Source organism: Oxyura jamaicensis, chromosome 19 (assembly GCF_011077185.1).
Source record: "Oxyura jamaicensis isolate SHBP4307 breed ruddy duck chromosome 19, BPBGC_Ojam_1.0, whole genome shotgun sequence".
NCBI classification, from domain to species: Eukaryota; Metazoa; Chordata; class Aves; order Anseriformes; family Anatidae; genus Oxyura; species Oxyura jamaicensis.
The window spans coordinates 7,995,555-8,064,500 of record NC_048911.1 but is presented as its reverse complement, the minus strand read 5'-3'; the positions used below and the strand labels follow the sequence as shown (position 1 = coordinate 8,064,500).

At 52.1% G+C, this 68,946-nt stretch overlaps 3 protein-coding genes and 1 long non-coding RNA gene across 10 annotated transcripts in view; 1 reads left to right on the top strand and 3 right to left on the bottom strand.

The window, feature by feature from the left end:
- Positions 1 to 9,107: 9,107 nt before the first annotated feature.
- Positions 9,108 to 46,464, bottom strand: RPH3AL (rabphilin 3A like (without C2 domains)). 7 transcript variants are annotated; one of them, XM_035343083.1, is made up of 11 exons: positions 46,346 to 46,460; positions 43,393 to 43,552; positions 41,851 to 41,935; positions 40,660 to 41,762; positions 39,102 to 39,210; positions 38,003 to 38,146; positions 35,849 to 35,978; positions 31,792 to 31,878; positions 18,552 to 18,665; positions 17,909 to 18,091; positions 9,108 to 11,962 (listed from the first exon to the last, which is right to left on the bottom strand). In XM_035343083.1, exons 5-11 carry the CDS (start codon positions 39,176 to 39,178, stop codon positions 11,741 to 11,743), a joined length of 957 nt encoding a protein of 318 aa, XP_035198974.1. In that variant the 5' UTR covers positions 39,179 to 39,210; positions 40,660 to 41,762; positions 41,851 to 41,935; positions 43,393 to 43,552; positions 46,346 to 46,460; the 3' UTR covers positions 9,108 to 11,740. The 7 variants fall into 7 exon arrangements, with proteins under 7 accessions (XP_035198974.1, XP_035198972.1, XP_035198970.1 ...); XM_035343081.1 differs by lacking the exons at positions 40,660 to 41,762; positions 41,851 to 41,935 and having other exon boundaries at positions 45,976 to 46,464; XM_035343079.1 differs by lacking the exons at positions 40,660 to 41,762; positions 41,851 to 41,935.
- A 4,816-nt stretch (positions 46,465 to 51,280) lies between these two features.
- LOC118176232 lies at positions 51,281 to 53,724 on the top strand. The gene is made up of 2 exons (XR_004755306.1): positions 51,281 to 51,424; positions 52,183 to 53,724. It is a non-coding gene; the product is annotated as an uncharacterized LOC118176232 (long non-coding RNA).
- Positions 53,725 to 54,384: 660 nt separating this feature from the next.
- On the bottom strand, positions 54,385 to 59,729 carry RFLNB (refilin B). Its single transcript, XM_035343086.1, has 3 exons — positions 59,455 to 59,729; positions 58,441 to 58,550; positions 54,385 to 57,216 (listed from the first exon to the last, which is right to left on the bottom strand). The coding sequence occupies exons 1-3, from the start codon at positions 59,641 to 59,643 to the stop codon at positions 56,886 to 56,888; spliced, it is 630 nt and encodes a 209-aa protein (XP_035198977.1). The 5' UTR covers positions 59,644 to 59,729; the 3' UTR covers positions 54,385 to 56,885.
- A 3,281-nt stretch (positions 59,730 to 63,010) lies between these two features.
- VPS53 (VPS53 subunit of GARP complex) overlaps positions 63,011 to 68,946 on the bottom strand; it is a 62,085-nt gene continuing 56,149 nt past the window's right edge. Inside the window, exons 21-22 of the mRNA XM_035342803.1 lie at positions 66,071 to 66,175; positions 63,011 to 65,758 (exon numbers count right to left, since the gene is read on the bottom strand). Coding sequence (XP_035198694.1) covers positions 65,588 to 65,758; positions 66,071 to 66,175 — 276 coding nt within the window. The 3' untranslated portion in view covers positions 63,011 to 65,587. The remainder of the gene's footprint in view (positions 65,759 to 66,070; positions 66,176 to 68,946) is intronic.

Sequence of the window (68,946 nt, the reverse complement as noted above, 5' to 3'; positions counted from 1 at the left end):
CGGTGCAAGACACTGAGCGCAGCCTCAGCCTGCGTGTTGTGGGCAGCTCCAGCACCGCATCCTGCTGCTGGCTCGGGGCCGCTGGCGCGGTGCTGGACACGCCGCGGACTGCAGCCACGTCGAGCCAACCTGACAGCACACAGAGCCCACACCAACACAGGCAGAACTGCAGTTCCTGCAGCCTGGCATGCTAATGTCTCAAACATAATGCTCGCTCCACTCATTGAAGAGATTCCCCCAAAACCCAGCAAAATGACGCACAACCTCTTTGTCTAATGAAAAATTCCGTTTTTCGTTCAGATTTTGGTAAATGTTAATGAACTCCCCTGACTCATAACACACTGACACTAGGCAAACTAACCCAATTTATTTCTCGCCGGGGAGCAAACATTTCTCTCCTGAAGCATCCAAACTTGTCATCGCCCTGTACCTAGACACGATGCCCACGGATGCTCTAACGACCTGCAGGCTCGGCCTCTCCTCCCTCCCTCTGCGTGTCCTCATTTCAGGGCAGCCCCTGCCCATCACGTGAGGGTGAGCTGTGCTGCTCCATGCAGCCAGCCCCAAGCAAGGTCCTGAGAGGTTCAGCCCCATTCCCACGTCCCAGGACTCCGAGAGTTTCAGTGTGGATGGAAGTGCAGATGGAAGCAGCCACGGGGCTGGTGGCAGGGCAAGGCCCAGCTTCGGGCGCTGCATCCAGGCCGCGGCGCGGGCTCGGGCAGAAGGAAGCAGAAACCGGGCCCGATGCCCAGAAAATAACAGCAAATCCCTCTTAAGGAAAGGGCAAATAAATAAATAAATAAAATCGAGTTACGTGCGAGAGCCTAATGTCGTTACTGCCGTTACACCAGCGTCATTATTTCAAATGTTTCCTCAAAGAGCTCAAGGCCCGGGGAAGCGAGGATCGTCCCGCCGGTCAGGGAGCTGAGGCTGTGGGGTTGAGGCGAGCCCCTGAGCTCTGCCTCCTGCAGCAATGGGGCCGGGAACGGGCCCCAGCAGCACCCAGGGGAGACACACACAGCCCTGCAGGGCCAGGTACACGCAGGGATCAGAGCCAGGGAGAGGGAAAGGCAAGGCTGAGGCAGCAAACCTCCCCGGGAAGGCCCCAGGGAAGCCCTGTCCCCAGACCCGAGAGATGGAAAGAAACAAAAACAAGACTAATAGCCCAGGTGGGAATTTCTGGTCGCCGACTGATCCCAAGACTACCAACTGATCCCAAGACTACCGAAAGCAGCTGGAGCCTTTCCTTAGCTTTTAATGAGTCCCCACCTCACAAACCAAAGCGTCTGGCTTTTGACAACCTGCCCTTCCCCACCTTGTCCTGCCTGATGCCTCCTCCCAGCCCCTGGGCTGACCCGATGGGGTTTCTCTGACCACGGGCAGGTGAAGGGACAAAAATAGCCTTGGGCTGGGAGACAAAGGCAGGGCTTGGCGTTGCAAAGCCTGTTTCCAGGTAAAGCCTTTAATTCCCACCGTCTGTCTAATGCCCTGGAATGTGGCTTGGTTTGATCCCGCGCCCTGCCGGGGTGATTCAGCGCTGCAGTGTCCTGCACGTGGCCTTCATCTCCCTGAGCAGGGCAAATTCTGGCAGCCCTTGCCAGCCCTTGTAGGAAGTGTGATGGATTAAATGCTGCAGGGCTGCTCTCAGGGATGCCCCAGCCCGGGGGGAAGGATGGATCCTTCAGAGAAAGTGAGACGGGCAGGAGCCATCGCTGCAGCTCCAGCCCAGGCTCAGAAAAGGGACAGCTTTTCAAAAAGCAGAGCCCCTCCTCAGCACGTATTTCAACCAAATCAAGCACTAAGCATCACATTCTGCTGTCAAACTCCAGGTTTAAATCAACCAAATTGAGTGCTGATTCCTGCTTAATCCATGCCTCTCCAAACGGCCAGCACAGCAGCACGGCTGCACATCTCCGGCGCTTATCAGAGATTCGATAACTGACCCCATGGTTATTTAATACTTTCCCAGCTCAAAACCAAACCTCAGAACCAACACCCAGGGATGACACAGGGCAGCACCAGCTGCACAGCCTCAGCTTTCCTTCTGCTTTTTCCCCACCATTTTGGGGCCAGAAATGGGCCGCAGCACGTGCAGAGAGCCCTCCAGCCCCTTGGGACAGCTCAGGACCAGACTTGCCTTCAGCCCACAATGCAGGTAGACCTGAAACATGTTTATTTTTTTCCAGACAAGCTCAGCCCCAGCTGGGCTGTCTGCACGGAAGGGGCTTCATGGAAAGGCAGCGCGTTCCCTGCTCTGGAGGCACCAGGCAGGTCCTTGCCTCCACGGCTGGCAAAGCTTGGCTGAGCCCATGGCGTGCACTGCGGGCCCTACCTGGTAAAACGCCCCCCGCATTTGCTAAATAAAGCAATAATAATAATGATAACTGGGAAACTTGGCTAAATAATCCTAAGAGGCTTACAACAGGCTGCGCCGATTACGGCTCCCTGGCTGTGCCGCGATGCCGGTGCCCCGGCCCCCGCTGCTCCTCGATGCAAGCCCGGCCCGAGGTTATGTGCGCACCCAGGCCCTGCTCACCAGATTTATCCAGCAATAATTACAAGCTGTGAACGAAATCACGGTGGTAAAACACAGCCCATGTTCTATTACACAGAGCAGACACAAACCATTTCAGAAAGAGACGCGAAGGGCAAATGGGGTTGAGAAGGAGCCCTTGCCCCCCGGAATAATGTTTAAGGTTCCCAGAGAGCTTATGAAACACCCAGCTAATGGCAAGGGTGGATGGCAGCCTTCTTGCCAGCACTTTGCTACTGCAGCTGAACCTTCAAGGATGCTTCCGAAAGGACGGGAGGCGGCAGGAAGGCATCTGCTCTCTGAGCATCCTCAGTGCCTCTCAGGATGGGCCCAGAATAGCTAAACTTTCGGCAGGGCCTGATGTTTAATGTGCAGCATATGTTGCCATTTCGATGTGAATCCGAAAATAGTTGGGTGTTTTGTTTTCTCATTTTAAAGCACTGGTTTTTGGAGTCCTGTGAGGCACGCTGGTGGGCAGCAGCACCCGGGTTGGGAGCACGGGGAGCATTTGGGGTCAGGCTCCAGAGCCTTGCCAGGGCTTTGCCATCAGGAGGCCAGGCAGACACCTGCTCACACCATGCCAGCTCTTCTCGCTACGTGCTTGCAAGCCGAACACAGACCCGATCCCTCGCTTTCAAGGGAGGGGAGAGCTCTGTGCAGCATCAACTCCTATTAGGCTAATTTTATCTGCTCTCGGTGCCTTTCCGAGCTGGAGTCAGTGTCCTCTGAGATTATCCAGCCGACTTGTCTTAGTACTTTTACCCTTTTACCTCTTCCCCAGCTGCAGCAGGATGTCAGCATCACTTCCCAGGAGCGAAGCCCGGCGGCGATCCTGCAGCACCTTACCTACGGCTCAGGCACGGCGCCCAGCACGGCTACCTGCCCACATGCCCGGCAATTTGGGCTCCGGAGATGTCCAGGAGCAGAGTTAACATCAGCATTTGGGGCCTGGCCCTGTTGCCATGGAAATTGATAGACTTTCTGCTTGCATTTTGGTGGGAGGAGGCGTTTTGGGAGTCACCACCACCAGCTTCCAGAGTTAACGCGTGCGAAGCCAAGAGGAGGCAGGGAGCGACGGGAGAGCCGCCCGCCCCGCGCTCCCTGATAACCCACAGCACCGACGCTGCACGCCGAGCTCCGGGGAGTCGTGAAATAACATCTCGGTTTTGCAGAATTAAAAAGCAATTTGGCTGCATTAAGGAAGCATTATAGCCGCTCCTCTCCCACGTACGCATCAGGTTAACGACATCTTGCCAGGAGCAATCCAAGCGGAGCCCCCGGTCGGTGCTGGTGCTCAGCCAACATACCGGTCGCAGCACCGAGAGCTCCTGGCCAGCTGATGCCCGGCTGTCCCTGCACCGTGAGGCTCAGCCAGCCTCGGGGACCGGCAGGCAGCTGGCTGCTGGGGCTTCCTCCTGGCCCCACCGCCAAATCCCAGCATCACGCTGAAATTTCAATGAGCAGCACACGTTAAAAAATGCAAGACGTGCGGGCTGTCTAGCCGTGCAACCTCGCGTCGCCCAGCCCAAGGCAGCAGAAATTTCCATTTCGCCATGGGGAAACCCTGGCACTTCCCGGCCCCAGCCAGGGAGAAGAAAACAGCAGAGAGAAAAACAAATGGGAGATGGGGGGAGAGGAGGACAAGTTTAAATCCCGGTGCTGTAATTACTCCCGTCCGGGGGGGCACCTCCCAGGTCATTAAGCAGCCAGAGGAGTCACTAGATGGCCCTGCTAGTCCTCTTCATCTGATCACAGCCATGGATGTTGAGGATTGCTTGTTTAGCTGCTCTGCAGGTTTTTTTGGGAAGCCTGCTCCGAGCTCCCTCTGGGAGGAATAGTGTCCCTGGGACCTTGCCTGCACCACACGAGGACATTCCCCAGGGACCTTCCCGGTGGCCCCAGGACCTGGGTGTCCCCTTCACTCCCCGACACCGGCTCTGTTCGCCGGTGACACTGCAAGTCTCTGCCTCAGCATAATCATGCTGACAGTGATGGGTGTAAGAGCCAGGGAACCATATTAATGAACACCGTGTCACCAGATAATCATGACATTAGCATTATTGGATTAGAACATTTGCATAATTTGGGCACGAGTAGCTACCTGCACCGAGACATATGTTTACATGAATTTACATCTATTTGCATCCCGATGAATGCTCTTCTGACCGCATCCTTGACAGCTTTTTGGGTGACCAGCCGTGGCTATTGGCAGCTCAGCCCAACGGCCCATCTCCTGCTGCCAGGAACAACGCGGGGCCACCCCGATGCCAACACGAGAGCAGCATCCCTCCTCCTCACACTGCCCACACCCGGCTGGGGACAGGGGCAACAATTTGGTGGCACTGCCAGCCGGGTGCTGCCGTACGAAACAAGCAGTTTGCACCCTGCCCCCCTCGGCAGGGCTCGCTGCACCAGCAGAGTGCACATCTGAGTGCAGAGCCCTGCAGCCCACCCACAAAATGACAGGGAGAGAGCTGGGCAGCTGCCTGCCGAAACATCCCTGAGTGCTTTCCTAACGCAGCAGCACACGGGGAGCCACCGCCTCCTTTCGCAGGACCGATAATTATGAGTCAGGACTGACCGGGAGCTGCGTGCTCACTCCCCAGGCACCTCCAGCCCCCCCTGATTGCCACCACGCTCCTTCCAACACACATAAAAAAAAAAGTAGAGGAAAGGCATTAAAACACAGCTCGCCTGGGGAACGCTGCCCCTGTGCTCCCAGCACGGCATTGCTGGAGGAGTCATTGTCCGTGTCCACCAGTGAAGCAGGGAAAGGGGAGGAATTGAGCCTGTCCCAGCCTTGTGCAGCCCCCATGTGCCTTCAAAGCCTGGCACTTAGCGTCTCTCTGCTGTCATGGCCCAAGCTTTAAGTGGGTACGTTTCAAGAGTTTAAAAAACCACGTCAAGATCCCTGGCTGGAGGGCAACTGAGAAGCTCCCCATGGCTTTGGTGAACTGTTACCCCGTGCTTTAGCACACGTGGTATTTCACACCCAAGTGGAACCTTCTGGACTCACAAATCGTGTGAGGCATAGAGACAAACCTGGCCGAGAGGTCGGAGAGACCTGATCTCACTGGGAAAGAGCAAGAACCAGATTTTCTGCCCGCTCAGGGGAAGAGCACATTTGTCCGTGATTGTGCCGTTGGGCACCAATGCCACACCAAAGCCAAATAACCCTGTGCCACGAGCAGCAGAGGCAGGAGCCCGGTGCTGCAGCAGGAGGAGGGACACGCTCGTGTTACTGCCGGGACCGGGGACGCACTGACATTATTTGTGACCGTGTGGATGGGACTCTGAATGCAGACTGCTGGGTGTTTGATCAGCCCCGTGGCTGTCAGCGTGGCTCACAGCTGGAGGCACCAGATAACGGGAGAAAATTAACCCCCTTCCCTCCCAGTGGGCATCTCTCAGAAAAGAAAGAGGGAGGGAAGCCCAGTAAATCAGCTCTGCTGCTGTACAACCTCCAGCCCTGTTCCTCCTCCTGCACTGCCTCAGCAGAGCCCAGGGGACGCAGGGATGAGGGCTGGGGGATTCAGTCCCGGCCCTTTTTTCTGCTTCCCCACAAGCCCTGCGTGGAGCCAATGCGAGGCAGCACAGCGAGAACTGAGCCAGTCCCCAAAACACCAACGTGGGACTTGGCCCAGGCTGCAAAAATCCGAGTCCTGTATGCTTCCCTCCCCACCGAGGCAGCGAAGTGAGCAGCATCTGATTTCTTCCTCTCCTTTCCCATCCTTTCACCCTCCTTTCCCGATATTTGAGGAACAGATGCACCCATTCATAACCATGCAAAGGAAAAGTGCGCGTTTGCCTTTCCGACTGCAGTGCAGCTGGTGAGGCACAGGAGGGAAAATTATGTTTGGTATGAATACACAAATTATCCGCGCTGATCTTATTACACTTGAACGGCAAACTGACAGAAAGAGAAAACACGAAGGAGAAAGGCATTGTTTGGGCTGTGCCGATGTGGCACCGTTATTGTTTACCCTCATCGTCCTGATCCTGCCACGCACGGCATGGGTGCAGATGCTGCCAGAACGAACCCAGGCAGGACACGGGGCCTGGGAGGCGGCAGCACTGCCGGACACCTCGCCTGAAATCCCTCGGCAGAGCTAGGCCAAGCCTCCAGTAACTCACAGGCATTATCAGCGTTAAAAAGATTCGTGTTACAGCGGTGCCAATTAGCGTCAGAGCACGAGAATACACAGGGGTGATATAGAAACACGGGCGCAGGGACTCCCTGGCCCAAATCCTCGCAGAGATGTTCTTATTCATCACACCAACGACTCCCCGAAGCCCAGAGCAGAGCTGTGCAAGAGGAGACAGGAGAAAGGTGGCTCCGTGCCCCAGGACCGTCCTCAGAGCAGGACCAGGCTCAGCACCTCATACCGGGGTCCCGGCTTTGTCGAAAGGTCTTTGCAGTCCCTTAGGACCTAGGAGCCACAACACCCAGGTCCACTGAGGGCTTGGGCAGGACGGTGCTGGCAGCTCCTCCCCGGTGCAGCACAGCAGTCACAAGGTGGGAATCCAAACAGCTCGCAAGTCACCTGCTATCCAAACAGGGAAAAATTGGCAACTTTCCTACTTAGCACTTAACTACACCAAGGCTGCTCAATGACGCTAATTAAACAGGTACCTCCCAGCCACAGCCAGAAAGACCGATAGCCCCCATTTGCATTTCTCGGTTTATTTTTCCATCCCCCGAGGCACCATTAGGATGTCCACAGTGCAATTGCTCGGAGGAGCTTAATTTTGCATGAGGATCATTTGTCCATTGTTGGCCTGACCGTGGCTCACCCTGGGCCCAGACCCAGCAGACCCTGCCCAGCTCCTCGGAAAGGGAGACGTGCTGAGAAAAGGGAAAGGTGCTGCCCCTGGGCTGCCTTTGGTAACTGCAGGGTACCGGGGAGCTCCGGGAGGAACGTGGGGTCTGGGGGCACGTGGAGGGCTCAGAGCACAGCTGCTGTCAGACCAATACAGGCCACAACAAAAATGCTTTAAAACCCTGATCCTTCTCTCCTGGCAAAATATAAACACATTATGTACAGCCACTCACTGCAGAGAGGGAAAACAAGAGCAATAATCCCTCCAAGATTTTACGAACAGCTTCCAGTGCCAGGCAGAAATCAGCGGAAGGAAAAAGAAAGGCAATGGATGCCCTCAGTAAATGCACAGGACCTCTGCGAAGCACCAGGGACTCGAATTCATTTCTCAGAGGTGCAGAGCAGCTCCCTCTGTGCCACACGGCTGGGCTGGCTCCTTTTCTGCTTTGCCATGAAGACAGTAAGAGGAAATTTCTGCAGCGCAAAGGTGCAGAGCAGGGGTGCACGACTGCGTGGCTGCCTGCACACAGCACACGTCGTGCTCCCGTCTCCGTGCTGCTGCGGAAGGACACGGCGTTAACCATCATCTTGTGCCTCCCGAGCATCGCAGGCATTTCCAGGGCTACCTGAACGCACTGCTAATCAGGCACGCCGGTCAGGAAGGCATGTGAATCAGCTCAAGGCAGAAGTCTCCCCCGAGATGCTTACCTGTCACCTGCCATCCTGCGCCAGCTCCAAGGCTCCTTATTTAATTGCAGCACCGGCCCTTCCAAACAACTTCCCCATCTCTACTCCCATCCCAGCCACCTGCAGGGGTGCGAGGAGGAGGGAAGAGCAACCGCTGGTAGGTTATATTTTACAAACGATCAGCAATCTGCAGAGGTGTTCTGGGATTTTGTGCCAACATCCAGGCACTCTGATAGTCTGAGGCCATCCACGTCCGATTCATTAATGGCCAGCAAAACATTGTCTGAACACCAGCTGGTAGTCGATTTGCTTCAGGTGCGCTGAGACACTACATAAGGTTCCCACAGAGAAAGGGCCCCCTTTCCCCTCAACCTACAGCTGTAAAAAGTATGTAAAAACCTGTAAAAAACTCGGCAGGTCACGGCCAGTGTTGCTGACTCCAAGATCCCGCAGCCGACGTTCCCCTACAGCGGCTGTTGTCATGGCAAGCGGAGCGAGAAGGAACAGCACAAGAGGAGGTTAGTCCTTGACGTGCTCCATCCTTGGACTAATGGCAGCTCCCCAGCACAACAATCCCAACAGCAATTATTGAGGCGCTTGTAAAAACGTGAAAAGCAAAACAGATTAAAAAGCCATTCGAAACCTTGAAGCTGAATGCAGAGCGGAAGGGAAGGCAGAGCGGCCAGGGCCGCACATGCTCGGCGAACAATGCGAGAGGCAAAGACCCCGACCATCACACCGGGGCGAGATGAGCCTTGGGAGGCTGAAGGGACAGCACTTGACAGCATGACAGCCAGTGCTGTTTCGTGCTTAGTGGTTACAACACTAAAAACCTTCCACGGAGGGGCTGAGGAGCAGACCCGTGCCCTCTGCCGAGGTACCAAGGAGGGGCAATAGACAAATGACAACTTTTGAGCGCAGAATTCAATTACGCTCCAGCCGTGTGAATCACCATTCCACTAGCTGGATTATTTTCTTTCCTTGCTGGAGCCAGCCCAAGGATTTGGAGAGTATCGGCAACCTGGGAATGGAAAAAAAGTTTGTACTGTGTCAAGAATGGTAAGCAGTTGTTACAGAGCCAAAGCTTTATTGTTTTCCGTAGTAAAACAGTACATAAAAGTTGTAAGGGATGGAGATGAGAACAACAAAATAATAAAAGCAACACAAAGCAGAGTAGACTGAGCCCTTCTTGCCACCCTGAGCCAAGTAAAAAGGCAGTCAACTAGTGCTGGTTTAGGATTATATTCTAACCAAAGCTACAAAACACAACCAAGAGAGATGCAACAAAGGGAACGGAGATCTTTAATAGAAAATACGTGCACAGAGCTGAGTACGTTTATCTATCACATTTGAATGTGGCTAGATCACATTCTCCTGGGCTAGACACTTCCCTTGACCCACAGGGAGTTTCTCCATAGACAGCAGAATGGTTATGCTCAAACTCAGGTGGAATTGCTCCATGGAAGTAAAATATAGAGATAAGAAAGCATCATTTCTAGTCTTGCTGGTACAAAATAGCAGACCCAAATTCATCTGTTTTGTAAAACTTGGTCTCGGTAAAAAATCAAAACCATGCCTGAAAGCAGCACAGTAAGCCAGCAGAGATGAACAGGTTCCTGTGCAGAGCTGGCAACCCACACCTTGGTAAACAGACCTCAGAAGTGAGGATGAGGGTGAAAATATGACTAACCTGCCTGCACTGTCCAGGAATGAATCATAAGGAACACAAGGAGAGCTAGAAATGACGCGTTCGATTTTAAAAACTCTCTCCAACTCAGCGTAGAGTTTTTGATGAGAAAGTAACAGGTTTTAAGAAAATAGAGTCATTTTTTTTAAGTGTCATTTTCCTTCTCCTTCTTTTGAAGAATTAACTTAGGCTGGCAGACCAGGCTGTCTCAGGCACGGTGGCAATGACAGAGCAAGAGAGCCTCAGTAGGACTGTCAAAAGCTCTAAGGCAGCACAGGATTTTTCTGGCGGCAGCACACTTCTGAAATTGAAGACCCTGCAACTCTCAGAAGAAACAGTTTGACTTCAGCTCTGAAATCATATCAGCATTTCAGGAAAAGCGGCTTTTGGGTTTCATTTTTCAGAAACAGCTAACAGTTTTGGCATCACCCCTTTCAGCAACGTGGCTGATCAGAGCCTCGAGGGCCAGGTTTAAACAACACAGACCACAACACTAGAAGCCCCCCTCTGTGGAGAACAAGCTCAGCCCTTGCTCTCTTCAACACCGACGGTACGAAACCCACGTTCAGGGGCTTCTCTTTAGGCCACCTCGAGGAGCCCACATCATCCAAAGGCTTTGTTTTCACTTGTCAAAGGGCAGAAGCAGATCACGGAGCTGGAAGGATTTTCTCAGCAACCTGCCACGGTGCGTTCGCTGGAAAAGCAGTACAGGAGCAGTGCTCTGTTGGACCATGTTCATTTAGAAAGAAAGTCAAGGATTGATTTCCAATCTCCTGTTCGAGCATTCCAGCGCCCAATCTCATTTATCTTCTTACTGCAGCCATTTGTAAGAGCATATACTACATGCACACAAAGCACCCAGCAGCAAAGGAGAGCTGAACAAAAGAGTAATAACCAAGGGAACAGGCTGACATTAACAGGCATGAATTGCTTTTAAATCCACAACTCCAGAGGGAACTTTTTGGAATCCTTCATTTCTTCAGCAAAACACAGGTCAGATCCAAAGCATTTAATAAAAATCCACAGACTCCCACTTGCCTAGCGTGCGTTTTCGTTCAAGCCTCTAAAGATCTAATTGCTCTGGAGATGTCAGCTAATCTGATTTTTCTCATCTGCCAGGCCTTGGAGGGAAATTGCCCATCCTGGAGAAGAAGCAGGACAGGGACGCAGAGCTTTCCACAGCCTGACTCATCATGACACCATCACGGTCGGCCAGATGCTCAAGACTTCCAGGAAAATGGCAAAATACAGGCCCCAGCTCATGCAACAGATTATAAGGTGTGCATGTGGGAGGAGAATCTGCAGAGCTTAACAAGATAAAGTAATTGGAAAGCTTTTAGCTGACTTGGGTAATCGAAGGCAGCCAGCTGGCCGTGGGCTGGTGGGTGTTCTCCCACCCAGAGCTGCAGCACACACACTGCCCATGACCCCACCACCAAAACATCGCCCTTGTCACTGGACACACGGCCCAGCACTCAGCCAGGAGGACTGAAGAAGTCATTGCAAACTTCTCCAGGTGTTTCTTTACTCTCTGAAGTGCCTCCCTGAGCAGACAGCCCGGTCTGGGAGGGATGCTTCAGGGGAAGGGAGCTCAGCTTCAGCAGCTCGTTTGGGATGCCTCCACCAGACCCATACTACCTCAAACCAGAACAGAGAGGACAAGGCATACAAGGGGTGACATCCCGGGCACATGGGAGTCTAGTGCAAATCAGGGCGTGCTCTCACCCTCAGGGCTCACAGAGGGAAAATCACTCCTGGGTAAGAAGCACTACCGGGGCTGCGGTCTCTTCACGCCCCATTTCAGGAGCACGGGGGTGAATTCCCCTTTCTCCTGAAGACTGCAAAGCCAGGACTGTGAGTCCAGGAGCGGAACAGAGGGCTGAGTTTGGCAGGCCAGCAGAGGCAGCACACATTTTTTGCCCCAGTGAGCACTTTGCCCCTTCCAGCAGACACACAGCTGGGCCGCAGGGCACAGCACCCCTCTCCCAGTCTATGCCAGGGGCAGAAGGGTAATCAAACCAAACCTGAAATCAGGTCAGCAACACAGGGAGAACAGGCCAGCATTTCCACGGGTGCTGCTAATGTCTGTGCAAGAGCCAGTGTCACCGAAGTCCCCGCTGGTGGCGGTTGTTGTCTGGAGTGAGGTCTACAGTAGTGGGCAAGTGTTGGACCCAGGCAAGCAGCTCCATCTTCACCTCTGTCAGCACCGGCTTCTGGTGTGAACGTACCGTTTGCCTTCAAAATAAAGACAGACAAAAGTTTTGTGTGAAAAGAAGCAAATGGGAGAGACTTGACAAAGTTATTTTAGATTGCTTTTACCTCCTCGGTGCCATTTTAAGAGCTTCCTAAAAATAATAATGAAGAGAATGTCTGTGCATCATTACTCCACGCTCTGTCAGCAGTCAGGGCCCATTAAACTTTATTAAAGAAAGAAAAGACAGGCAAATTGGGAAAGGAAGAGAAAGAAGGAGCTGTGCTGATGGAGCTGGTCCCCTCTGACTGCCGAGTTAGACAGAAAGCCAAGCTTCAGCCCTCAGAGGTTTCCAAACAGGGTGACAGCACCCATCTGCCACAGAGCTGGTCCTCCCCTCATCTTCCTGCCCTCTGTGTGCCCAAGCTGTGGCCAGGAGGCAACTTTTAGACCAGGAGGCAGCCTTTCTGCTGCATCTGTGCATGGCTGGTGAGGTGCAGGCCTCGGTACTCGCCTTCTGCTTCTCTGAACCGAAGGGGACACAAATTACATCGGCTCCTGACACTCTGCAGTCACCACATTCATGCAAAACGTTCAAGGCACTGCAGAGTCCTCCTACCAGCTCCTGGCAAATATCCCAGTTCAAAGATAACCCCCTGAGCCATAAAACCTCTCAATCTGTTTACAAAGACACCAAAATCCAGACTTCTAACTTCTGTATTAGACTCCCGTGCTCCTTCTTTTATGTTTTGTTTTGAAAGATTACATCAACTATTGCCCTCGGTGCTTTGTGCAAAATGCTCAATAGAGCTGGAAGCATGAGGAGTAAACGTATTGCAGAGGGCAGAGAATAAGTCTAAGGACATGGGGACAGGAGGCCAGGCAGACTGTTTGATCAAAGACCAAAGTACAGACCTCTGCAGGGTGAAAGAAGGCACAAGAATAGGATTTTCATCCTCAGCAGCAGACTTGTTTCCAGATATATTGAGTGAAAGAGGCAAGAGAATGAGTCTTTGTCATTCCTCTATTTTCAAGGAAGAAATCTTCAATTTAAAACTCCATGAAGAATTACAGAAATAGTGAAAGTAATTTACTTTTTAGGTACTCAAGCCTTTATTCACTTAACTTCAAGGCAGACTCAAAGAGATGAAAATGTTTTGGTTCTACCACTCGAAGATGAAAATATTTTAATTCCTTAAAACATGGGAGGGGGTATACGCTGCTTCTAAGATTCATACTTACAAATGTATTGTACCTAAAATGCAAACCTTGAATCGTTCCTACCACCGTCACTACTGGAACATGTTTTATTTATAAATACAGCAGGATCGTTTGGTGCTCTGCAGTACCGACACGAGAAGGCAGAGACAGCTCTGAGCCTCTCAGCCATGAAGGAACAATTCAGCTCCTTTACTGGTGGAAGGGGGACGACTCATCCTCATCAGAAAACACAACCCTGCGCCCACATCTGACTCCAAAGACCCCCTCCTCCTGTCCTGTGCCCTCGCCGCAGGCTGAGGCTGAAGGCAGAGGAGGAAGAGCAGGGGTTGTGAGTGTGGCTGCCGACCCATTCTGTCCCGCTGCAAAGGTAAAGAAAGCATCGTGGAAAATGATGCTTTCATCATGGATGATGCTTTCTGGCTGGAGCTCATGTACACGAGGGAACGAGCCGTCTGAAAACATTTAAGCAACCTTCCTGCCAAACTCGCAAAACAAAAGTCACCTCCCCAAAGACTGCCACGAAGAAAGTCATTAAAGAAATTACTATCTCATTCAGAGCCTAATTGCTGTTAGGACAATTTTTTTTTCCGACATGGAACGGAGTAGTCAGACCCACTGAAGCAAAATGTTACCTCTTCAGCATCCCTGAGGGAGCAAAGCAGACATCTGAGAAACAGAAGGGAAGGAAAAAAAAAAGAAGTTAATGCTTCAACTTCAAAGATGCCCTGAGAATTTCCTGCCATGAAAATAATGCAGGATGGCTCTGCCTGTCTCCTGTATTAACAGCTTGCATATTTATGAGCAAAAGTTGATGCCTACCCCAACCAGGGAGGCACTGAGCCACGGAGAGAGTGACACCACCTCGTTTCTAAATCTAGCAAACTCCTGAAAGACAAGGCATAAATCTCCCCAAATTAAGAGAGCTGGAAGCAGCCTTTTCTGCCCATCTCTCAGCTCCAGCCCCTCTCCCTCAGCTCTGCTCGGCTGCTCCCAGCACGACAGCCACCAAGACAGCAGCCAGAGGGATGCACCTGAAGCAGGAGCTCTGCCACCCTGGGACAAGGGCCCAGGTTGGACCTTCGGGGTCCCTCTGGCCACCCCAACACCTCTGGCTGCAGCCACGACGTTTCTTACACCCCTGGGTACTGCTGTCGCCATCTCAGCTCCCAGGCTTGGAGACATCGCTGTTTAACGTGGCTGTGTTTAACTGCCAGCTGCTGCACCACTCTTTAAGTATTAATGATTTAGACAACACATTGGCACACAGACAGAGATGGGGAGACTGTGATTTGTGCTCAGATGTATGCTACTCATTAATTAGCTTGTCTTGTGGCTGTTTTGCCAATATCCTCTTTTAAGCCCAAACTACAACTTTCTGCAGCCCCCCCCAGCCCATGCCAAGACCCTCTCACCTTTCCTCCTTGCAAACTCCTCAGGCAGCCTGCCCACCTTGGCTGTTCCTCGGACAAGGTCCTCAGGAAACACTCGGTAACGGGGACCCACCAAAGCAGAACTGCAGCCGAGCTGAGGGGAGATCCCCTGTGCTCTTAATCACCCCCCTGCAGGAGCCAAGCCCAAACTCTAAGATGTAATCTCCACAAAAAGCTCTCCATGGGCTAATGAAAACCACCGTAACGCATTGCTGATTTGTTTAATTCTGTTTAATATTCCCTCTCTTTAATAAAAACGTTGTAATTAAGAACAGCGAGGATTTTGCTCGTCTCTGATTGAGGCACCTCTTAGCACATCAGCTGTGCAGCCAGAGCAAAAGATTCCCCTCCCTAGGTGGGGGCAAATAAGGGGAAAAAGGAAGACTGGGCTATTCCCACGTGCAGTTTTCATTCTCTTTAGGATAAAACATTCTCCATCAAAACCAGTGCATGGCCTTCCTATGTGCACTACATCCACCCCATGGCACCCAAAGGAAAGGGAGGCAGCAGCCACGGAAGAGGGAGATTTAGCAGCCTCCTTAGCAGCTGTTGCCTCAGAGTGGACATGCGATGGTTAAGGTTGGAAGGGACCTCTGGAGGCCTTCATCTGGTTCACCTCCAGAAACTGGAGCTTCGGAATGAGAAGGAAGTTCAGATCCTCAGAAAAGGGTGCTTTTGAAACCGTTTGAAAGCAGGTGGTAAAAAAAGGAAAAATTTAAACTGGCATCTTCTCAGCTCCCTGCTCTCTTCTCCAACTTTGGCTCACGGGCTGAGGTTGCCTAAATCCCAATGCAGCACTGACAATGAGTCATCTCATGACAAACCCCAGGCTTCATTATCTGCCTCACCAAACCCCAGCCGGAGCTGGAGCTGTGTGCTGGAAACCTGCAAGCCTCTTCTTAATAGCTCCTTGTTTTCCCCTGGCCGTGCGACCATGCCATCGTCTCAGCCTTCGGGCTTAAGGAGCTCAGGGCTGCGAGCAGCTGCCTTTGCAGTACCACTCCCCGTGGCCCCAGATTTAAGGATGCTAAATTGTTCTACACAGTTGCACTTGAGAGCTGAATTAGAGCAGAGGTGAGAAAAAGACAGAAAAAGAAAGCCGGTGGTAGAACAACACCTGAGGTGCTAATATAAAGCAAAAAATTGCTCCCTGTATGGTGGTAGAAAGTTTCAGAGCCTTTTAGAAAAGCCGTAGCGAAATATCCCTTCTATGTCCTCATCCTGCCACTGAGGATCAGCTCTTTGAACAAGAGGATCTTTGCCCCTTGTTCTGCCTTTCCCTCCAGTCACAGCCGAGCACGGGCACTGTCCCACAGCCAGGGAGACGCAGCACTGCGTTCTGCTGGCCTCGACACACAGGGCCCACCACCTCCAGCACCCCTTAAAGAGCTGAACAGCAGGAGCAGCCTCTGAGTTTTGGCAGCAAGTGGCATCCAGAGGGACCCACGGTGGAAAAAAAAAAAAAGCACAGATGGTGAGAAGCTCGGACCTGTGTAAGGAGGGGGAGAGGCACCCATGCTCCCAGCTCATCAGTGCTGGAAACATTTACACGCCCCACAGCTCTGGCATCCCAAAGCACATGAACCCCTCTGCACAGCAGCAAGCTTCCTAGGGCACTACGGAAGGCACCGCGCCACGCCAATCACCGAATTCCTACAAAATTCTTACACCACTGCAGCCCCTCTCCAGCTGGGCACGCTCCATGCTGACACAGCAAACAATTCCTGACATCCTCACCCTACAGCACGCAACCTCCATCACTTCCCAGCCCGTTCCTGCCGACCGCAACCCCCGGCCTGGGCAGAAGGCAGCTTGCAGCCCCCCTGCCTGAACAGGGCAGCCCCTGCTGCAGGGAGCCTGGGAAATAAGAGTAATGAAGATCTTCACAGGTATCCTCCAGTCGGCCAACCTGGCTTAACCTTTTTCTTAGCAGGATCCTCTCTGCGTCTCGGGGACTGCTTTAACCGGGCTCATGAGATTAGTGCAGTTCTTGTTTTTTAAATGTGTGTCCGTGCTGCCTGTCATTTTCAGCTCTCTCCTGCCTAGCAAAGGGAGATCCACTGGAAAGCATTGACCCCTCGTGCCAAGCTTTGCATAAGAGGTTTTTGCTGGAAAAAAAAAGGCATTTTCGGCCTCTGAGACGCTGTTTGCACTGTCATGGCCAGGTGGCAGCTGCTTCGTGTGGCTGGCAGGAAAGCTCCCAAGTGCTAAGCCCTGTACGAACACGCCATGCAGGATGGCCATCGCCTGCTCCCCGCCAGGCTGCAGCACAGCCACGGAGAATCAGCACCGGGGTCACACAGACCCCTTCCACCCCACCGAACATCCTGCTGCTCCACTCCAGCAGGCAGCAGAGCCAGCACACCACGGCAAACACCCACCTCTAATGCCACAGCGAGCAGAGGCTTAAAAATAAACCCCCCAGGCTGGGGCAGCACTATAATCCAGACAGAGGGCAGGCAGAGCAGGAGTACCACTCATCTGATTTGCTTTGCAAAAAAATAAAATTAAATTAAAGAGAACTGCAAATCCACAGAACTTGTGGAGGGAGGGAAGAGCACAGAAATACGCTGGCTATTTCCAGCAGGAAGCACGGGGAGGGGGGCCGTGACTCCCTGTTGCACTGAAGGATAAACCTGCTCTCTCTAATCCAATTTACGCCTCAACACGCACAGCACAAAAACGAGTCGGGAACAAAAGGAGTGGCACTTCGCAGGGCAGCAGGAACGCTCTGGGGGGAGCAGTGCTAAACGATAACTTAAGGGGTTATTGAATAGATTATCAGGAACTGAGGAGAGAACACATTTGCATCTCTTTCAGCTGCTCCAGATCAGACGTGATAGCAGCCTCTGCTCTCACAGTCACTTAATTGTTCCAAGGTTGTTGAGGGGGAAAAGTATCTTTTTTTTTCCTTTTTTTTTTTGCACTGCGGAGTTCTGGGAAGAGCCACGCTTGGCTTTGAGAACCACCTAACATTAGGAAAAAATTGTATTCAGGCTCACGAAGCTGTTGGGTTTTGCTTTGCTTCACGAACAGCTCAGATCTGTGCGGCTGCCTCCGCAGGGCAGGTGTGAGCTCCGGGCCCTCGTAAGGGGACAGACCCAGGCTGCTGCAGCTCCGGCAGGCGGCTGTGGGCAGCTCCCACCCCAGACGATTACTCACGTTGCAGAATAGGTTGTGCACAAGGGAAGGAGTGAGCTGTAATGCTGTGACAGCATCTGCCACCAGCAAAACAGCAGGGAAAGGGGATGCTGGGCCACGGCATTGCCAGGTGCACTCCTGAGAGCCTTCTGCTTAGAGGGAGATCAGCCCCTGCCCAGAAGAGGGACGTCAGCTTACCGGGGACTCTGCTGCCGACGTCGCTGTCGTGTCCCTCTGGCGGGTGGTCGCTCTGGCAGCTCTCGGTGGCGCTGAGGGCAGCCCCCTGCTCGCTGCCCAGGCTGCTGCGACTCCCCGAGAGGACAGGGGGGTGGGTGCTTGCCAGCACCCTGCCCGCGGGCCGGCTGGACTCCTCGCTGGGTGCTGCTGGGACACAACAGAGAGAGGCTGCTGGGGGAGGAAGAAATGGGTACAGATCCCAGACCAGGTCCCAAGAGAGCAGAAGTGTCCCTGCTCCCATCCAGGCACCTTTGGGAGCAGAAGCAAAGCCCAATTCCTGTGCTCCACTCCCAAAATGGCACCAGGGATGCTGGTGCTACAAGGTCAGGCGTGAGGAGCCGGCTGCAGATGTGCTGCCAGGCAGCCAGGAGCAGCTCTCGACTGCAAGGACAGCCCCTGACAGGCTGCAGGGAACAGTGACCCACCACCAGTTTGACCCATTGCTGCCATCTGAGTGATAATGGAGCAGACCCCAGCTGGAGCCAGCGGGCTGCACCAGCACAGGGCAGCCAAGTTGGGGGCAAAACCCCCAAATCCAAGAGCCACACGTTCGAGCACTGCTCACTTCCCACCCTCCGGCCACAAGGAACAGCAGCTCCTTTACCCAGTCCTGCTTGCTGCTTTCTGGCCTGTGAGCCTTTTGACCCCACAGGCAAGGGCTTCTCATCCAGGCTGGAGGAACTGAGCTCCGAGTCGCTCTCGCTGTCGCTAGAAACCACTGCAGGAAAGATTGGGGGGGAGGAGAGGAGAGAGACAGTTATTCACAATGTTCATAACACTTGCAATGAGGGTGCCAGATGGATCCAAATAAAACATGCACAAATGCTGACTCGATGATCATGTTCTCCCTCTCCAAAAAGAGCCCTACCTGCAGTTCCTCCACAGCTGTTCATGCTTCCTCTCAAACACGATGTGCTTTTACTTTTTCCAGGTGATTTGCAGTTGAGTTGCACACGCCCCAGCACTGCCAGCAGCTGGAGCAGGTGCTCATACCACCAGCACGTCTCTCCCAGGCCCCGCTGGGACCACGGGGAGCACGCTGCTCCTGCTCTGTGCTTTGCTGCCCGAAGCTCCCTGCCGGGGAGCGCAGCACCCCGTGGCACGGCCAGCTGGAAGCCGGGGCTTTGCTACTGCTGACCTGTGCGTGTGCACACCAGTGAGCCCCTTCCTCCTGCAGTTCGCTGCCTCCTGCAAGGAGCGATACAAGGATCCACGTTTGAGAAATTTGGGAAGAGGGACTGGCTGCAGGTCCAGCCCTGGTTTCCTCTTCCAAGTGCAGCAGGACCCCTGTGGAGGCTCCAGGATCTCTGAGGAACACACCAGATAAATGCTATGTGCTTCAAGCAACAAAAAAAACCCTGCAGTGACTACACAGAGAGCCAACCTTATTAGCCCATCACCCATTCAGCAGATGCTCATCGCTATCAGCACGCTGCCTGGAGCTGTATTGCTCCTCTGTCCCCAAGGCTTAATAGGCAAGGGTCTCTCCATTTCCTCAAGGAGACTGTTCTCCACTTCCAAGGCCTCTTTATTTATCGTTTTTTAATTATTTTCCCCTGAAACCTGGCACTAATCCTGCTGCTTTCCACTCTCACAGTTTTCACACAAGCTGAAAGAGCCTCGCTTTGCCAGACACAATCCGAGGACACTCCCCACACCGGCAGGCTGTTTCCACTTTTCCATGCGATTATGCAAGCACCTCTCCTGCTTATACCATTCAAAAAGGTACCTGGGCTGCCAACTGCAGCTGCCTGGCCTCGCGGTGCTGCTGAGAGCAGGAGGGACATGAGCGTGGTGGTATAAATAAGGTGACAGCACTGGGTAGCAAAGTCAGCTGTCAGTTCACCTCTCTTCACCAGCGCTACAATTCCCTACACGCAGTCAGCAGTGCTACAAACCCTTTAACACTGCCCAGGGCACGAGGGCTGGTTCTCTTCCCCCGGCACAGGCAAGCACAAGCTGTCCAACATTTCTGCCAAGGACCTCCGCAGACGCTCTCGTATTCAGGCAGCAATCTGTACTACACAAAATATTTTATAAAAAAAAATAAATTAATACTTAAAATAGCTCTTTTCTGGAGTTAACATCTCCGAGGATATTAAACCGGCTGTCAGTGTTATTGCAAAGTGTTCCTGAAGATGCCCTGGCAGGCAGCTCCCCACGAGGCGCTGTCTTAAAGACAGCTTCAGTACTTCCCCAGAGCTTCCCGGGGTTATCGGTAAGCACCATTAATAACAATCCACATGTCCCAGGCTCTTTGCTACAAAATCCAAATCTCGCCTGCCAGAACCTTTCTGGCTGTCCAGTTGCCCAATTCCCTTGGCAAACGCACTCCCGTCCCACCTGGTTACCATTTTTCTTTTTGTCCTCCTGGATTCACAAAATGCATCGCTTTGTAACGGTTCCTTCCTCCACGAACCCTTTTAAAATGCTGGAAGTCAGGATTTATTTGGAGAAGGCCCTGATGAATCAATGGAGGTGACTTTAGCTGCCTTCCCTTATGCCACTCAGCAGTTCAGAGAGGTCCAGCACAAGAGGAGAAAGATATTAATGACACAGAGGCATTTGCACCACAGGAGCAGCCCTGTCTGCTCTGATTTCCTCTGCTGCCAATAAGAGTGTGTTTTACCCACTGCACCAATGTTTCCCTTTAAGGTAATTTTTCTCCCAAAGCTCCCAGACCTTCTGCTGGCACTTTCCAGAGCCCAGAAGTCGTAAATCTGGTGTTCCAGCAGTTGCTGATATATCAATAAGAGTCGTTGGACGGCTGTACTTTCAGAGAACGTAACAGATTTATCCCTTTCCATCTCCAGCTGACTGAAAAAGCTCATAAAATCATAAAAAAAAAAAAAAGCCAAGATCAAGCTTGCAGGAAAAGCACTATTCCCATGGGGCTGGGTCACTTGTCAGGGGCCCGAGTGCCTCTGAGCAGGAGGTGCTGGAGCCCAGCAGCACGAGGAGGGCAGAGGGGAGCCGGGCTGTGCTCAGCCCCCCAGCTCAGGGTGAGGGGAGGAATTGCCTCAGGGAAGGGAGCACTCAGCCAGGGCTCAGCTCTAATATTAAATGCATCCGTCTGGCATGAGCGTGGCTGCGGTGAGAAGAGGACGGGTCCCTGGGCACCTCCCCACAAACCCGACCCGCAGGAGGCTAGCAGCTCCGGGTCACAGCAGGCAGGAGGGTCGCACACAAAGGGTTTTGTTCCAACCAAAGCATCCTGCAGAGAGCAGGGACACATCCAAGCAGGAGGAGGGCACCAGGCGCCTGCTCTGCCCTTCAGCAGCAGCATGGCGTAGCTTCGGTGCTGCCCAAGCTTGTAGAGAAGCTGGATGATGCCGTGGTGGCCTGCAAGGCTCGTAACCTGCCCCGGCACACTGTCTCTGCTCCAGTGCTTGGGGATTCAGCCTCCAGCACCAGACAAACCCACTGCAGCCCCTGCACAGCACCAAGCCCAGAAGGCTGCAGCTCCTGCTCGGAGCAGCAGGCAGCCCCCGTGGCAAGCAGCATGAGTTTCGGGATCGTACTCCTTTCTTCCACCCAGTTTCTTCCCGTTTTTCTGCAGAACTCGGAGTTCGGAGGAAGCAGAGCCCTGCTGCTTGCTGCTCCTCACCCCCTGGGGGCCCCGTCCCGCCCGACCCAGTGCAGAAACCCACCCACGTGCCACCACATGGAGCAGAGCTGTTCCCCGGCAGAAGAAATATTACTGCTGTTCTCCCCACGACAATACATTTCTGCCTTAACTAATAACAGGGTTCCCATGGCAACTGCTTGTTTATTACAGAAAAACTAAAGGTAGCGGCAAATCCCAGCATTAGCAAGCACCAGAGAAATAATGGGTGTGTAAAAATAAAACTTCTTCCCGGTGGGTTTGGCTTTCCTTCCACGAGGAACGTTCCTACAGCCCCTCGGTCCCACTGCAGCGGGCGCAGCGGTGGCCCCACACAAATCCCTTCCCAGAAAGGGACACATGGGGGTTGTCCTGCCCCTGTTGAAAGGCAGGATGTGGAAGGGACGCCTGCTGCTTGTCTCTCCTGGGCTCTGCAGGGGACACCCCTACGCATGTGCTGGTCCCACCTGGCTCGAGGCCCTCAGCTGCTATGAGCCGGCTGCCCGGCGCCTCAGGAGCAGAGCGGTGGGGTGAGACGTGGCTGGCCAAGACCTCGGGAACCCCACCGAGAGCAGACGACCAGAGCCCAGCACGTTAAATACCATCGCTCGTTCCTGAGAACACCCTGCCAAAGAAGCGGCAGGGAAGGGATGAGCGAGGGTGAGGGTGTACAAGGTGTTAGCTGGCACACGCCATCCACCACGCAGAGCTGAGCCGTGGCCCTGTCAGCCAAGGCCTTGCCAAGCTCTGCCCAGGCCCAGCCACGATTGTGCCAGCAATATCCTGGTACATCACATCCACGCTGGGAAGGGCTGCCACACACAGCACAGGGGGTTCAGATGACAAACAGCAGAAGCCCCGGCATTGGCAGGTGTAAAAGAGTTAAAACGGAGGGGTAAGACGTACAAGCGCTCAGCTTCAGGGATGAATTACAGCCAGCAGTGCCCATTGAAAGCCGTCCAGAGGACAGGCAGCCTAGCAGAGAATGACAAGGGAAGAAAGCGCCAGGAAATAAAACTATAAATTGATATTATCCCGCCCATAAAACAGCAGCCAGCCAAAAATCAGAGTACAGGGAGAAAGGCAGCTCACCACCACATCAAAGCCTACCGGCTGCACTGTCCTCCACCTGCTCCTACCAGGGCAGAAAGCACTCCCCAAAAAAAGGCTCAACAAAAATGCACGAAGAGTCTGGGCTCAACCTCTTTGACTCACAGTGTTTTCTGTATCGTGTGAATACCCCATCAATCAGCTCATTTGCTACGACAGCACCTTCCAAGCGTCTCCTGGAGGGAAGCACAACCATCTATTCTTGATCTAATTTGTCTTTAATTACAAAAGTTACAGTCAGGCTGGGAGTGCTTTCCTGGGGCCTGAAGAGAAGACTTGTAAACCCGACCCTCCTGAGCCCTCTTTATTAAAAGGTTATTTCCCCCTGCAATACGGACAAGATTCAGCTTGAAGTGGAAGAGTGTACGCTGCTGGTACACCAGAGAGGTCTTCTCCAGCTGAGGGGATCTAATAGCAAAAGATAGAACAGGAGAGAGGCCAGATCTGCTAATCCACACCAGCAAGAAGTGAAGAGAAATCAAAGCGGACCGGCAGCCGTTTTAATTCTGCAGCATCCATTCCCTGCTGTGCTAATGACCCCGAATGCTCAGCTCCTCAAGGCCGTGCTGTTTCCCCCCAGCTCGCTCCAGGCACGGCACTGGAGTGGGTGTATGAGCAGTGACGGAGAGGACAGATGGAAGAGAGGGGAGAAAAAAGCCCTACAAGGCAGCGCTGTGAATGGGATCTGATATGGCAGCGATCCAAGAAGCCACATGTGATACATCGGTCTGCTTCAATCAAGGTCTACCTCAAAGAACAAGGATGTGAGCGCTGAAGCTGATAAATCTTCAGGCTTGTCAGTGGCTCTGGCCCAGCTCTGAGCAGGGCTAAGTTAATGAACAGCTTCTCTGAGATGCATTTAAAGTACAACTCACCTGGGGTTATCCATGCTGCAAACCCCAGCACCCTCTCCAAGGCCTGGGGAGGAAGCTTCACCCTTTGCCAGCCTCACCTGGAGCATCAGGCACAAGAGGACACAGCCAGCACGGGCTTGTCCATGCCTACCAACTGCAGAAGAGCACCTCGCTTATCTTCCAGCGAGCCTCCCCTGTTAGCTGCATCCTGCTAGCAGCAGCAGAAGCCAGGCCCTTTCTCCCCACTTGCCTCCTGGCCAAGGAGCCCCCAACCAACCTTTGCCCCTGGCCCAGGTGAAGGAACGGCTGGTCCCGACGCCCTCTGCCTCCGACACGGCTGGCTCGCTCTGCCGAGGCTGCGGGTGCACCTCGGCCGGTTTGCTGCTGCTCTTCAAAGGCGTGATGTACTTGGGCAGCCCCTTGTAGAACCAGGCGCCAGACCTCTTCCAAACCTGTTGGAGACACAACCGACACTGTGGGTAAACTACTGCACCAGCTGGAGGAGCACCGAGTCCTGGCAGACCTTCCTGGGCCAGGTCCCTCAGCCTCTGTCCCTTTATCTGTGAGGGTCAAAGACCGGCAGCAGCAGGCGTACACAAAGGGTCACGCTTGGACACCCAAAACACTGCCTTGTGAGGTTCTGAGCAGCACAGCCTTGGCGTTCATTTCGTGGAGATCTTCAAACGGGTATGCTTGAGACCCCCAGAACAAGAACAACACTTAAATAACCTGAACCTGCAGCAGGAAACGGACTGAGAGCACTAAACTGTAATATCTCCTGTAAGAACGCCCTCTACTCTTCAATTTAGTTTTAATGCAGCTTATGATGAAGGAGCTCTATTAAGTATATTTAATATAAAGCCTGCTGTGAGCCAGAAGAAGGGGAGAGGATGGCAGCTCAGACAAGGAGAAATGGTTTCTAAAAACCTCATTCTTTTGTGCCTCCCAGCAGTCTAATAATGAGCTAATGAGACCATCAGGGCAAAAATAAGTTAATATAATAAAAGTATTACTTTGCATTTCATGTAACGGGATAGAAACCTTGCACTTCAGAGTGAAGGAGATCTTAAGTGTCTGTACTCCAAGTTCCCAAAGCATTTTACATGTAGTACCACCACCATGATGGCAGCGGGTGCAAATGCAGATTTCCCTAATTACAGCAATAAGCTTGCTATTTCCATCTTAACTACTGGGCTTAATCAAAGCAGAGGGCAGTGACTACACCTGGCACTCATGACAGGCTCTTCTCGTGCAGGCACAAAAAGCAGGACACCACTGTTGCCCTATCACGGGTGTGAGGAGGTCACTCTGCAGGTTGCCTGGTTCCTAATCCACAGCCATGAACGCAGAGAGCTAAAAATCTCTGTGCTCAGGGTCTTGAAGCCCAAGTGAAGGCAATCTGGGTCCAGGGGGGAGCCTGGCAGTATGTTTTTAAAGAGAAGAGCACCCAGCAGAAGACAGCAGAGCAGCACCATGACCCAGCACACATGGCAGTTACTGTAAGAGTGCAAATCAGGAGCTCGCCTGCACCACAGCAGGGTCTGGAAACCAAGAGGTGAGAGCACCCTGCAATTACTCCATTTTCCTGCTCGGTAGCAGCCCAGCAGGATGGTGAGGCTGCAAAAAGCTGGGAAGCCGTTTCCTCAAGGGGGAGAAGACTGCAGGCTTTCCTTCCACAGGGGGTGCTCGGGCAGGCAGAGCACCTGACCCAGCCTCTGACCAGCATGACCGGGCTCCCTTGTCTCAGGGAGGCACACGCCGGGTACAGTAAGCAAAAGAAGGGCTCAGAGCAGGGGCTGCTGCAGCCGGGGGGGCTGCACCCCTCAGGGTGGTCCCCTGCCGCTCGAGGGGTAGCTGGGGCACACGCAGCTCCCCCACACAAGCTGCTGGGGAGGAAGCAGCCTTTCTTTTGCAGTCATTCTCCGAACAGACCTTGCAACATCTGTAATTTAATTTGAAGCACTGAAGAGACCTATTATCTTCAGGCGAAGTACAATTTAGGCAGACCATAAAACCAATCAGACACAGCAAGGACTGCGGTAAGAACAGGCTGGTCACCCCCAGGTTTCTCCCATTACCCCCAAAGTGAGCCCAGTGAGAGAAAGAGTTAAACAATATAATGCACCCAGCCCTGGTGTGGTAATACCGATAGAAAATTGATGCTATGCATACATATTCACTTCAAATGGGTGCCTCTAATAGAGTTTGCTCTCACTGCAGCAGTACCGAAGTTGTTTTGAGACCAGTTCTAAAATTGCTGCAGCTGCAGGGGAGATGTTCTCCCCTGGAATAATTCCGTACATCCGCTCCCCCCAAGTTACCGGCGCACTCCATCCAAAACGACCCCCGGTTCACGTTCTGTTCTGCACTTGGGCACGCAGGTTGGCTTTAGCATCCCCCGCACCAAAATGGATCGATGCTGCTGACTGCTCGCCATGCTAGTTTCATTGATTGCAAGTGGCCCGCCAGCAAAGTTCCTGCTTGATTTTAAATTAATAAATCTATAACAGCGCTTCACAGATAAAACTCCCGCTTATTAGCAGGAGTTCACTCTTTCCAAGAAGAAGAGTTTTGCTCCCACCAGACCTGTTAGCACATTAGGAGAAGCCCTGCCCCAGAGCAGCCTGAGTTTGGGTGGAACTGGGATCTCATCAGAGAGCAACAGCCAGCCACTTCCAGCTCCTTGCAAAAAAATAAAATAAAAATTAAGAAAAATCCACCCACTTTTAAACAACATTCAGCATCCTCTGCTCTGAGAATGCTTGACAGAATAAAGATCAGCACCAGCGCTACCCCAGACCAGGATTCTGAAGCCCGGTGCCTGGGAGGAACTTGCTGCTGTGGCTCAGGAGCAGTCCTGCTGCTGCTCTCCACCAGCCCAGCAAAACACAGCAGAAATCCATGCCAAATATTGACTTCCTTCAGGCTCCTGTCCTTCTGCCTCCCCTGACACCTCATCTACCTGAAGGCAAAGCAGAGGAGGACGTGGGGGAGAGGAGATACTTGAGAAAGAGGCTCCTCTTTTTAATATTTGAGCCAATCTAATGGCTGTGGCCATGACAAGTCAAGAGCGCTCAATGCATTCTGTAACCCTGACAATATCCCTATTAAAATTGCAACAAGCCACCAGTACAAACACAGGATGAGACTGTGTTCAGCCAGCAGCAGATGCGTATTTTATCCAGCACATTCAAGCACAGCCTGTTAACGTGACCTAACGGAAAATCACGGGGCCCAGGTGAAACACATTACTGCTCAGGCTTCTCTCTCCTCTTCCCCCCCTCTCTGAGCACAGAAGTGCCAAAACAAGCTCCTAATCAGAGACAACATTAGGACTCGCTGACTGAGAGAGAGGAATCGCAACGAGCACTCGTTGCTAACAGGAGTTAGCATCACCGAGCCATGAGTTCCCCAGACAGAGCACCTTGGAAAGCTGCTTCCTGCAGAGCCGAACTCTGCTCTGCCCTCCGCTGCTCGCCACGCAGCAGCTGTACTTATTCTGCAGCCCAGGTTGGGCTGTGTAAGAAGAAAACAGCCACCTTCCGCTTCCCGTGCCAGCACAAGCGCTATCAGCTCAATCCCCCAGCCTCAGGGAGCAAGTTCTCATGGGCTCGATGCTTGGTGAAGAGAAAGGCACCCGCAAAGGCAGCTTCTCCGAGGGGACTTTGTTGCCATTGCCCTCACGCAGCACATGCCCACACGCTCACTTTGTCCCAGCTCCACGCCGCGGCTCTGGCACGCTGCAAACCACTGGCTGGGAAAAAGAGCGAGCGCTCCTCGGCTTCGTTATTTGCATTCATCTGCTTTTCCGTAACACAGAGATTTCCAATTACATTATTTACAGCAATCTGTTGTCAACTCCCACATTCAGCACTTGAAGATGAAGAAAATTAAAAGGCAGTGAAATTGCTGTTCGGAGCTTTGTTTCCGGAATAGCAAAATGCATTGCACCTCTGACCCCAACGTTTCTCAAGCTGCAGTGGCTGCCAGCCTTCAACGATTTATCATTCCCCTCTCAATCAGGCCTCTTTTTTTCCTGTGGCTCTATTCTAGAGGACACTATTTTGAGTCTAACCGCTTGCTACCACCCCCCAAAATGATATGGTAGGCTATTGATGAGTCCTCTGAATTGCAAACAGGTGCACATCACTTCGATTCAATCCAGAGTCACCCAAAATAAACACTCCCCTCCATCAGCACGGTATTTTTGCCAGGAAATCATCATGCCAGGCAGGAATAACCCTGGGCTATGCTGGTTTATAATGTTCAAAATGGCACGAGAGTACATGCGAAAAGGGAAGCCCTGGGGGCAAAAAAAAAAAAAAAAAAAGGGAGGAGACAATTCCATTCTTCCAGCGTGGTAATCTTCTTCCTCTGCATGGTTTATTTTGATAAACCAAGAAACGCAGCCAGCCATGAAAATGTCATTTAGCGGAGAAGAAATTAAAGGGAAAGTGAAGCAGAGGGGGCAAATTAAAACTTTAGCAGGTCCCTGATAGCTGACATGCTCTTTCACGTTCGATGGGGTTTAAAAAAAGCTATTTATCTCCCCCCACCCTACTTTAACTGTTTTCATTATCACTACAGTTTTGGATGTGTCAATTCAAATGTAAATGTGCATGAACGCTTCCAAGAGGATTTTAATTACGATGATAGCATCGCTAATTATGGATATAAAATATATATATATATATATATAAACTGGTAATTCATGAAGGTGCTTTGCACAACCTGGTGGTATCAGTCAAAACAAGACTGTACAGAGAGTTCCATGGGCGGGCAGGGATCAGACACAACGCTGCAGGGCAGAAGGTGACGACCAACTTCAGCCACACGCCACTGATTCAAGGTGGGCATTGCTGCCCAAGCTGTCCCCCTGCTCACGTGCCCTGCCAGAGGCCTGGCAGCAGGGAATCGTTCCTGCTGCATACGTGTCGCTACAAACCCGTGGCCAACGTTTGCTGCAGTCAGGGATCAGCCTCCCCAGTCATGCCATGGGATGTCATGTACATGCACTATGAGGCCTGCTCCTGGGAGGATCAGCCCACTGGCCCTCCATGTTCAGTCTCCGGGAAGGCCACGCGAGATGCCAAGCTGAGGAAGGCAGTGCAGTACATTGGGGAGGGAAAAAGGAAGGTTCTTGCCCTTGAAAGTAAACGTGAACTTGACTGAATTTGCTCCTAGCCTCACTTGCATGAGCAATAAAAAAAAATCCACACCTGCTTTAACTCCACCACACTCAGATGTTGCAAAGCAAGATGTCCACAAAGCTAGAAGAACAAAAGGTTTTTCTCAATAGATGCCTCTGTAAAGAGATGGGACAAGTGCTATCTCCAAAAGGCCAGTCCTGGCTTAGAGCAGACCGGGTCCATCGTATTTCAGTAGGAAGAGATGCACTTACCATGCAGGGGTGTCTGCTGTTTCACGGGGATGTTCCCTTTGCCAGGAGGAGCACCCAGACTCTGTCAGGTCCCAGACATATTTCAGTACCATACTTTCCTCCTACCAGATCTCTGGCAGCTCGGAGACCCCCACCCTGCATGCACACAGCACACTGGGCAGCCCCCAGTGTTGCCAAACATGCTGCTTTGCTTCTGGATTCCTGGGACGCAAGCAGCAGGCAGAATCCATTAATCACCTCCACTCTCCAGAAATAAGACAGTGTCAGAGCAACTTGCTGCTCATTGCTATGCAGCACAGCCTTCCCAGCGGAGGTTTTCAAGGAAACAGAAAGCAGCAAAGAACACTTCTGAGTGGCTGAGGCTGGGATTCCCGATGGGATCTGTGGGCATCAAGCATTCAACCTCCACCGAAAAACTGATGTAAACAATAGCTTACTCCTTGGTCTTCATTTTGACCTAGGCACACGTGGATGATTTAGTCATGACTGAAGCCAGCACTGATTTTGTCCACACAGCAAAGGAGCAAAGAAGGTTACCACACCACTACATTTTCACTAAAATTTCAAGCTTACGGGGGTAAATAACACCAAGGAGGATGGAGGTTTGAGAGCTTTAGCATGTGTGCACGATGCTGGCAAACATGCTGTTAGCCAGTATATGTGAATGTCCAACCCCACCACGCTGGCTTTACATCCCGGTGGGCCACAAGACTCACTTGCTCACTCAGTGCATAGCAGGGGCTAAATGGGACAATTACAGTCCCAGGCTCTTGTCCCAGCCAGATGACACTCATTAACTCCAGCCAATATCATTTAGTCCACCCAGGTTTCTGAATGACCTCCCTATCTCACTTCACTGCCTGGCAGTCTCTCGGTAACAGAGTTGAGAGCTTCATAAATATCATGCCCAAATAGCTAGGGCAGTGGTTCAGAAAATTACAGATTGCAAACACGGCCCTGATGCAGCAGGAATCACCTACCTTGGAAACATCACATCTCATCACACCTGCTGGGGGCTCACGTCTCTTCCTGGCAGGGAACACCACACCAATTACTGCCACCTCCACGCGGGACCAGCATCAAGCACTCACCCACGAGAGCTGGGCAACGCCAGGGCCCTGAGCACAGCCCTGCAAGCTGGGAGGCACTGTCTGAGCTCTGTGGCCTGGGACAAGCCTGCTTTAAGCATGCACTTCATTAGCATGGGCTAAAGGAGAACCTTGCTCGTTGCCGTGCTGTGCATTGAGAAGGGGTGAGAAGAAAGATAAGTGGCTGCTGGTGATGTTACTGCATCAACAACACAAAGGGTTTTGGAGGGTTCCTGAAGTTTCCAGTCTGGATTCCAGGAAACAAAACTGGGCCAGTACCTACACACCACGTACATCTCTGGTCAGAGCACCAGCACCACCACAAGCAGGAAGGGAGGCAGACCTGAACTGAGCTTTAAAAGAATCAAGAAAATATAAAGATGAAGTTTAGGGTTGCGAGGTAAGATGAGGCTATTTCTTAGGTAGTCTCCGAGGGAAAGTTTCATCCATTTTCATTAGAGAAGCACGTCGGCCGTATCTCAGGTTTCACGGAGAGAGCGATCTCTGAAGGTTACCGATCCCCCAGACACTGACCGCACGTAACACTGACTGGACAGGTTAATGTTCTTCTCTGTCCAGTGACCATGGCTCCTCATTATTTTTATAAGAAATTGAAAAGAAAAAAAAAGTGATTATACATCAGGGGATGAGAAAAAAATACAAGAAGAGCAGAAAAAAGAAATGAAGTCAATTTCAGCCCCATGCCCATCTCCCCACAGAACACAGAAACTGCCTTGACCTGCCACATTCTCTACTCTGGGACTGCCATCTGGATTTCAAAACACCTGGATGATTCAGTGCACCAAATTATTAGCAATAGCCAGAGAGCTGGAAGGCTCTCTGCCTGCCCTAGTCACATTGCCACTCAAAAATTAAAGACAGCATCCATCATCTTACCCGAACTTTGCAAGTACTCGCACACAGATAATCCCCTCCTACTTAAAAGCCAAGCAACGCTAAATCTCCACCACTGATACAAAAATATTCACCATCACAAACACCTGCAGAAACGCTCTCACTGCACTTCAAAAATTGACGGATCCAGCAGAGCACCCAGGTTTCACAGTTGGTTGCAGTGGTCGGGAATAGCTGCACTGGATTGACGTTCAAGGACCACGAGCAAAAGCTCAAAATAAATTGATGGGAACAAGTGAAAGTCCCTCTGTAATCACTGAACAAATTCACTGGCTTCACGGCACAGCAGCGAGCCTGAAGTTGGTGGATGCTGGCTGGCAGACAAGAACTGAGGCAGGCCATTACTTTTTTTGCAGTGTAAAGTCAAGGATAAAGGGTATAAAAATTTAGAGACCTGCATCAGAAGTCTCACACGCTGGCAAGTTACGGGATTTGACAGGCAGGGGGAGGGGGGAACAGAGTTAAAAGCTGCAATCCTGGTTATTTTTAGAGGGACAAATACTGAAGCTAGGCTATAGATCTCTCGAGCTGTATTAAAGAACCAGCGTTAGCCAAGCTTATTTGCCACAGAGCTAGGAGGAAAACAGCAGAAAAAGGTAACAGTCTCCTTATAACCATAGCTAGAAGAGAAAAAAATAATAATAATAATAATACAGGCTGGAGGGGCTGGTGTTTTTTTTTCCCCTCCATCCCATCACAAACCAAAGCTGTCACCATTGTGTGTATCAGCTGAGCCTGCCAAGCCTCCCAAACCCTATCCAAACCTCCCGACCCCATACCCAGGCAGAGGGACGAGCCCATGCACACTCAGCACAGACTTAGGGCGGGTGGCTGGGTGCTGTTGAGCCCTTCTCTCCACAGTCAAATTTTACCTCTCTCTGCTCGCTGCAGATCTTGCACAACCAAAGGGGGCGTTTCTGGGTTCCAAAGGTTTCTATGCCACATTTGGTGCAAACTTTCTGAAACAAGGAGAGAAAAGAAAAGGGTGGTGTGAGCAGCTCCCCACAGCCATACAGCCCCCAGAAGAGACAAGGCTGAGAAGCATCTGTCCCAACAGTTCTGGTTTGCTTTCCTTAAAAATATTAAACATGGCACAATTCTTTTATTTATCCCAGAGATACGCTGATCCTAAGAAGCTGCTTCAGGTCTATAAGGATGTTAAGACAAAGGCAAATCTACAGCATGATCCCTGACTCCAGGGTGACGAGAGAACTGGACAGCACAGATCAAGCCACACAACAAATAGGTATTTCTGGAGTGTTTTTTTTTTTATTATTATTATTATTCTAAATCCTAAAACCCAGTCACCGTGGCACAGAAAGCAGCTGTAACCAAGCACAAAACGAGTGCGAGTGTGTGCAGGACTGTAAATCCTCTCCTCCCTTCCCTCGCACACGTCGTCTGAAACCCCACGGCTTCCCCTCCATTTCAGCGAGCGCTTGGCAGCTATTGATTTGTGGCTGCTTAGGGAGCGGGCACGACCGTGCCTACGTGCACGTTTCCTGAGCAGAATGCTTGATAGCACCACACGGCATCTATCCCTGCACGAGGGAGCTTCCACGTCTCCGCTGGCATTACAAGCCATTTACTACCCGAATCGCCTAATATTATATAATGAAGCTGATGGGTATCAGCCTTGGCTTGCAGTTGAATGAGAAATGGGATGAATGCTTTGATCCTCACAGAGCAAAAGCCACTCACAAGAGGGCCCTGGAGAGCAAAACCTTGCTTAGGGAGACAATTTCCTCTCCACAGCGGGGTTTCACCCATCTCCCCACTGAGGCTGCTCCCCCCTCTAAGCCAGGAGCTCTGCTCTGCGGGACGGAGGCTCAGTGCTCACTCAGCCCTCAGTGCCCACGCTCGGAGGAAGCAAGCAGCAAAAAGACAGTACCTGAGGAATGGCTTCACTGCATGAGCAAACACACCCGAATATTTCGGTCAGTGCAGCCCAGAGGCAGAGCTCTCAGTTCTGCTAACAGCTCAACAGATGGCTTTTGCTCTGTCTGCATCCCAACGGGTACTTTAATGGTGTTTCGGCTGGGATGCCTACAGTTTTTTAGAAATAAGGAACAACCTGTTTGGTCTGCTGCATATCGATATTCAAGATGGTGCTACCCAAGCCAAGAGGGACTGCAGATACAAGCAGCAGGTAGTACCGCAGTTCAAAGCGCCTTCTGAAATACCCCCAAATTCTCTCTTTCTGAGACCAAAACCTGAGGGAGGAACTCGGTGGTAAATACCCTCAAAGCTCCCAATCCCCACATATAGCACATTCAAACACTCCCCCTAGTGGAAGTTTCCCAACAATTTTACTCCCAGCCATAAATTTTGAAAGCTCCAACACAAAACAAGGCTCTCTTCCTCCCCTTCTCTGCAGACTAGCTGGGAAACTGAGCATCACCCACAACCCCTCAGAAGACATAAAAATCAAGGATGCTAAACACAGCCCTGTTCTTCATTAAATACAAGACAAAGCACTTTCTTCTCCTACTTCTATTTCACCTTTTATACATGATCCTGATACCCTCTGCATGGTAAATTGCACATTATGCGTCGTCTAACTACTGCTGTTGTTAACACGTCTGTACTTGCATAAATCTTTGTCTTGCCATAATGCATTTATTTCTAAGATAATAAAAACTAATATTAAAATCATTCTTCATTTTGACCTATAAATGCTAAAACAGAAAGTGGCACTTAGAAAATCCATCAGGCTCCAAGAGCTATAGAGCCTCTATTCAGCAGAAGGGACTTGCAGAAGGAAAGTCCTCTGCTACATTTCAGATGTATCATTACAGCAATCCCTGTTAATGAGCTAAAAGGGCCACAATGACTTTCCAATGAGATGGTAACAGAGCAAAGCTAGCAAGAAAAATATGAACTTTAAAAACCCATAATTCCCTGACAAGGCATTGCTTATCGCATTCAACGCTGCACAAGTGAGGGATATCCCTGGGGACAAGCTTAAAGTAACAGCCCCCTCTGTGTGCTCTGCTGAAGGATCAACTGTTTTTGGGTTCACACCACTGCATTACAAAGCAGGAAGGGGAAAAGCCCAGGGCGCCCACTCAGCATTGCCCTGAGCTCGCACATGGCTGAGAAGTGCAGCCCAGCTGAAAGCAGCTGCAAAACGCACACTGGGAAAAACAGGATCTCACCTTAAATCAACTTTGATGTGAATCCTCCTGAACTGTCCAACAGACTAAAAAGAGAATAACGAAAAAAAAACCCTACCCCAAAACCAACTAAACAAACCTAAAAAGAACCAGCCCTTCTTTGGGGCTTTCTGGTTACAGCTCCCCAGGAGCCTCAGGCACACACAGCCAATAGCTCTGGGGGTTACTTCTGCAACTGCAAAGGGGCAGAGCAGGGAAGGGCCTGCACCAGCTTTGCCTCCATGTGCTAGTGTACGGGGCTTGCAGGAAGGAGGTTAGGAAGTGCTGCAGCACCGTGACCTAGCTGGCTTCAGACAAGGTGAGAGCAGAATCGCCAGGGGAAGGAGGCATGAATACAGCACATCCTGTTATTCTGCATGCTTGAAATGCAGGAAACAGCTAGCCGCCTCCTGTCTGCCAAGCAGCCCTTTATTGTCCAAGCACATGTCTGCACAGAGCCTGTGCTCCCCTCCAAGAGAGTTGCCCTGCAGCTCCCCTTTAAGCCAGACCCTTCAGATACTTCCCAGTATCTTCCTGCTGCTTCCTTTCCCAGCCCTTCCTAGAAGAGCTTTCCTCTGGCTGAGGACCCAGGGGTTCAGAAATGTGCATTTACCTCCCCAGTCACTGCCTTACCAGTGATCCCTTGCATAACCCCTTGGTTGAGCTGCTTCTGGAAACAGGAGCTGGTGGAGAAGCTCACCGCACAAAGGCAGCGCTGCTCACGGCAGCTCCCTGAGCACGGTGGAGGGGTGCTGGGCCCTCGGTGCTGCCCACGAGACCCGCAGCCCACCAACTCCACCAGTGCCAGCACAGAAGGTCCTCCATCGTGGCCTGCACAGAGCTGCCAACACACACCCCTGCGTGGTAAAGGAGCGGGATTTACTCAGTGCTGCCCTGTGGGACTCCATGGGACAGCTCCGCAGTGACGGGGTGGGTGGCACCAGCAAGTGTCCCCTTGGCTCTGGTGCCCACCAGGGACACCAGGCTGCTCCCTGACACCAGGAAGTCAGGAACACTCCTGCACCCACCGGGTACCCTCACCTCTCCCCAGGCAGCGCTCTGAGGTGAAGCCACTCACACAGACACCTCCCCAGGGAAGGATGGGCTTCAAGTGCAGGAGAAGCAGCCTCCCAGCAGAGGGAGGATAAGGTGGTTGCCTTGGAGATCCTCATCTCCGCAGCAATGCAGTTTAACCCCTGCTTGTCGGGGAGCCCAGACAAGCAGTAATCATCCCACAGGGATGTCGGACATTATGTAGGGCCTACACGTTATGTAGGTCTCCCTGCACACCTGTGCTCCCTTCCAAGCAGCACCTGTGATGTGCTGCCAACGACACGCAGAGTCACTGATGCACAGGGTAATTTCTCCGTCATCAAGGCTGGGAACCTTACACTGGTTTGGGACTTAAAGATGGGTTTGAGCCCTCTGTAGAAACACGTTACTGGAAGGTCTAAGGGCAGACCTTGCAGGAAGGAGCAGTAAAGCACACAGACACTTCTGTAGGTGCCTCTGACGGACATACATTTCTGCCCTGTCTCTGGAACCCCAGTATATACCAGGCTGACACACACCGTCTCAGCACTAAGTGCAGTTTGGGCACTTTAGGATCACAAGGAATAAGGTAAAATGAGAAAACCCTATGGCTTGACAGCACCAACCCAGTCAAGCAGGGCTAAGTTAACTCTACAGAGTGATCTACCTTCTGAGAGCCCCGGTGGCCTTGCCTGGGCAGATCTGCTACCAGGAGCAGGCAGGAACCCCTGTGCAAACCCACCTTTTTGCAGTCCTGACAGAAGACCGAGGTGCTCCCCAGCAGCCCGAGCAGCTCCCCGCAGAGCAAACACTGGGAGAGGCCGTTTCCCATTGCATTCTTTCTCATGTTCTCCAGCCGCTCCACCAGGCGCCTGCAGGGAACAAGGCCAGGCAGAGGTCAGAGCAGGTCCTTGGGCACTGCAGAACAGCTCTGTGGCAATCTCAGATCCAAGGGAAGAAGCTGTGCTAAAAACCTGCAGGTGTGTGCTCCAGGCTCAGCCTACCTGCGCCTCTCCTGTGCAGTTCAGAGCCCCTTGCTGGGACCGTAGGTACTCTCACTTCAGTCTCTGCACTCAGTGTTTCCTATTAGCTGGCTCTTGGTCTTCAGGGAATAAAACCCTTCTAAGTCCATCTACTGGTGCTCACCGAGCCCAGGATAAGCTCAGCTGGGAGCACCGCTGGCAGGCACAGCTCAGCCAGTGGGTGCAGTGCAGGCGGCTCACAACAAAGGCACCCAGCACCCTTCAGGAGGTCAGTGCCACCTTGGCAGCACAGCCTCAGCACAATGATTTCCTACCTGGGGAGCAGGAAAAGGGTTCAGTGCTCAGATCAGGGCAAGTCAGCCCACGGAAAGGGCAGAGGAGTTAAGACAGTTAGACCTGCCAAGCCCTGCTCTGTTTCCACATGCACTCCCTGAAAGCAGCACTGCAGGCATGCGACTTACATCTCATTAGAAGCAGGAAGGCCAGACCGAAGCCATCAGACCAAAATGAGCCTGGCTACGGTACAAGAATGCCAGCAACTTCCCCCTGCTTCGTTCGACAGCCTGCTTGGAAGACAGGAAGCACATATGTATGCGCAACGTCCACAGCAGCAGGACCACGGAAGGGAAGGAAGGAGGGATAAGCGAGTCGGATGGAAGATGCGGAGGGCATGCAGAGCGAGGCTGCTGTCGTGAGATCGCTGCGAGGCCATTGTCAGGCATCATTTGTCGATGAGGAGGATGACAAACAGCCAGCCCATTTCTCAGAGGCAGCAACCAGCCGCAGCCACGCGGCTCGGTCCTGTTATCGTCGCATCCCCCTTCTCATTAGAGCTAATGTCCCACCAGCCAAGCCCCGCGCTGCGAGGCCGGCAAGGTCTATTTGGAAGAGGCACTGCCCGCGGTGACGAGGACAGCCAGGCTGAGCCATCGTTACCGGATTTATGATCCTTGACTTCAGCACAAGAGAACCCCCTGGAGTTAACACAGGCATTTCGGAGAACGCTTCAGCAGGGGCACAGCGAGGCTATCACTGTGCACAGCTACACCAGCACAGGAACTTTCTGACTCGGGGTCACCGGCTGCTTCCAGGGCTGCTGGGGTCTCCCACGCAGCACACAAACATCACTGCTTGTTCTCGTCTGCACTAACATGCACAGCACAGGGACAGAGCTGAAAGCAGTGGAATGAAGCTGGATCTGCTGGGCATGGGCTGGGAGCCACTGAGGCTTCCTGCCTGGCAAGCATAAACCCTGCTGGGAAGTGCTGCAGGACAGCCAAACTCCCCTGCTTGAAAGACCGTCAGCGCAGGTCAAGCACAGACGCAGCTGAGGCCAGATCTCCAGCAGGACTGAAAGCAAATAGAAATCTGCAGCAGCAAAAAGGAGAAGGACGCCTGTAAATCAAATAATTCAAGCTAACAAACCCCATCCAGAGAACTCAGCCAAGTAGAACACAAACCCATTCACTGCTCCAGGCAAAATCCCAGGGGGCTGCTGTGGACAAGGGAAAACCTATCAGCGCTGCCAGGAATGGTCTCTGAGCCGTGCCGTCCACCAGCAGTGGGTGCAGCTGCACAGCTTGGCGTCTCCCCAAGCCTCTTCCAGAGCCACTGGGGCAACTGCCTTAGCACAGCCTGCATTTACCAGGGTCTTTGTCAGTGGCTGCAACCACAGAAGTCCCAAGGCTCAAAGAAGGCATGAGAAAGGCCTGCGACGTGGGAAGAAGGAAAAAACTAAATCACGTCCTTCCCAACGTCCATCACCTCCAAACAAGCAACAAGGGAGGGGAAAAGAACTGACCTAAGGGATGCTCTGACTGATGGAGGCTGAGCTCAGGCAGCCAGGACAGCCACTTCTCCATCTGTGCTGACCTTTTCCTCTGAAGGAAGGGGACAAATGAACGTGACTGTACCCTATGCGCTGCTGCTCGACGACGTCCAATTTCTCTGCCTTGCGGATGACTTCCAGAATGACCTCGAGTTCCTGCGGGCTCAGAGCCTGCATCTTCCTCTGCTTCTCCGTCTGGAACGTGTGCACTGACCAGCCCGTCTGCAGCCTGCGGGAAGGGGTGGAGGGAGGAATTAAGTTGTGAAAGGAAAGAAACCTCCTCCATCCAGATCCCATGTTCCTAAGGGCGCACAAATCACCAGGCATACCTGGAAATAAACAGAAATTTGGAAACTTCCTCCCTTGGTCTACCCCAGGCTGGCAGGAACACTGTGGCAAGCCACTTCCCTCGGTGCCTGTGTAGAACAGCTGACATTTCTCCTCAGCTCGCTTGGGGACAGGAGGGAGCTTTCACAGCTCAATTAATTACCATTCAGTAGGGGTTTGGAGGTCACTGGATAAAGTCACGCTTGCCAGCAGAATCCAGGGCACAATCAGGCACAGCTGCTTTAATGAGGCTTTCAGGTGAAGGCAGGAGAAGTGGCAGTGGCACGCACCGCTCCCACTCAGCCAGTGCCCTCCCTCTGACACTGGGAGATCCCATATTTTCTAAGAGCCTGGAGCAGGCTGACCCCAGAGGTTCAGCCAGGAACAGAGGTGGCAGGGACTGCCAGAGAAGGAAAACATCCAAGAAACAAATGCAATTCCAGCGCTTGACTCACCTCCGTCCCCTTATCTTTAGGTCATGCAGTAATTGAACTTCAGTGGAAAATGAGATCAAATGACAAGTTCCTAAAACAAAGGAGCTCTGGCAGCTGGGGGATGCTCTCAATTATATATAGGGTGGTGCAGAGATACAGCCTGCCTCCAAGCCCTTCCTCTCGTCCCAGGAAGGGCTGGTGGGACAGACTGATGGACTCCCAGAGGCACCAGCAGCACCACATGCTCCCCTGCAGCCTGGCAGCTCTGTGCAGCAGATGAGCACCGAGCGCCAGCTTAGCAGGCTTCTGCTCGGTCCACGCAGCTCACCCCAAGGGTGCAGAGGGGTTTGTGTGACAGGCTGCAGATGAGGCCAGTGCCCCACACCACTAATTGGAGGCTGGAAGGAGAGGAGGGAGACTCACTTGGCACGCAGAGCCAGCTGCCGGTCATTGGGGCACACCCACTGGCCCGTCCCGCTGCCAAAAATCGTGTCGGCCATGGCACCGGGCTGGGAGGAGGCAGGGGTCACACCTGTAAGAAGCAAGCACCAGCATGAAGCACAGCAGGGAAGCCCAGGGCAGCGCCTGGCACAGCCCCACCAGTTGTCCCCAAGGGATGCTCTTCCCAGCGAACACGACGGAGGTAATCTGCCAGCGTCACGCTCGCTAGAAGCAGACTGACTCGCACCCACAGACAGCAATAAAAACATACCATCATCCTCATGAAATATAAGCCAATAAATACCTTCTGAAACTACATTAAGACAAGGCTGGAAGTTTAGATTTTACGGCGCTGAAAAAAGGCCGCAGACTCTTTTTCGGTTCCATCGTAATTTTTCATTTCCAACCAGAGAAAAGTGTTGTTGGCAAGAACAGTCTCTGCCCCATCACCTCTGGAGCCCTAGTGCTGCAGAACTGACAGAGAAAGCCACTCTAAAGGATGCAAAGAAGCTACAGTTGCTGGGTTTTTACCTCTTAATGGGGTAACAAACAAAAGCCCACGCGACAATCAGAATGAATAGTGGCAAGTCACTTCGTTCATTAAAACTGCCTCCATAATAGCCTGATATTTATAACTACAGCCTACAACAGCAGCTTGTTTGCATTCGCTGATGTTTAAGACAGCACCTCTTTCAGCAGATCTCCTACTGGGGCTCCTGTAACCAGCACGGTCACACCAGTGATCCCCCGCGTTCGGTGACAGCTTCACCGTGAGCCGCCTGGCAAAGGCAGCCAGAGCCGACTGCCACACACTCACGAGAGAAACGCGTCCCCAGAAGGGACAGTCTCAGCCCTGCCAGCGGCTCAAACGAACAGGAAGCACCAAGGGACAGAAGCAGCCAAAAGATTTCAGCAGAGGCAAACCCAGTCTTGATGTACCGAGCTTTCTTCCAGCTGGATTTGCTCTCCAGCAGAGCAAGTGTCTCATGAGCCTTAATGCATAAATTTCTAGGTATTAATACTTACCTTTCCCAGAACAGACATTTGCCAGCTTTGAAACCATACCTGCTGGGCAGAGATAACGTGCTTAATGCTGTTTGGCAAACACAAATCAGATACAATAGCAGGCAAGTTCTATCACCTGCCAACAGTGCAGTAATTCCCAAGAAAACACATGTTGCAGTCTCAATTCACAGCACACTTACCCCGGTGCTGCGGTTCAGCGTGCTGCACCTCCGCCTGCTATCTGCTGCTGACACACAGAACCTCCTGCTTCTCTGCCAGGCACAGAGGCTTCGCAAGCTGCACGGCCTTGGCCCTTTTATACTCGGGCAGCTTGTGCAAATCGATCTCTCCCTGCACTGAGCTCACATGTGCCGCACTCACCCCCAGCGCAGCAACGCTGACCCGGGCTGCAGCACTGGCAGCTATCCCCTGCCAAACCCACGTCAGCCTCCAGCCAGGGCGGCTGCAAGCCACAACCCAGCAGCCTCCTCTCTGGCCATCCAGCTTCTGGAGAGCCTGAAAACCCAGCTCTTATACCAGGCAGGAGGAGGAGGAATTCCTGGCGAGGCACAGACTCCTTTCAGTGCAGGGGACAGCTGTGTAAAACAGGTGAAGGCTCCAACAGCTTCACGCAACGCCCAGCAGCATGGTCTGACTACAGCAACGCGAGGCAGGGAGGAGATGGGATGCTGCAGGAAGGTTCAGCAGAGAAAGAGGTCAGGGCAGGAAGGACAGACAGAGTTGTCACACAGTTTTTTAAACCTTTACTACATCAGCTAACGGGACCACTCTTAAAAGGTGTCATCCCTAGATGAAACCCTTGAACCCCGGCATCTTCTATTCACCAGATACTTTCCTTGCTTTCACACACGCCTGCGTTTCCATTTCGTACCAGAACACCTCCTGCTCTTGTCAGCCCCTTCGTGATCTCAGGCGGGGACACGCAGTCCCCGCACGTCCCACCGCAGCTCACGCACCTGGGAGCAGTCGAGCAGAGGAACACAGAGGCTCCCGCCCCCAGGCCAGTGTTAGAGGCAGAGAGAAGCTAAAATTTCACACAGCACAGCCGACCCAGGATTTTTCAGAGATTTTCCAAGCCTGGGATGCGTTGTTACAGGATTATATGCACATTTACCCCCCACACAAATGCATATATTAAATTACTCCTCAGCTGTACCACATTCTCCTCCCTCCCACTCACGCACACCTGAAGAAAAGCACAGCCCACGCAACTGAAGGCCACTGGCAAGGCTGAATGCATGCAACCAGACCGACGTGACCAGCACTTGGCAACTGTGGGATGTTTATCCTAAAACCCAGAGCTGGAAATCTGCCCCACAGCGTGGCCAGGGCAGGAGTTTGCTTTGCCAGCAGCTGTGCCTTCAGGGTGGACAGCAGTGCCAAATCCATCCACCCCTCCTCTGCAGAGCTTTATCTGCTCTAACAGAGCTGAAGGCAAGTCAGAGTAGAGCACATCAGCTAAGCATTTTTCTCAGGAGAGACCTAACCACATTCTCCAGCCTCATACCACTGTGCGCTTTTCTCAGCATGACTGAACAAAAACAAGCAATGTCATGCTCTTTTGCCTCTTGTTACTGAGCATACGCTTTCTGTTCTCCACCATTCCCTGAGCAGCATCTGCAAAGAGAGAGGGAAAACAAAACAGCCTGGAGATCCATCATATCCCCAAGCAGTCTTCAGAGAGATTATTCCCTAAAATATTTACAGGAGCATTTTCTTTCAGCAGCAGCGAGTATGTGCTGCTCCCTCTGATGCACCCTGGCATTGCAGACGGCGTTGCACCTTTGCCTCTGGAAAAAGATCAGGGTGGTTTGACACAGGTACCTCAGAAAAGGCAACGAGAACACCATGGGACTGCAGGCCACCGTCTGCTGGGGTGGAAACGGGAGCACTAACAGCGCTGGAGGGAAAGGAACATCTTGCACGGCCCTAGGACTGATGGCAGAGAAAGGGTACCAGGAAGACATGAAGCACCCTCCCTCTTATCTCTGTACAGGACAAGAAGTACGGGGAAATCAGCTTCATCAGAAACACCGAGATAGCAAAACCCCGGCAGGCTGAGGAGTCATTTCTGTGGGCTGTGGTGAAATAAACAGCCCCCTCTCAGCCAGCCCTCACTGCGTTACCCTTCAGAAACGCTGCAGTCAGCACCCACCTCCCCGAACATCCCCTCCCTGTCCTCCTCTCCTCTCCCCAAGGCAGGGAGCAGGGAAGCAGCCGGTCTCCAGCAGCGAGAGCAGGAGAAATCCACAGCTTGGCACTGCTGCAAGTACACCGCATACAGAATAGAGGGGCAGCACAGGCACTGAGCGGTACGGACAGAAACCTTCCTGCTCCACCATTCTGCCTTTTACTCGAATTAAGAATTACGAGGGAGCCCTTGTCTTGCCGGTACAAAATGACCTGCTTTAACAACCCTCCACCTGTTCGTTCCTTTCCTGCGATGGAGGAAGCCATGTGAAACAAAACCTCATTAAAACCGAGTCCACCTGGCTGCGCTCGGCGGAGGAGCGGTGGGGAGCGTGGTGGGGAAGGAGCGCTGCCCCGCCGTGAGCCAGAAGCGGCCCGGGGATGTGTAGCTGAGTTCATCTCTGCCTGCAGCTCTCACGGAGAGCTGCTTCTGCTGTCTCTGTGACGAGACCTGGACCAGCCAGAGAACAAGGTGTCTGGCAGCAGGACCTCAGTCTGCAAGGGGAAATCTTCTGGCAAGGTCTGAGCGGAGGGAAAAGCAGCAGGGTCACGCTGGTGGCTTGGTCCTGCAGCCCTGCATGGTGACTGCAAGGCAGTGAAGGAGGAGGCCTTTCCCCTGGGCAGCCCCACTGAAGAAGGCGGTACTGCAGACCCAGCCCTGTCAAAGCACTTCAGGCCCTTCTGAGAAAACCGGCACAAACGCAGCCTCAACATAACCCATCCTTACCTTAATAACAGAGAGGAGCCTTGGCAGGTCAATGCCAAAGGTCCAGTGAGCGCAGTACCTGCTATCTGACCAGACCCAAGAGCAGATGCTTAGAGAAGAATAGAAGAACAGAGCACAACACAGCAGTACTTTTCCAGAACATCCTCCCAGCCCCCAGAGATGCCTGCATCATGCGCTCCCCGAGCCAGGCTGTAGCTCCATAGTTAACACCCTTAACGCTCTTCCGTCCCAAATTTATCCACTTGCTTTTCCAGCTCACGTACACTTTCAGTACCATCGTGCTACGCTGAGCCCCTTCCCCACTCCACCTCGAACACGTTTTGACAGTACCTTGACTGCACCAACGTTAGGAACCGAAGGGTCCTGTTGACATTGAGGCAGTCACTGCAGCGGGCACCAGCTCCTCACAGCAGCGAAGGCACAGCTTGCACGAGCCCTCCTGCGGCTGGGCTGATTACAGGTGCCCACGAAGCATGAATCCCTCGGAGCCCTGCAAAAAAAAACACAAAACTGTCCTACACAGACCCGTAAGGAGCTCCCCAGCCGGCTTTCATGTGCCTGGTTATTTCAGCTAAGCAGCTCGCGTCTGTATTAATTTGTTTTTATAGGAAATTAATTAGGCAATTTTTTAAAAAATACTTCATTAAAAAAAAAACAAAAATTAAACAGTTGGCCCGAGCCAAGCTCCCGATCCCCGAGAGGAGCAGTGTAATTAACTCGCCTGCTCCGAGGGCGGCACTTCCCCCAGGACTCCCCGCTCGCACCAGGTGCCGTTCCGGCCTCGTTTTCCTTTTAGCTGCTGCTCCCTCAAAGACGCGGCGTAATTACTCTCTGCTCCGCACACCAGACCCCATTAGCCCCGGGAAACCTTAGCAACTAAGCGAGTGCTTGCTCTTGTTGCTATGACAGGGGATCAGCGGGGACGGAGGGAGATAAGGGCAACCCAGCGCCGCCAGGCCCGTTCCTCCCGGGAGGCGAGGGAAAGGCTCTTGGTCCAGACGCGGGTCTTCCCCTCGTGTTAAGGATCCTCGTGGCACTGCTGTATTTCAAAGCTCTTTCAGGGTGACAGAACAACTCCTGGGGCTGCAGGAGCGTGGCGCAAGACACTTGGGTCACTCTCAAGGTACAAAAAGTCTGAGAGTTGCCGCTGTACAAGCACCAGCCTGAGTCGGGGCTGTACTTGTTGTGCTTGAGGCACTCTGAGCTGCCCCCTCCGGCCCACAGCCAGCGGTCCCTCAGCCCTCCCAGCAGCCAGGAGCCTGCTGCAGACACAGCCGCTTCCCAGGGGCTCCTCAGGAAGCCGAGCAGTCCTCGCCCTCCTGATCTCGGGAAGGGACAGAGCCAGCTGGAGCACAGCACCCTGTGGTAAGGGTTTTTCTGCAGTGCCTCGCTGTGACAAGTCCCCACCGTCAGTGCCAGCCCTTCGCAGCAGACAGAGCCATGCGGCACGATCTGATCAGACTTGACTCGTGTCTCTGCAGCTTGGGCCAACAAAGAGCACGCAGCATCCAAACAAGCGCCACAAAGCCTTGGCAGGCTTAGGGACAACGCTTAAGGAACACGCGGAGACACTTGCTCCCGGCCTGTCCCACCGCCACGGCTCAATCCAAGCAGTGCCAGCGGCGCGGGGAAGACCTCGTTCAGGGCCATCTACGGGGTTCTGGCTGGCCCAGCTCAGAGAAGCACAAACTGGTCTCAGCACACGGAAAGGGAGAGAAGTGATGTTGGCACGTAAGGCTAAGGAGGAAAAGGAGCAAGTGGGGACGAGGTCTGGGGGGAAAAAAAGGAAGGTTCCCATGCACCAGAGCTGCTTCACAATCCTAGCAGCAGTGGCAAGAAGCCTAAGTGCTTTAAGACGGTGCTTGTTAAAGAGATTATAAAACACAATGCCCTGGAGGTCCATGCCAGTCCTCTGAGTGGGAAGATAAAATCAGCTCTACAGGAAAACCGACATACGGTACCAACAAGCCCGTATTAATGAGTGGCACTTATTAGCGCAACTACTTGATATATGGTAAGCTATAAAGAACCAGTTTTTGCCCTAGCAAATCAGTCTGCTGGCTCCCCAGCACCCTGCAATGCCGGGGAGGGAAGCCAGCGCTGTTCCACCTGCCAAGGTGTATCTTTATTTACCAGACTTTGGCCCCGGTTCCTTCTGATCCCCAGCCAGGCAGGTGCTCTGCACCAAGTGAATAATTCATGAAGGCAGCAGGCTCTGCTCTCTCTGACTCACGTTCTGGGGCAGGTTGAACTGGCGTAGGTCTCGGGAGAAGCAAATTAGCATCTAAATTGCTAATTAGAGAGACTCATTTCACTATTCTGGTATGTTAAAAAGCTCAGGAGGCCTTATGTGGCGGGTGGCTGGCAGGGTGGAATCAGCACCTCCCAGCCTCCAGAGAAGCATCAAGTTTCTTAGAAAGAATTGGACAGAGCAGGGAAACGCTGAGAGCAGGCCAGCGTTTGTCCAGGAATCCCTTGCAGGAGAACCCCGTGCCAGGCTGTTCCACTGCTATAACCTCAAGTGAACCAGGAACAGCACTTCCATGGCCGGCAGAGAGACTGCTGCTGTGCAGCCCGGCTGTGAGCCTCGCCAAAAACTTGCTACGGGCATGGCTCTGAGCCGCAGAGCAGCCATCCTACCTGGAGGGTGAAAAGCCCTTTCTCAGCACCCCAAAGCTTTAGGCATCCCGGGAAGCTTTTGAGCCATAGGTGGGCACGGCAGCAGCGACTCCACGTCCAGCGCTGTTGTTGGTACGAGCAGGAAGGAAGCCGTGGACTTTGACCGAGCTGCAGCAGCCCCAACAGCCGGCACGCAGCAGGGCTCGGCGGTGCTCCCAGAACCGCAGGGAGCACCCAAGGGCTGCAGGATGGATCCACGTGGCCACTCCATGCCAGGCACACGTCCTAGCTCACCGGGACTCACCACCTCCGTGAAGGGAGCACATCCAGCCCAGCACCACTCACTTGTTTCCCCCGTGCCTCCACCACTTACACTCGGTTCACCTGGCTGGGGAGCTTCCAGCAGCGTGCCCTCCAAACGGAGGCTCCTGGGGTGCTCCAGGGTGGTCCCAAAGGGGGCGCGGGGTGCCCCCAAGCAGGGTTGGAGTGTTCCCAAAGAGGGTGCTGGGCTACCCAGGGGGAAGAGACCAGGAACCCTGAGCCCCAGCAGCCACCCAGGGCCACCTGCCCTGAGCTCCAGGGCAAGGCACGGCGGGGCTGAACCGGGCACTGCCCCACCGCCCTCCTCTCCCTCCTCCTCCTCTTCCTCCCCCCCGGCACCCACCTGCGCCTCCGCCGCGCTCCCGCACCGAGCCCCGGAGCCGCCCCCGGGCGCGGCGGAAGCGGAGCCACCTGCACCGCCCGGCCCGGCCCCGCGCCCCGGGCACCCCCTGGCGGCGGCAGCCCCCGGAGAGACCCCGCGGTCCCCAGCTGAGCCCCCAGGTGGGGAGAGAAGGGGACTGGGGATGGGGGGGTGGACGGCGGCTGGACGGGAGGAAGGAAGGAAGACGGGTAAAGGGAAAAAAACACACACCCAAGGAGGAAAACCACAAGGCAAGATCCAAGTAAAAACAAACAAAACGCAGAAATCAAAGAAAAAACTAAAAAGAACAGAAATGCAAAACCTCACGCAAGCACACAGCCATACAAAAACCCACAGCCACACACAAAACGCCAAAACAAACAAAAGAAACACAAAAACAAACACAGAAAACAAAAATCCCCAAACAAAAACCACACAAAAACACACACACACAAAAATAATAAATCACCAAGCAAAACCCACACAAAAACAAAACCACAGAAAGCACAAACAACCCCCCCCCAAACAAAAAGCAAAAAACACAAAACACACACACAAAAACAATAAAAACAAAACAAAAACCCCCAAACAAACAAGCCCCAAGACTAAGCAAAACAAAACCCCCAAAATCAGCAAACCCAACAAACAACTTACATAAAATAAATACATAAATAAATCTCAGCAAATTTAAAAATCAGGGCCCAAAACCTGCACACACGACCCTAAAAATAGGCACTGGCTACAGAAGGTGGCCTGGGACCAGCAGCAGAGCGTGGCTTTGGGAGGAAGGTGCAGGGCAGCTGCTGTGGGTTAGTGCAGGGAAAACCCCGAACCCCACTGAATGCTGTGCTGCCTGCAGCAGGCTCACTCAAGCCAGGTGCTCCTGAATTAATGGCTGGGGAAACAATCTAACCACCTCCGGTCTTCCCTGTGATGGGGAAATGCAGCCATGAGGACCGTGTGGATTGCCCCATCTGGAAGCCACAGCACTGTCTGGGCATCAGGGCAGGAGGACAGGGGGTTGGGACCGATGTGCTGCTCTGGGCAGTGGCACTGGCTGCGTGTGACGCTGCTCGAGTGGCTCTGTGCAACCCTGAAGTGCCCAGGGGTGTGTAGGAGCAATAGGTGTCCCCAAAGCAGGCTGAGATGCTTGCAAGGAACTGCTGTGGTGGCTGGTGGGGTGCTCCTCGCTGTGGGATCGCACCACAGCAGATAAGACAGGCCCTTTCCTAGGCTCTGGGAGTTAAAGCAATGTTATTTCCTTTTGTCTTCCCTGCCAGGACTGCTGTGAGAGATCTCCCCGTGTCAGCAGAAGCTGGGTCCCCTTGAAGGATGGCACGGACACAGGACGGGATGGGGTGAGCCGGGCTGCTCCGCTCATTTTAGCACGCAGGGACCCTCGTGGCTCTCCTGCTCTCCACAGCTGTTTCAAGCCCACTCTCTCATCACCATAAAACTCATCTCGCCTCACATTCTGAAGACTCTCACAAATGCTAATTACTAAGAAAAAAGAAGAAAAAATAAATCCTCAGTCCATGCTTTTACTGCCTGCTCAGAGCCTGCTCATAAAAAGCCCAGTGGCCCTGCAAGCCCCATCCCTTCGTACATGCACACCTCATGGAATAAGCTTAGGCAACCTAAATTAACTTTTACGTAAATCAAGCTCAAGTCTGAGTACATGCTTTGCTTTCTTTTGGGGTTAAGCAAACCTTGAAAAATATATTAGAGGAAGCAGTGTTTGCATTAATACAGGGCCTGTATTTCCATGGAAGAAAGCGTTTGAAGATGACGTTTCACACCAGGGTACTCCTCCACACAGTCAATAACATAAATAAATTAAACACACGGTTCAGCCAACTTCAGGAAAAAGATAAATTACCTTATTTAGCAAGCCGTACTGGCAGGAACAATAGGCACAGGAAACGACACACACCGCAGAGCCTGTATCCATTCTGCTGTCAAATCAGCTTGTCAAGATCCCCGCAGAACCACCTTCAGAGTCCGACTGCAAAGCTGGGCCTTGAGAGCTGCAAGTCACAGGGAAAAAATATGACATTGCATAAAAAATTTAGAAAGGCTAAATATGAGTTTTATCTTGATAGCACGAAGTCAATTTTTAATACACTCATCTCTCAGGAAGCCGGCACTTCCAATTCCACCCAAGGAACCCTTCAAAATCTCTCTTTTATCGATGATGGGTTTCACTGAATTATTCACCAGCCCACAGCTGCCAAAGGTTTTAGCTGTACACACGGCCGGGACTGTAGCGGGCAGCAAGCTGCTCCTGCAGGGCTGTCAGCGACGCTGTCAGAGCACTGCAGATGCCCCAGCTGATGTGGCCAGCACTGGCACCTTCCCCTGCAACCCTCCGGCGGGCTCAAAACACCCAGAGCAATCCAAGGCCAGACCAGCTGGTTGCACACCTCTGAAAGGCCACCTCCTGGGGACAGGCAGCCAGGAGGTGTCACACTCGGGGGACATTTGGTGCTCCCTTCCTCATCACCCTGACTACTCCAGCCCCGTCTAGCTGCTTTGCAATTCACAGCAAGGAGCCCAGGATTTTTTTTTTCCAAGCTACTGTTACTCTGATTGTAATTATTCAGTCCTCAGCAATTCAATTTGTACTTGTCCCTCTAATTATTATTCCTAAGCAAAAAGGTCAATGATTCAGTGACTAATCTGGTAAAGAAAAAAAAAATAAAAAGTCTATAGAACACACCTGTTCGAGAATATTGAACACAAAGGAAAAGTTTAAAAAATACTGATGCTTCATAGCAAATTAAGGTACTTCTTTACCCATTTTGAAGACAAATTCCCCACTCTGATCTACTGTCGTTATCATTTGCATGAACACATCTCAATTCTAATTCTCATTTCCCTGTTCAAGGTAAGTTCACAGCACCAGCTTTAATATTCCACAAGAAGACTTCCACGTTCACCCCAGCAGCCGCAGCAGGAGGTTTGTCTCGGTCGTTACAGCGCATTACAAAATGATGCTTACTGGGGTTTTAAGCACTTATGTATGTCCTAATAAAATATACGCTACATCTGTGAGGATCTACTTTCTGACATTGTCTTAGAGCGGGTTTGCACTGAAGGCTTGCCAGTTTTCTTGCTTGTGCGCCAGCTCTATAGACTGTTCACAGACTAACTTTTCCAGTCAGGATATAGGGCACGCTCACACCTCTCCTCTCAGAGGCACCAGCCTGTTGCATTAGCCAGGGTTGCAAATTGGACTTTATTTTATGAAATCATGCTGTATTTCCTTTTAAGATACATATGCCTCCAAGACACAGTGAAACTGTCAGAGGACAGTGGAAAGTTTATTCTTCGTATGTTTCACGTGCATTGCACGTCCATTTACTAAGACTGGAGCCTGGCTTGAACTGAAAAGGGGAAGGAAGACAGAGAGGAGTAAGGGAGTAGGGATTTGCCTGGGGACAATGCACCTTCAGAATACATTTACCTGCTGCTGGAGAGCACCTTGCCACCCAGCTGCCTGTCAGCCAGTCCCAGCAGGGGCAGATTAAGCAGGAAACGCTGCCGATGGTCCTGCCTGTCCGACACGCCAGATATCAGAAGATGAATCTCCTTCTGTGTGGACCATGCCAGCCGCGACCACTGGGCTCTAATTTGGCTGGAAAGTTAGATTTTGGCATAATAAAATGAAGGACAGCCACCATTACCTACAAGTAATCTCCTTCTCTAAGTCTGCAAAAATATTACACTCACTTTTCAGCCTGGATGAATTATTTACATCCCATCACTGCCGCTCCTGTTTGCCTTGCCTTTCTGCCCCGTGTCACCCTCCCTTTCATCCGCACGCACACTCTGGAGACCTGCTGGCTGCTGTACAGCATTAGTAATAACCATCACCGCAAAATCCCTGCTGTTGACACTTTGAAATCAGACCATTAGCTGCAGTCGGAGAAGTGCTGCCTGCAGCCTGCGGAGCCGCCGTGGGAGCAGCCTCCTGGGAGGCCGATTTCATCACAACCTGTCTGAATGCAGCTGCGAGCATCTGCCAAATTTCACATCTAAATAGATCAGAAGGAGAGAAGGGAAGAGGCAGAGAGGAAAGGGGGGAACGCAACTAAACCAGAACTAAACCTCCCATTATATCCAGGGGCAGGAGGACAAATAAGGCGGTGCATTGCTTCAGTGACTGCTGCAAAAGAGCCCGCGAATGCTTTTCATCCAGGCTCACCTCCCAGTTAAGTGCTCTCATCTCTCGCCCCAGCAAGGCTGTTAACAACTCGGCTCACCTCACAGCAGGCTCGCAGAGTGGCAGGAGAGTTGCGTGTTGTGCCGAGCCGAGCGCTGTCCCCCTCAGCAGCCGTCCAAGGAGCCCCGCCATCGTCCTGCTTGGCGAGGTGGGCTTGGCAGAGGGGTCGAAGGGGCAGTTTCCCTTCAAGCCTTCATTGCTGAGGCTGTGGTACCTCAGGCAAGCCTGGGCTTTCTGCCACAAGCAGGCGCAGGGGGACGCAGAGCTTGCAGCCAGAGCTGGGCCCTGGCCAAGCGGGCAGGCCTGGGCTGGCCCCCGCGCCATGGCTGCCCTGGAGACCTCACTGAGGCAGCGGAGGGGAAGGGGAAGGCCCTGGTGAGATGGAGGGGAAAGTGCCGAGAGGAGGAGAGAAGGGGGCAGGTGAGGAGAAAGGGAAGGCGCTAAGGGAAGACAGGGTGCTGAGGGGAAGGGCAGAGCACTGAGAGAAGGGGAGATGGAGGAGGAAGCCCCTGAGGGAAGGGGAGGTGGAATGGCAATGTCTGAGTGGAAACGGAAGGGGGAAGGCATGAGAGGAGGGAAGGGAGACGGGGGCAAAACCTTGGGGGGATGTTGGGGAAAGTGCTGAGGGGTGTCACGGAGAAGGGGGGATGCCGCAGTCACTGAATCTCCCACCCTCTTTCCCTCCCCAGTGGCACGGGGCCATGCTGGGGCTCCCGCAGCAGCCAGCAGGCCAGAGGGCAGCAAGGGCAGGCGGCGGAGGGCCAGGGGCTGCCCGCAGGCCCCAGGTGCGAAGCCACCACCACCACCAAGCCGGAGCACTGCGGCCATGCAGGCAGGTGAGCTGGGCCAGGGGAAGGGTACGTGGGGAGAAGAGCCACGGTGCTCCCTCGGAGCCATCTGTGGCACTCAACATCTCTCAGTGCTCCAGTGCCTATGCAGGGCTTGTAGTTTAGCCATGCAGCTTCATTTACAGCTCTGTGCATGCTTACCTACGCACCTATAACTGAAAGACCGAGTACATGTAACTGCACTGCATCAACAGTAGGAGGCATACGGCATCTGTCAAGAAGTTTCAAGAACTGCCGAAAATGCTGTAAATACCCAGCGGTTTTCTGTCGGTAGCTGCAGAGCAACTCCAACGCCCACCATCCCACGGGCCTGCGTTCAGCAGCAGCGTGGCTGCGCCCCTCCGGTGTCTCAAAGCTTCCAGAAACGGTACTAAAAAAAAATCACATTGCTTGCCCTATGAATGGATGACAGCTTTGGAAAAATCCCTGGCAACAAAGATTGAATTTCCTGCATAAATCGGGTTCAGTAAGCACAGTGAACTTGATGCCAGTGCAGAAGTGCTGTTAATGCATTAACAGCCTCAATAAACACATTTGACAGGTGAGAGAATTGTTAGGTTAAGCCAATCATATATATAAATACATTTCCCACTTGAAAGTAAGGTTTTAGGCCATTAGTATTTTTGGTTCCTTGTTACTGGGCATGCACAGGGCACAGCAAGCACTTACCTCATCATCCTCATTACAAAAAGCAGAAAAGCCTCAGTGACAAGGTAGAAATTTTTGCTGATTTATCACATTAACAGGTGAACACCGCCACAAACCCCGAAAGCAGAAGGCTCGCTCCGCTGGACCGCTTGAAATCGTAAGTCATGGGAGGAACCCTGACTCAGCCCAAAACTACGCCAAAGGGATTCACATGGAGGCAGAAGTAAACAAAGTTTTAGCATCAACTTCCACCATTCTGGACTCTGGTCAAACAGATCTAGGTCTCTCTGCTCAGCTTAATGAAAGCCTTCGATGGGACGGAATTCTTGAGGACCCTGTGGCAGAGGAAGAAAGGCTGCGAATCTACAAGCTGAACAGGAGGAAACGGTACGGGTTGTATATCCAGCAACACTTCCCTGCTGAGCCATGCCCGACTGTCGGGCATTCCCCATTACTTCATGTCAGGGCGTCATGCACGAGCAGCGATCACACAGAATGCGAAGATTGCTGCAGTTATTTTCCAGGGGAGCAAAAGTGAGCTTGTCCTGAATACCGAACAAGCCAACAGTCTCCAAGCTGCAATCAGAGCTGTCAAGAAAATCTCTCAACAAGCTCTGTAGCTCGGCGTTGATTGCTCGCTGTTTTGTGTCTGCATGGAGAACAGAACATTTGCATTTTAAAAACAAACAAAGCAACCTGCTTGCTAAAATACAGATGCAACTCAGGCTACTCCAACAATTCAGAAGTGCTTCTCTCTGCCTGTTTGTCTTGCAGGATCACTCGTCATTGCTATTTGTTTATGTCAAAGTAATGCTCATTGCCTGACACCTGAGCTTTTCAGGTATTCAGACACATTGTGAAATTAACAAGCATAGTCCTTGTGGCAGGCACAGAAATTGAGCATGAGCAGCTGAATCATCTGTTATCTTGTATGAAGGCTGAAATCATCTGCAGGTACACAAACTTACTATTTGAAACTGAGCAAGCTGTGGAGTTTGGGAGTAGAATCCAGCCCTTGTCTCCTGGCTTGAGGGCTAATTCTTAAACACAGTCCTTTGTTACAGAAATTGACTGAAAGGGCCCCCAGATTTGAGGTTCTGAAGCATGGCATATACAAGGAAAGTGGATTAGATCTCTAAAGATGGGTTTATCCTCATCACTGCACGTAACTAGAGAACCATCTGGCCAACATGAATTAAACACATCAGGAAGTAGGCTGCCTCGTACCCACCTCCTTCCTCATAGTAAGGCAACAGCTATCATACCCAGTGCTACTATATTAAGATAAATAGCCAAGAGCACACTAAAGGAGGTATTTGGAAGTTAGATGGCACATATGAAAGGTTTTCAGTTTTCTGAAGCCCTCCTAAAAGATGCCACTCTGATTTTTAAACCTTTTCACAATGTCTCTTCAAATGTGTGATGTTTGAATGCAAGTGATGTTAATATATTTTTTTCTGCTGTTTAATACTTTAAACACTGCACGATGCTCACATGCTTTCACAGACTTTTGCAGGAGCAGGGGCATGCTTCAGGATAGCTTCAAAGCTCCCTAGATCCCAATAATGTCATTACATGCAAATCTGGAGCTTTTGCAAGCAGATAACCAGATGAACAATAAAAAATAAGCAAAAAAAAACCAACAAACTATTATGATTTATCTGATATTCTATATTGCATCTATTTCTACTCTGCCAGGGATGCCAACAAAATGAGCACGCCTGCAAATTCAGAAGGATTTAAACAACAGATTAAGTGTCCAAAAAAACACCACAGCATTTCTCTCAAAACAAGTTTGTCACTGTCTATTTTGTTTTTAGGAAGTTTAATACATAACACATTCTCATCTTATTTTTATGCTGCATTTACTAATATAGCATTTGAGCATCTACACTTTTATTCAAGATGAACAAGAAATTCCTATCTAGTTAAATACCTGTTATATTTAAAGAGGACAACTGCTTCCACTTGTAGGATATGCTGGAACCCATACCAGAAACCGTCTTCGGAAATAAAACTGTATCAGATGAAAGACTCACATACTAGAGGGGATTTTCAGCTGTCCTCAAAGGACTTTTTCAAGTCTTACTAAACTGACAAAACCACATTTGTAATTTTTAAATACAGATGGTTTTATATAGGAAACGCCTTCCTAGAATATGTCGCAAAAGTAGCACATGATATAAGAGAAACAAGAGTGGAGGTTGGACCGGCAGGATGTATTACGTATTTATTTCTAAGTAAATACCATAATAAACACTGAGAAGCTTTAAATGAGAAAATGAAGAGACTTCCCTCTATTACACTTTTCAGATCATTTATTACCAGTAAAGTAAAATACAATTTGAAAATTAGAGTGGGAAGACAGTAAACTTCACAGACATCAGAACACTTGCACAGAGCTAATCAGAGCTTTGCAAATGTTGGAACATAAATAATTTAAAAGGTATCTCTACCAATTAAAATATCTTAAAAAGCACATAATTAAGTTTGCTTTGTAAAAATCATGTGTTTTATCCTAAAGCCATACTGTAAGGGTAATTTCATTTCTAATTTAACTAGGAATAATTAATGATTACAACTTAAAATAATCTTCTCTCAGATCTCCTGCAAACAAATTCATTGGAAGAACATTGTCAGAGCAATCCAGGGTCCGTGTTCTTCCTGGGTCCTGTGGCCAGCCGTGGCCAGCACCACATTTCAGGAGCAAGGTACGTGAAACCCCGAAGCAAGCAACGTTGCGACAGCTTTCCCAATGAGCAGTTTTGTCCGTTTGCAACCCACACACGTAGGGGTTGGCTTGTGCCTTCTCTTACACAAGTCTGTCTTGGGGCAATGTTTCAGGGACAATCATGACGTGGACTTAAGACATCCCCTAAACACTGTAGCCTGAAACCAATGCATTTAATGACAAGACCATGCTGCTCTTAATAGTTTTGGAGCAAAGCCTACCTGAATTTGGCATCCTGTGTCACCCTGGAATTGTTTTTGGGATCTGGTTTTCTGAGGCAAGTACCAAAGATTAAGGACATTCTGTTCTGAGCTAATAAATAAGTAAAAAACAAAATAACAACAACAACAAAAAGCAAACCATACAAACTCAAGCCTGGCTTCTTGCTGCATTTTTAGGCTCCCAAATCACTTCAGTTCACACTACAGTATGCTTCCGCACCATTCACCCCACGTGCACGTACAGGCGCTAAGTACAGCTCAAGAACGGGCTCCTGAGTTTTTAACTCACCACAGACAAAATTCACCCTTGGGGCTACATGCTAAATCCTTGTCAAAAGCAGGTACAGAGCTGACATTGCACCAGAAGGTGACCTGCACCTCAGAGGAGTTCTGGAATCCTTGAAATAGCCACAGCCAGCTGAGTAAAGCCTCCGAGCTGCTACACCACCCTCACCACCAACACGAGGCACACAACCAGAAGCAGACGCTCTCCATACTACACCACTCTCTGTGAACATAGAAAAAATATCTGGGTAAACAAAGAAATCTCCCCTTTTTTTTCCAATCAAACTCACCATAAGCTAATGCACGTAACATCTGGGTAGACTTTCATAGTATCTGAAGTTACTCCCTTGGGCCCCAAACCACTTCTGCCTCTTGCTTCAACGCACGTGGGACTGGCGGGGTTATCCAGCAGCCTACGGATAGGCAAATGCTACCAATCCCTCCGACATGCTGAGCACCAGAGGGGACACGGACCTTTGCAATGAAAACCTCAACAGGGAAGCAGAGCTACAGCTGTGGATTTTGCCACCCAATTAAAATTTGACTGACCTTTGTTACCATTTACCTCTTTCTCAGAAATCCTTTACAACCACCATGACAGCATCTCATGTCTGATCCCAGCATCTCTGCCCCACTAGTTTCCTGTATCCACTGCACATTTCCCGAAACTTTCCTAATTCCAGCTCCATAGTGCAGACACGTTAGCACGGCATCGGTAAAAACCAGGCACTGGCGTTCTTCCAACACCACACTGTCGAGACCTGACTTTCCAACAACACAGGGATAATTTCTGGCCGGATAGTCTTCATTACAAGTCCTGTTACAGGCACACAAATGTCAGCATGTTACACAGGCTGCAGTGCTGTACAAGTCATTACAACAAGAAGTCATTACAGAAGATACATCGTGCCATTCATCTAAATAACCAGAATTACCTGATCCCTTCTCCGCTGCCTGGAGCTGCAAAAGCAGTTTACCTCCGGTTCTACACTGCTTCCCAAATCACACCTTCAAAGCAGACATGAATGCCATAGGAAAAGGTTTTTGTGTCTGTTAAATACAGAATTCTAGATTTTCTGTTATTTTTTTTTTCCCCAGCAAATTCCAGAGATTGTTCATCTGGAGCAAAGAGCCCCGTGATCTGAACCAAAATGCATGACAGCTCTGTCTATATATAATGAAACAACCCGGTAGATTTTCTGCGAGAGAGTGAACTGCCCTTATTTTTGCACATCCCCACAAAGCATCAAACGCACTTCCACCTGCCAGACCCTATTCCACGTTCTTTCTCACCTGTAGCTTTTCCTCTGGGAAAATACTTCCCCTCATTTTCATCTGACTACTGCACTGCGGGGCGGGGTAGGGGAGGGAACTCACGTCCTGAAAGGTGAAGAACCAAGTTCCTAACAAAGTGATATCCCCACAGAAAACTGCATTCAGGCCTTTCTTAAAGCAGGAATTATTAAGAGCTGAGCAAGAGGTGGCGACAGGTAAGGTTCCCTTAGCCTGACTGCAGGACGTTAGGTGGGGCTGGGATGGATCGCAGCGAGGGGGCAGCTGGCAGTCAGCAGCCGTCCAGGACACAGTCGTTCCCGAGGTGCTCGGCGGTTTCCAGCTCCACGCTGGAGAGGAACCGTCGCATGGACTTGCGGCAGTTGTAATCCAGGGTGGTGGTGTACACAGTCTTGGCGTGCTTTGGGTAGACGATGGTGGTGCTGGTGAAACGCTGGGGTTTGTTGCGGGGCTCGAAGTGGACCTCTGCTTTGTAACTGCGCCACGTGCAGTTAGGGACGCAGATGACCGTCTGACTGCAAGAGGAAACGCTCAGGCCCACTGGCATGTAGACATCGTCGATGAAGTGCTTCTCCGAGTCGTACTTGACCGAGGACGTGTACCTGAAACGCGAGAGAGAGACGTGAGCGAGCTCAGCTCCGGAGCAGCGGGCTGTGGTTTCTGGAAAATGGAGCCATCAAGCATCTGGGTTGCTCCTCAGCTCTGCACCTGGACACATAATGCAAAAACTGTCTGCTGGTGCCTTACTCAGTTATGGGAAGAGAAAAAAGCCTTATGTTAGCAGCATGCCTGGCCCTCTTACTGCTTTGCCAGCACCATGAAACATTTTCTCAACCCTACTGCCATCATTTTAAGGCTGAGATGTACAAAGCATAAGCACATCTTTCAAACTCCAGTGCCTAAATCCAGAGGCCTGGACTCCTGTTTAGGCTTTGCACATAAGCATCCCAACTCCTTGGAGTCCGTTGAAGCACACGTTTTTTTCTTAGTTTTCTTCTGTCAAGTCACACAGGAGCTCTCTGCTATCACTCCCGGCATGGGGCGCTGTCTGAAGGCAAACATTAAAATTCAACCAACAGGAAAAATTTCCACATCAGACTCCACCACCAAGAAAATCGTCCGCGTCTGGTCTACAGAGCAAAGCTTTCATCCTTCACCCCGCAACAGCTCTGGGTCTGCTTTCACCTGGTGCTAAGCGCCTCCAGCTCCAGCCCCAGGTGGGCTCCTGCCCCGCAGCGGGGCAGCCAGCGTTTTTTACCCTCTCCTGCCCTGGGCTTCCCTTTGACTGCAGCAATAATCAACTGGGAGCCTTCACTTCTCCTAACCATAAATCATGACCTTCAGAGGAGTAACTCACGAGCTGCGAAGTGATGCAGTGCATTAAAAATGGATGCGCTCTCTGAATATTAACTCTTCAGTTCACACAAGCAGCCACATTTGATAAAAGTACTTAGTATAAAACCACGAGGTCGGGAGAGCAAAATGCTTTTCCCCTAGTAAAGCATTTCTAGAAAGATGGCTCTTTGAGGACCTTCTCTCGTGACTACCTGCTGGTTAATGAGTTGAGAGGCAACGTTTTGGAGCAGTGCAATGATGTTAAAGTAGGACAGTAAAACATGAGAAGTCTTCCTGGAAAAAAGCATATGGGATTAAAAAGAGGTTGAACACTCCTTTAGCCTGTGCAAATGTCCAGGTCCAGGAATGTACAGCTGCATGAGCAATAGCTCTGCAAATAAATTAACTTGACTCACAGGCACTGATAAGGCCTAGCTACTCCTTTACATGCTAACTCATTCCAAACTAGACGCCTGTAACGTAATATTTACCTTATTTCCTTTGGTGGTAAAGGGTCAAACTCAACTCCTTCGCCAAAGGATAAAGGACACAGTCTTGGAGGGCAGCTGGCGAGAACAGGGCTGGGAGAGAACACGGAATTCTGCAAAAACACAAAAATAATCCCTTTTATGTCCCAGTTTGCTATATTCTGCAAAGGTTCACATTGTGCACAAGGGAACCTGCCAGACAGGGATGTGCCTACAGGCACCGCCTGCAGGACCAAGCTCCACACACCAAGGACGGGGCAAGGCATGGACTTTGAATACAAAGGCCTAACCCTGGGAGCTGACTTCAGAGAAGCCAGCATTAGAAACGGAAAAGAAATAAAGTCCCTAGGGATAGCATAGCATAAACTATGACAATAAAACATAAACGTTCAAATTTATGAGCTCACCTTCAACACGTAGTTAATGCTGTATGAGTCTGTAAGATAGCTTTTTGCCAAATTCACTAGACCTCCCCCCAGGGAGACCACAGCAGAGAACTACTACAGGCACCTCGCAGCGAGCAAACTTCAGCTCGCAGCTGTGCCACGGCCCCCACGCACACCAACCCAGCTCCCTCCCGGCCGGCTAGGAAGGACCCACTCATCCTCGCCAAGCAGCATGCACTGGAGCACCCCCGAACCCCCCTGCCAAAGGGCAGGGCCGGGGGGTGCTGAGCCCACCGCTCTGCGGCTGGAAGGGGCCGGAGGGGGTCCAGGGACCCTGCAGCGGCTTCTGCACCCGAGCTCCAGCACACGGCCGAGGAGGCTGGGCAGCAGTTACCCCATTCCCCCGCAGAAAAGGGATGCGGCCCCCAAGTCTGCAGGTCCCGAAGCGCGCCCCCAGCAGCCCCAACCCTCCCAAACCCCCATGCGCCCCTGCCCGAGCCCCAGCGGCTCCCCGCCCCCCCCGGGGGAAGCACCGGCGACTTCTCCCCGAGCCGGCTGCCACGAGCCCTGCGCCCCCCGACTGGTTTCCTTCCCCCTTCCCCTCGAAGACCGCTGCGGGGCCGCTACTCACCGCGACGGGGGGAGCGGGAGGCTCGGGCTCGGCGGCGCGCTCGAGGCTGCCGGCGGCGAGCGGCCAGGGCGGGTGGGAGGGCCCGGGGCTGGGGGGCAGCCCGGAGTCGGGGCTGTCGAGGCCGGAGTCTCCCCGCTTCCTGGCGTCCGGCAGCTCGGGCACGTCCCGCAGGCTGAGCCGCCCCACCATGGCACCGCCACCGGCACCGCCGCGGGGCTCCGCGCCCTGCGCCCGGGCGGCGGCGGGAGGGGCGTGGCCACGAGAAGAGGCGGGGTTACGATAGGGGGCGTGGCCCCGAGAGGGGTGTGGCCGCATGAATGAGGGCGTGAGCGCAGTGAATGGGGGCGTGGTTGTAGTGAATGAGGGCGGGGTCGCGGCGAATGGGCGTGGTTATAATCAGAGTGGGCGGGGCGTAGGGAGGGGCGGGGCTTGTCACCGGCTGTTTCCCGCGCCCCCGCCCGCCGGGGTCAGCGCCTCCCTGGATGGAGGGATGGAAATGGGGCTGGGAGCTACTGGGAGCTGCTGGGAACTACTCCATGCCACTCCTTGCCCGCAGCCAGAACCCTCATCAACCCCACTCCCGGTGGCAGGGGCCCCCCGCCACCAGCACCCACCCTGCGGTGCCACCGGTGCCATTGTGAGCAGCAAATGCACCAGTGGGTGCTGCAGGCTCCAGGTGCGCCCATGACAACGTCTCACACGTGGCCATGGATCTGCACCCACCAGTGCCTCGGAGCAGCACCCCACGAGCCGACCCGGCCGTGTCCAAGCAGCTCAGCACGTCCAGCAAACAGTGGCAGGATCCAGGGCTGCGATAACTCGCCCTGAGTGAGCTGCAAGAGCTGAGTGTACACGTGCACATGACCCCTTCTAAATCATTTTCTTACACATGATAGAAACACCGAGCTCTGCCCCAGAGGTGGGGAAACGAAGACAGACTGAACCTCTGCCTGAAGTTTAACAGTGCCCTTCACAACCCACAAGTTTGCCCCTGAGCGGCTCTTTCTCAAACTCCCCCTGAAGCTTTGGGCCCACGAAGCAGTGCTGCCGTCCTCAATCACGTCTTTTTTTTCAGACAAAGTTGCAGAAGGTGGAACAGGAAAAGAGAAGAGGTCTTTTCTAGCGCTAGATGAGGGAAGGGTTTTTGGAAAATCCTAATGAAATAATTGTGCCATGTCATCAGATTCAGTGGGGGAATACTCTCGTGGAGGGAAAGCAAACGTCTGCAGCCAGCCAAAGTAAACACTCCCCAGTGCAGTAACAAGCCGTCTGGCCTGATGGGCCCAGCACAAGTGAACCCAAACCCTTAAAAAGAATTCCTCCACTGCCCCAAAATTAAAAGCAGAGCAGAGCTTTCAGCCGTAGGCGTCTGTGGTTTGCAGCTATGCGGTGCTGGGAACTCCGGATACTTCCTCCAGGAATTTACATTCCTTTGAAGAAATACTATGAGGCTGTTTGTCTTTGCTGAAAAACGCAGATGGAAACAAAAAGAACATTAAGATTTTCTGACTGAAATCTTTGGGCTCTGAGCAAATGCACCGGACAGGTGTTTTGATCCTTTTGATTTAAATGCAACCCCCCCGAAAAGAGGGATTTTTGGTCTCCACCAGCAACGGGAAAGGCGATCGCTTCTCGCTCCAAAATCTCCCATAAGAACCCTTGATGAAATTAGACGCCTCGGAAGGCGCTGCAGCAGTTTCCAGATGAACGCAATCATTATTTCAGAGCTGCCACGGAGCTCCTGGGCTAAAAACCACTCTGCCAGGAATTGAGTTAGTGCAATTTGGGGGGGGGGGGGCGAACCTGCGGTGTCTCCCAGCAGCTGCTTCTGCAGGGATCAGGGCCGATGGGTGCTGCGGGGATCAGGGCAGCAAGGTCCAAGGGTGAGGTTTTCAGTGCCTGAGAGCTGCACAGGGCTGTGGCCGGCTGTGGCTGGGATGCTTGCAGAGCCATGCAGGCTTCTGGAAATCTTGCTGCTCTGTACTTACTAACAAAAAGACTCCCATGCTGGCCCGGGACAATTTTTTTCTGCCCTTCCTGCATCTTGTTTCTGGGCTTGGCAGGTGAAAACAGGTGTTTGGGCAGCCTGAGGTAGCTCTGCAGCCAGTTCTGCCTCCTGCGGTGCCAGCGTCCAGAGCTGACAACTTGTTTTCTAGGGCAAAAGTAAAGGGTTTAAGGAGAATTGTAGCTACCCGATAACTGAGCTACTCCCCTCTGAAAGCCTGTCTCTCTTTAAGCCTCTCATACCATGTGGAGCTGTACAAATGCTGATGGCATTGGAAATCTTTTCCCCTGTCTGTTTGTCCACGTTATTCACTTTCTCACTGCCTGCACGCAGCTGGGAAATAGCAGATATGATACCTTATCAAGATCCTTCTTCCATAAAGGACTTTCCACTGGGGCTGGGCTCGCTCGGTTTAATCAGCAATCAAACAATAGCCACATTGACGGTGATCAGGGCTCCATCACTGTGTGCGGGGTGAAACAACTCAGAAGGACCCTGTGTTACTCGATAACGATGGAAAATTATTTCCAAATGATGGGAAATACCAGGCTGCTCCCGTGGGTGCCGACCAGAAACGCGCCAGGCACCGAGTCCTGCTCACAGCCAGGCTTTGAGGCAGGAGGATTAACACCAGCCTTGGGAACGGTTCAGGTTCCTGCAGCTCGGCTGGAAGGACACCGAGGGCACCGAGTGGTGCCGCCACTCCTGGCTGGCAAAATATCCAAGTCCCCGTGCTCCCACCTGGACTTGGGCTCAGCACCAGCAGAGCTGCTCTGGCTGAGACGAACGAACGAGGGCAGGCTTTATACCGAGCAATTCTGGGTGACCTTAGCAATCGCTGCTGTAACCGGCCCCACCTACAGCGAGCCCACGGAGGAATGCATTCTGCTGAGTAGCTTGCAGACACAACCCAAGCACGAAGGCTCCAGCTCATTGTCCCAAGAGCAGCACGGCCGCAGCACAGCATCCTGCCACCCGCCAAGCCGCAGGCAGGGAAAGGCTCAGGGAGGCTCAGACGTCGTCACTCGGATGCTCAGATTCATCGCTGTAAAATTTGGTGAAAGAAATAAACACCCACGTCACCTCACGCAGGCTTTCTCCTGCCTGACGATGGAGGGGGCAGGACCGGCAGAGCGGTGGGAGCAAAGCAAATGAGTCACTAAGTCTCCAAGCTAAAGGAACTCCTCCAGCATTATGTATCGTATGGAAAAAAGGCCCTACCTCCTAATTAATTTCAAAGGAAAAAGTTGAGATCCCTCAGAAATCTTTCCAGCAGTTAGTCATCACGGATGATCCCATTATTTATGGGCATGAGGGCAGCTCTCCCAGACTGCCTCCTCCGCGCCGGGAGCTGCCGCAAATGCCAATACTGCCCGTGCTGGAGCTACAGAAGTCCCCGAGGTGGGGAAGCCAGGAGAGAGGAGAGCTACGAGAGAACTGCAGGCAGACAGCAGCGGCTCCCTGGCTGTGGTGTGTTTTGGGAGAGGTGCGGCACGGCCCCGTCCCGGCCGCTGCAGTTGTGGGGCAGTCGGACAGAAAACGCCCAGCGGCTGAACGTCAGCAACCATTTAATTCATTGCAGTGTCACAGTCCAACGTACAGCCAGAATTACACCTCGGCCAAAAAACATTAGAAGTGGCATTTTATACAGAAAAAAAACCCCTCCTTTATCCCACAGAGATGTAAATCCCCAAAAGCTAACGTGTATACATACAGACGTGCCAGATCCAATAAATACCCAGGAGTCAGGGGGACGATATCCTTAAAAGTGAAAGTAGAAAACTGCCAAGTTGCCCTCTAGAAGTAGAACTCGACTGTAACAGTCTTCAAAGGTTGAAACTAAAAATCCATTTTTTCTTTTTATTTATTATCTCCAGAATGAAACGCAGATAATGAAACAGGAGAAGCCTTCAGGGGAAGATATGTGACGATAACTTGAACATCATATTCAGCTATTCATAATTTAGTTAGAGAATCATCCAGAGTCGTAGCAAAGAAAAAAATTAATCTAAAATAAATTATTTAGCCCCCCCGGGGAATGGGGAATCTCTGCAAAGCCATGTTCCCTCCGCCCCAGCTGTTGTATCTGATAACGTGTGAGCCATCCTGCACGGCACCGTGAGATAGCGTGTCCTCTGGGAAAGACTCTCCATAACCCCAGAGCTCTCCCCAACACCCTTCCTTCTTTTGTCACCCGACGTGCAATCAGGAGAAGAAATAAATGAAGCAAAGGCGGACTTGGGAAGATTTGGGAAACCGGAGTGATGAGAAACTGCCGTCCCTCGTAACTGCTGCAGGGGTGTCACCGCAGCTGAGCACCCGCACGCTGCAGCCAGGGTCAAGGCCTTGGGGGACCCCTGAAAACGTGTCCTAAAGAGACGGTGTGGGTGCACCTGTTAGCTCCTGATATACCTGTTAGGAATAGCTGACTAGCGAGGGTTTCATCTCTGCGGATTTATTCGTTCTGCTTGAATCCCGTGATCAAGTCCTGACTGTTCGGGCGCAGGCTGACTTGCTGGCTGTGCAGAAGGAGTACAGGGTTTTACTGAGCCAGGCACCAGATTTGCCCTCCCACAACCACCCAGCCGAGGAGAGGGAAGGGGTGCAGCCCGCACCCACGCCACCGCCCAGCCCCCTGCCCCAGGGGTGCACTGGGACAGCACCAAAACACAACCAGGTGGGCACAGGAACCTCTCATTCCCCCCAGTTCTGGTGAATCTCTGGGTTTGGGTGCACACAGCTGGTTTTCCTGTAGTGTGCCTCACCCCTCCCTCACTCCCAGATGTGCCACAGCAAATACTAAAATGCAGAGTGACCACAGCCCACTAAAAACATGGTCCTAAGGCCCAATTTTATATGGGGGAACCCTCCCGAGAAGGCGTCTGACAGCAAGATCACTCCTCACCTCCCAAACTGTTACGTGACTTTTTATTTCCTGCAAATCCGAGTGAAGCTCGAGTTAAAATACAGCAGGCACAACTGGTTTATCTGCCCCTAAATCCACGTGGGATTCAATTGTTTACCGATCGGGCATATGCCTCCCAAGAAAAGCACACAGAGGAGTTTAGGAAGAAATCCAGCGTCACTAACGAGATGACATGTCCCTGCCTGAAACTCCTCTGGGAGGCTTACACAAGGGTCAGGGGAGGGATGCTGATGTCCACAGACCCCAAGCCAGACCCTGCTCTGTGCTGGCTTTGTGGATGGGTGTCAGCGTGAGCTGGACCCCCAGGAAGGGGGGGGGGGGGGGGGTATCTGAATTCTTTCCCCTCTGGTTTTCCTCCTCTCCCCATGCAGAGGAGGAGGAGGAGAGGAAGGCCTTTGAAGTCTGAGGCTTGTGTAAGCATCTTGTCCAGGGAAGAGGCCTTGGCAGCTGCAGGCTCCAACATTTCCAGCATCTCTCCATGCAGGGCAGGGAAGGGGAAAAAAGGGGCAGACCCAAGCTCTAGCCAAACTAAGGGGCCAAGGCTCAGAAGGCATTCATTCAGCTCTCTGCCCCTGCTCTGAAAAGGAGCTGCCTTGCTGTTTTCCTGGTGGTTTATGTGTGCCTGTTCTGGGAGCAGGGGTGAAACCTGCACTGAGCATTTCCAATGGTTTCAGTGGAACTGCTGATGCCTGGAGCCCAGCTGTTAAAGGTTTTTTAGTCCTTTCAGTTTTGTTTGTTTTGTTGTTATTGCCCTCCCTCCCCCCCAAATAAATAATGAAACAGAGGAACAGCTCTGAAAGCCGGGAGTGAGCAGGAACACCAAGTTCTTGGGCAAAAGCCTTAGTGCTGCAGCAGCAGAGCCTGGCCGGGCTGACGGCTGGGATGCAAAGCATATCACAGCCAGATGTTCTCTGAATCCACCCAAACCATGCCTGCAGCTGCTGACTTCCAGGTACCTGTTTTCTCCACCACACAGGGTTTCATCCATGCTAAGCTACCTAAAGGCAAACTCCTTGGTCAGATTCTCCCTCGGTCTGAGCAGAGCTGCAGTGCCACGGTGTACGATGGCTAACAGATCACAGGGCACGACAATCACGGGACACGAATTTTTCAGCAGCAGCATTCTGTAAAACATAAGTCTGAAGAGCTCTGCTCCCAGCGACTGCAGCTAGTCCTGAGCAACAGCCTTTTCTTCTGCGGGCTTAGAGTCTTTTTTTGATGAGCTTCTCCAGTTTCCGTATCCGAGAGGACTCCTGCTCCGGCGTGGGAGTGCTCAGCGAGAGGGAGCCGGTGCTCTCCGCTCCGGAGGGGGGTGCCGGGAGGCGCTGGCGGAAGAGGTCCAGCATGCTGCTTTGCTCGCTCCTCTTCAGGCCCTGCGAGAGCAAAGAACAGAGAAGCAATGAGGTTAGCAATCAAGGAGCAGGCGTGCATGATGACAGCCACGGCAGAGCCTGTTTCAAACCTCGATCCTAGATCTCTGGGTGATCCAGAGACAAGCGAGCTCAGTCCCAGCATAGCCATAAGCAAGGTAACTGAACTGAGGAAGTATTCTTCAGTAGCAACTCGACACAGTTTCAGAGTACAGAGGATACACTTGCCTTAAAGAGTGCTTTGCCCACTTCCAAACCCCTCTGTATTTCTACTGAAGAAGTACCCAACGATCTCAATACAGGACTGATCCTAACCTTCATGTCCAGTATCTTCTGGAAAGTGTCTGTGCTGCAGTCAGCAAGGAGCTTGATGTAGTTGTCAACAAATACAACTGGGGGCTCGTGCGGAGCCATGACCACCTGCCAAGACAAGGAAAAAAAAAAAAAGATCAGACAACTTCTAGGGGTTAAAGCCACCGCTCAGTTCAGGCACAGGAGCGACAGCAGGACTGGTTTGTCATAAAATAAAATGCTTAAGGAACAGAAAAGGTGTTGTATGTGCTGACGGCGACTGAGAGTGAGGAATAGCAAAGTAAAGAGCAGCCTAGGAGCAGAGAAGAGCGCAAGGTCTCTTCCTGCCCAGCCAGCAGCTCTCAGACCAAGGGGCTGCAGGAGCTGTGTATCACGTTGCAAAGAGCAGCAGGACTTTGTCTGCGTGCCTGTCAGCTGGCAGGCACTAGCGCCTTGTCAAAGCTCAAGATTTTATCTCGTTGCGTGGGGAAGCCTTGCTGGGCAGTCGGTGGTTGCTTGAGGAAGAAAGGCAGTGCTGGTGGCAGGGGGGCACTTCCGGAGTCCCAAGCCCACCGGCAGGTCGGGCAGCAGGCGGCTGGAGGCTGTCCAGAGCCTCCTTTTGGCTGTGCCTCCCTCCTGTGCAGAAGCAGAACAGACACAGCATCTCACAGGACCTGACAGCGCTCTTCCTGCAGACACTCCCTCCCCAGAACAGCGTGGAGCACAGCGAGCTGCTTCGCAGCCCTCCTGCTTCGGAGCCGTACGCGTGCTCTCGGCTGCTGCGTGCTTTGGGTGCACCCCTGCTGCCTTCTGCCCCGGAGCTCTGACCCTCCCCGTCCCAACAACAGTCACATCAGGAATAAAATTAAAATGGGGACTTGGAGCTAGGAAGACAATTACTTACTCATTGGCAAATTTTCCCTACACGAGCTGTGAGCTCCATGAAGAACACAGCTTCAGGGAATGCTCAGGAGCAGAAGCACCTCTCTGGGAAGTACGTACGCACACGCAGGGCAGAAACAGCCCAGGACCAGCCTCTTCCCTGTCTCTGAAAACGTTTCCATATGTTTCCACTGACCCATCTCACCCCACGCTGCGTTCTGTCACCGAGACGTTTCTTTCTTTCGCTGCACTTCAGACCAATGAAACATCATAGCCGTGTGTACGCTTATAAAGCCTTAATTTACAGCCCTTGTAAAAATCCTACGCCAAGATGAAAAGCTGGAACTTCAGACAGCGGAGCCAGAGGAGAAAGGAAGCGGCTCTGCAGGACGTGCGCGCTGAGATTCCCTCCTCTGTGCTTGCATCTGCGCTTTCTACGGCTTCAATGAAATAATTTGTTTGTGCCATCTACGGGCTTAACGATGCTCCCGCTCAATTAGCTCTGCTGGTCCAGGGCAGGACGCGGCACTGTGCGGTGGCACTGCGTGCAATGCAGGCACCGCTGCTGAACAGCCTCCGCACTGTGTAGGAGCCCTGAAAACCCCGAGCAGGAGGGCACCGGCCCGTACTTTTGATGGAGTGAAACGGTTCTTACAAGAAAGACTTTAATGGATAATTTGGAAGCAGCAGAGAGAAAGTCTGAGCGCTGACAGAAAGAGACAAACCCCAAGGCAAACAGAAGGGACAAAGACAAACAGGCAGCTCTGGGCTCCTGCAAGCAAACCGTCCTACAGAAATACCGGTGGCCCAGCACGAACGGGCACTTCTGAGAGGCTCTTCTACCCCATAACCAAGCGTCTGGGGCTGATACTAGCCCTAGGTGCTGGGCTGTAGGTTGCCCAGACTTTGGGCAATCGCGTTCAGCCACTCTGATTAACCAATCTCCATCAGCCAACCATTCAGCCCGGTCGCCTGCTGATTGTGTGGGGCGTTATTTTGTACACTCTCTCCGTGGAGCATTGAACGCTACGAGCGTGTCGCTGTTTAATTACCACCTGCTCTGACACTGAGCCCTCACTTGGGGCTGGCAGAAGCGCTTTATGCAGCAGCATGGCAAAGATGGGATGTCTGAAAAAGCAGCCGCGCTGCTAATGCAGAGCCTGTGAACCTGCCACGCTCCCACCGCTTGCGCTCGCTGCCCGAGGCTCAGGGCTCAGCGGCAGCAATCCATTTCCTACGCTGCCTTCATGTCAGCCCCGATGAAGCCAGGGTGATATTAAGGGGACAGAAATTACTTTCACTACCTTCCTGATTGTGTATGCGAGCTTCAAGGGAAGACCTGATCGTGTATGCAGCAGGCACCCATCTTCCTGCTCCTGTCAGCCATAAAAAGGAATTTTTCTTCAGGTCATTTCTATAAAAAATTTAGACCTGCTTTAACTCATCTACTAACACCTCAGTCATTTTATTCCAAAAGCAGAGAAATTCAGAATTAATTTACGAAGTCAGAGTGCAAAATGAACGGTGACACTGCCTGGGGAGCGGAGCCACACTGAGCAGCGGGCAAGCAGAGGGAGCCCAGCTCTGCACCCACAGCAACACAGAGTTGTAGGGGTTGGACGGGACCTCAAGAGATCATCGGGTCCAACCTCATCAGGTCCACCCCTTCCTTGCCTCGGCCGTGGTTTGTGCAAGGCTCTCGCTGCTGGCTGGCCACCCCGCCTGACAGCGGGTGCCACCAAGTCACGTCCCCATGGTGCTGAGAGCGAGCAGGGGACAAACCCCCTCTGCCCAGCAGAGCACAACTGCAACGCTCCCAGGGCTTCCCTTGGGATCAAGCCCGACTTCTTATTTCAGAGAGACAACAGCAGGGGGAAGGGGAGGCAGGGAGATCGCTTTGCTTGTTACGCTTTATGAAGACAACACACTGCTTTTGGGTCATTTTCCAGGCACCAGGTCTGGAAAATGAAAAAGGACTCTGGTGAATACAGTAACCCAGACATGTTTGCACTGGCTGT

What these genes read in the sequence shown, in the direction of transcription:
- RPH3AL (XM_035343081.1), bottom strand. Translation starts at nt 39,178, where the DNA reads ATGGCCGACACGATTTTTGGCAGCGGGACGGGCCAGTGGGTGTGCCCC. An exon ending in GTCGAGCAGCAGCGCATAGG is followed by an intron (nt 35,979 to 38,002) that starts GTACAGTCACGT and finishes TGTTCCCTGCAG; the next exon opens with GCGCCTGGTGGAGCGGCTGG. An exon ending in CGTCGGCAGCAGAGTCCCCG is followed by an intron (nt 11,963 to 17,908) that starts GTAAGCTGACGT and finishes TTTATTTTGAAG; the next exon opens with GCAAACGGTACGTTCACACC.
- RFLNB (XM_035343086.1), bottom strand. Translation starts at nt 59,643, where the DNA reads ATGGTGGGGCGGCTCAGCCTGCGGGACGTGCCCGAGCTGCCGGACGCC. An exon ending in CTCCCGCTCCCCCCGTCGCG is followed by an intron (nt 58,551 to 59,454) that starts GTGAGTAGCGGC and finishes GTGTTTTTGCAG; the next exon opens with AATTCCGTGTTCTCTCCCAG. An exon ending in TTACCACCAAAGGAAATAAG is followed by an intron (nt 57,217 to 58,440) that starts GTAAATATTACG and finishes CTCGCGTTTCAG; the next exon opens with GTACACGTCCTCGGTCAAGT.